The sequence below is a fragment of the Protomyctophum parallelum genome (assembly GCF_964188405.1).
Source record: "Protomyctophum parallelum genome assembly, chromosome: 2".
Classification (NCBI taxonomy): domain Eukaryota; kingdom Metazoa; phylum Chordata; class Actinopteri; order Myctophiformes; family Myctophidae; genus Protomyctophum; species Protomyctophum parallelum.
The window spans coordinates 28,447,814-28,519,902 of record NC_139699.1 but is presented as its reverse complement, the minus strand read 5'-3'; the positions used below and the strand labels follow the sequence as shown (position 1 = coordinate 28,519,902).

General features: G+C 43.4%; 1 protein-coding gene across 1 annotated transcript; it reads left to right on the top strand.

The window, feature by feature from the left end:
• The first annotated feature begins 19,056 nt into the window (after positions 1–19,056).
• cskl (c-src tyrosine kinase-like) lies at positions 19,057–53,066 on the top strand. The gene is made up of 12 exons (XM_083759421.1): positions 19,057–19,151; positions 23,496–23,612; positions 24,004–24,116; positions 33,070–33,289; positions 39,518–39,611; positions 44,811–44,876; positions 45,523–45,622; positions 47,293–47,383; positions 48,805–48,878; positions 49,213–49,408; positions 50,024–50,110; positions 51,424–53,066. The coding sequence occupies exons 1-12, from the start codon at positions 19,137–19,139 to the stop codon at positions 51,604–51,606; spliced, it is 1,356 nt and encodes a 451-aa protein (XP_083615547.1). The 5' UTR covers positions 19,057–19,136; the 3' UTR covers positions 51,607–53,066.
• Positions 53,067–72,089: the final 19,023 nt, after the last annotated feature.

The window sequence follows — 72,089 nt, the reverse complement described above, 5'->3', positions numbered from 1 at the left end:
CTGTGTGCATTGTATTTTGGGACGGTTCCGGGACGTTGGTGAAAAAAGTTAGTCTGGAGCCCTGCGTGCGTGCGCCTGCCTGCCTGCCACCAGTACCACCAGTCATTTCTCAAGGTGGTGCGACATCCCTGGTAGGTGACAGATGATGGATGTAGGAGAAGCACTGAGTAGGTCAACCCCCTGCCTGTCTCTTCTGAGATGATGTAAAGGCTGTGAGCTGAGGTGTTGGTGGACCCCCCCCCCAGTAGAGAGAGAGAGAGAGACTGGCCTCATTTTGTCCTCCCAGAGGAAAGCCTGTCATAAGGATGGAAGCACCGCCTCAGCTGCAGGCACTACACAGCACTCAGGGAAAACTAAAATACTTAGTGTTCATTTAAAGCTTGGTGGTTGAAAGCCTTGGACAGGGATAGATGAGTGACGATCTCTCCTTCACCTTTGAGCAAAGCTTGGGCGGGGTTTTTGCACAGCAGTTATAATCCTGGGCAGCTCCCAGGTGGGAATGTGTGTAACTTGCTGTACTAGGTCAGACTGATGGTTAAATAAAATAGTTCCTAGAACTGGAGGTCTGAAAATAATCAGTAATATTATGAAGTACATCTCAGTGACATCACAAAGTGTACTTAATTTTTACTGATTTTCTTTTTAGACCTCCAGTTCTAGGCAACAGAGAATGGGGGGACCTTTTTTGTGTGTGTGTGTGACTGTGTGTGTGTGTGTGTGTGTGTGTGTGTGTGTGTGTGTGTGTGCGCGCGCGCCATGCGTAGGCTGAACCATGTGGAGCCGTGTCACAGCAGGGTGTGTGTGACCCCAGGCAAAGGGTCACACAGCTGGGTGTGTGTGACCCCAGGCACAGGGTCAAACAGCCACATGAAAAGGACACGGTGGCTTATTAGAGGCTGCTTCTATCTCAGGGCACATCATGTCTCCGCCATATGAGGCACTAATTGGAGCCTACTTCCTGCTTCCTACTGGCAGGAAGAAGGTGACAGACACGCAGAGCAGAGGGGGGGGGGCAAACATTCACAAGTAAATATACTGTTTATACACACTCTAGGGCTGTGGCGACATGACTGCAAAGCAATAATGTGATTATTTAAAACTTCTGCCTCGATTACGATGAATTAACGAGATATTTAAAGATCTAGAAGCTCACAACACAGTGCAAAGCATCACGTTTTTCTTAAACCTTTTGTAATTATTTGGAAATTATTTTATTTATGACGTACTTTATGAGTGGTGCAACAACACCCCCTGTTGGTACCCTAAACATAGGGACATACAGAAATAGGGATGGTAATGGGGACATTGCTGTTCCTTGGAGTGGTTGCACCACTCAAAAATGTTGGAATTGTTTTTAATTGATGCCTGGCAAGGGGCTTTTTTAGTTTCAAGTTTAGTTTTTGGCTGATCTACATCTCGGCATGTGTGTGTGTGTGTGTGTGTGTGTGTGTGTGTGTGTGTGTGTGTGTGTGTACAGTGGAGAGACTTGTTCCTCTTTCTTGGTTGAGTCTGAGCAGCATTTACTTTGTGGGCACTGGGCAGCGGAGGGATCTAAATTAGTTGGACAAAGGGACAGTCCTGTTGGCCCAGAAGGCCACAGGTTCAACCCACGCTACAGCCAGAGGCTGGCTAAAGCAAGGAAGGACAAGTCTGCTTCAGCCATCACATGTACAGTACTCTCTCTCTCTCTCTCTCACACACACGCACACACGCACACACACACACACACGCACACACGGTTCAGTCACTCTAGCCATGGATGATAGCGTCGGCTAAATGTCTGAAATGTCAAATGGAAAGTGGCACATCCAAATTGTATTCAACCACTTAAATCCTGACACCAACGCTAGCCTCGGTACCCAGGCTTTTATTTTAAATCCTGACACCACACCAACGCTAGCCTCGGTACCCAGGCTTTAAATCCTGACACCACACCAACGCTAGCCTCGGTACCCAGGCTTTAAATCCTGACACCACACCAACACTAGCCTCTGTACCCAGGCTTTAAATCCTGACACCACACCAACGCTAGCTTCGGTACCCAGGCTTTAAATCCTGACACCACACCACACCAACGCTAGCCTCGGTACCCAGGCTTTAAATCCTGACACCACACCAACGCTAGCCTCGGTACCCAGGCTTTAAATCCTGACACCACACCACACCAACGCTAGCCTCGGTACCCATGCTTTAAATCCTGACACCACACCAACGCTAGCCTCGGTACCCAGGCTTTAAATCCTGACACCACACCAACGCTAGCCTCGGTACCCAGGCTTTTATTTTAAATCCTGACACCACACCAACGCTAGCCTCGGTACCCAGGCTTTAAATCCTGACACCACACCAACGCTAGCCTCGGTACCCAGGCTTTAAATCCTGACACCACACCAACACTAGCCTCTGTACCCAGGCTTTAAATCCTGACACCACACCACACCAACGCTAGCCTCGGTACCCAGGCTTTAAATCCTGACACCACACCAACGCTAGCCTCGGTACCCAGGCTTTAAATCCTGACACCACACCAACGCTAGCCTCGGTACCCAGGCTTTCATTTTCGTTCGCATTCGGCTCATGAAGAAAAGCCTGAGGGAACCTATTGGAAAATCGGCACTAAGACCGGTGAACCAATAGGATCCACCGGCCTGTTTTCGCCTGCACCCGCCCCCTTTAGGGCAGAAATAACACGGGCTACAGTACATCAACGCAAATAGCCGAAGCTTCTAGATCGGCTATTTTTGCTGCACAACACAGTCATATGACGTGGATAATTAAACATTTAGGCTTAGAGTTAGACATTTTGATAATTATTATAACAACCCATTCAACCCAGGAAAGCATCTGAGTCATTAGCTATATATATATATATATATATATATATATATATATATATATATATATATATATATATATATATTTGTATATGATATATACAAAGTTTTTCAGAGAACCGTGGTTCTCAAAAATAGCAATATACAAGCTCACTTTGTGCTCCGATGCGAGCTGTACATCTGCTATTTCTTTTTAGCATTTTTGAAAAATCTTACATTTTCTAATCTTCTCTTCTGGGGGTCTCTGACTGGCACAAAACATTTTCAGATGGGGGGTCCACGCGGGCAAACATTTTGGTGGTCCTTCAAGTTCAATAAAGGATATTTTTAGACTCGACCTCAGGTCTATATGGTTAATGTCACAGCACAGTACAAACACTAACTGGTTACCTCATTTTTGTATGCGGCGCGATGCCTTCTGTCTGTCATTTGCATCCCCTCCTCCTCGCCGCCAGCCAGCCAGCCAGGGACATGTTGTTTTGTCAGCCTGTTCACACAGTACTCTCATGGTGCGTTTTGCCACACATTCTGGTCCCACTGCTTCAGCTCATTGTCTGTGGTTTGTCATTTAGCCTAATGATGATCACCTGCTGTTTGATTACAGTTACCTGTGTTTGCCACCGAGACGTGTGATGGAACATTACGAGTGCCATCATTGCCGGTAGACGCTACGTGCCTCATAATGTGAATAGAGACACGGGCGCTGCGCCTACAATTGAGTTTGAGAGAATGGGAGTACTGCAGGCCAACCCATATAGAAGCCACTGAATTCAACTGTAATTTAGTTCCACAAAATTAATGTCTTTGTCAACATAATCGTCTCGTTTTCTCCAAAGATGACGCGTGGAAGGAAGGAACATGTTATTCCAACCAGTTCCTTTCCTCTCCATCAGGCGCCAGGGGGAGGCGTTTATTCATTATTTATTTTGATCGCAACAGCCTAAGTAGACAAATAGTGAAATTATGGTATTTTATTATGCCTCGCGTATGGATTGCATTGGCTGCTGCAGTGTGGTACATCATTCTCCCTTACCCTGAGGTGTGTCACTGTCTCAGTTGTGATTGTGGGCGTAAAATTGTTGGTGGCAGTCTCTCTATGCTCTATGCACAGTAGCCATATTGGATGTAAATTAAGCCTTACTTTCACATGTCTTACCAATTCCTGTGTTCCATTTAGTGTTGCACAGTGGTTCGCAAATAAAAAAATGTAATCATATATTCAATCCAATCGACTTTATTTATAAAGCACATTTAACACAACAGAGTTGAAACAAAGTGCTGTGCACAATAAAAATACTAAAATACCGAGGGTGAAAGCAAACAATACACAAACAAGGACGCAATGTTCTCTGAGAGTATACAAACTGACTCTTACGGGTCGATTTTGTTCCATTTGTACGTACACTCAGTTATACACACCTGTGAAGGAAGTAGGGAAGAGGCCCACTTTTCTTTTCTCCAAATATGGCTGCTGTGCATAGAGCCTATTCATCCAGCGGTGGATTTTGTACTGCAAGCAGGTCAACTGTCCATAATTTTACATATGGGGAAATGCAATGCAATATAGCCACCAGTCATCTTGATGTTGACAGTTCCATGTTTGTTGTGTGTGTGTGTGTGTGTGTGTGTGTGTGTCGCATATATACTGTGTGTTGTGCACCAATGCTGTTATTTGCATACCCAGTAGGTCACATTTCCATATTTCTCTCCTGCCCGTTTCGTTTACTGCCAGTAAACTTCACAATGCCAACTTTGTACAGACTGGAGTCTGGGGCTCACCGGCCAAATCCCAACTACTGCACGCCACCGCACCTGTGAATCCCTCCAAGTCTCCCTTCATGCTCCAGGCAGACTGCTTGTCCACACACATTCACGTTGCGTCACTCAACCTTTATGTACTGTATGTGTGCACTCAACCAATTTTTGCACCGGGTATAAACTTTTAGGCCTATCTAAAAGCTTTAAAGGTTTTATGACATTCATTTTCATTTATTTTTCTTTTTCTTTTTTCTTTTAGGTTTTATGACCTCAATTACACCCAAAAAACCTCAACTTTGAACATTCAGTGGATTTTCTGCACACATGGAAAAACATTGTACCTGCATCCCTCCAACACGAACCTCCGGCCCAAATCTTCCTCAACAGCCTGTTATAGCGCCACCATGAGGCCACAAACTGACCTGCCCTGGTGGAGACCTGTGCCGATTGGCACTTTGTCTAGTTATGATATATATTTTAGTGAAGGCCTAGAGGCATATGATTATGATATTGACAGTACTTGGTTTTTATGTTTTTTTCCAGTAAGACCAGCCTTGAAAAAGTAACGTGAATGGCCTTGTCAGCCGGTCTAAATGGGTTAAGGAAGATGTAGAGAAAATTGGAAAGGCCCACCTTATAGCAGAATAGTTTTGGTTCTTTTGCCACATGAATTGCGAGAGTGATAAAAACACACATATGATGAGAAATAATTCAAAAGACTTGCCTTGGGGGCGCATAATGAACTGTTCTAATTATCAATGCTTTCCTCTCCTCTGTTGTTCTTGTTGCCTTCCCTCTCCCCCTCTCCATCCTGTCCCTGTGCAAATGGTATTTGATAAACATCTGGAAGTTATTCTACACTAACACATCGCATCTCCCTCATTACCTAAAGGTTTTTTGTGATATTTTTGGCTTGATAGATGCAGTAGTCTTGACAGGAAATGGGGGGAGAGAGAGAGATTGGAATGACACACAGCAATGGTCATCGGGATGGGGAGTCGAACCCACGACACACTGTCAGGCGGCATTCGTAGCCTAGGGGCCCGGACGGCTGGCGTAGATCTGAGATCAGATTATAACGCACAGAAGAATGGTGGTTCTTTAACGCATTTTGACCTGAGATCAGATTCTAAAAATGTCTTAAATCCTGACAGTTAAAAAAAATAGCAGACCTACAAGCTCGTATCGCGCCACTCGGTGGAGCGCTATGAGCTTGTAGATCTGCTATTTTTCAATAGCTAAAGCATAACATAATGCTAACACCAAAACGGTTTCCCGCCCAAAATGGGTTAAACACAGTAACACCTCGTAACATACATCAGCAGCACCCTTATTTACCCTGACTGAATATCCCCCCCTGTGGGATCAATAAACTGCAATCTAAAAATAGTCCATGTTTAGGTGAATTACTGTGACCAGTTCAAGCCTGGCAGCAGGATCAGAATGTACTGGAGCAGTCTAAAGCGTTATTCATAGTCTGGATTTTCGGTGGTGAGGTGACCACCGAACTACAACATGACGTCACGAGCCGCGGTGAAGAGCAAACCAGCCCTTCTCTCTACTTTTACTCACCACTGCTCAACGTTATTTCAGCTCCGGTGGTCACCTCACAACCAAAAATCCAGACTATGAATGAGCCTTTACACTGCGAGTGTAGGGGTGGGAAAACAATCAAATAATCAATTAAATAGATTAACAGAAGTTGTATACGGTTGCTGTCAGGCAGAAACCTCTTGTGTCATATTTTATATAGAATTGTTTGAAATAAGAAAGGGTACAGGCTTTAGTGCCGACATGTTATTGGTCCGACTGTCATTAGAACTACAACCTACCTCAAACCCTAACCTAACCATAACCGCAAGCACGGGAGCAGCGCATGTTCGACCGCATGTTCGACTGCATGTCGACCGCTTGTCTGACCGTTGTTTCCACATATCGGACCTTTGGTGTGTCTGATCTGCGTGTGCATCCCATTCGAAACGTGGTGCGAAGCTTCACGGTTTGGAAGAAGATATCTAGATCTAGATCTATTTCTTATGATCAACACTGTTTGAGTTTTAACAGATACGAATAAACAAATGAACAAAATACAATTATTATCCAAAGAAAATCAGAGTAAGAAAATGTACACAACGAAAAAACAGCAGAAGATTTATTTAGAGTTTAGCAATTCAACTGGTTTAATGTGAAGATTCAAGCAAGGGTGTATGAAAGATACACCCTAAGATGGTTAAATGAAGAGTGCAAATAAATCTTTAGTGCTTCAAAGAAACTAGGATACTTGGTAAACATCAAGCCTATAGCAATAACAGGCTTGTCTAATTGACATACTGTATACTTATATAACTAGCATCCATCAAAACAAGCAGTAGGAGCGATGCAAGGAATGAGTGAGTGCTAGGGTTAAGGTACAATCTGAAGAGCTGAGTGCGTAGGGGGATGCAAACTTACCTTGTAGGTCATCACCAGTGTTTTGAAATGGTTGTGGGGAAGCAACGGCAAGCCTGTGGAAGGGAGTGCATTTGGGGGAGACAGAGGTGCAAATTTAGGAAGATTGAAGACCAGGGGTGCTATTTTCGTCACTGCCTTACCCCTTATTCCTCAACTTCTTTTCCTTTTTTTATTTCTTTTATTTTTTTACAATTTTGAAAAATATTTTTGAATAGTTCAAATAGCCGATCTACAAGCTCACAAACGTGTCGACGGATGTAGATCGGCTAGTTGAAAAATGTTAAATGTTTTTCAAAATAGTAAAAAAGGCAAAGAAGTTTAGGGATAATGGGTATAGGCAGTGACGGAAATAGAGCCACAGATGTGTAATCACGCCATTCTGGATCGGTTGTAGTAGAGTATGAGAGAACATGCAGGGCGACCAGCAAGGTGGCAGTACAGCTTGTAAATTATGTGGTATGGTAGGATTCCTTGGTGAGGAAAGGGTCTAATTTTCCAAATGTAACGTACAGGACTGAATGACAAGTCATCAAGGCAATGTTTGCCTTGAAGGACAGCTGACTGTCCTGGATCATTCTTACTTGTCAATGAGCTCTATGCACAGCAGCCATATTGGATGCAAATTCGTCCTTGCTTCTTCATTTAGGGTGACCATATTCAAAATTCCCCAACAGAGCGCACATGCTTTTGCGCAAAAGGTTTTACTGGTATAATGAATGAATATTTGTCAGTGATACACAGATATAACAGTACATGCTACCCAACCCCCTCTCCCCAGACAGGCCGGAAAGAGGATGTATGGTCACCCTACTTTATTGGGTGTTTCCAATGATTCTACTGAAGGCTCTGTTCCATTTAGTGTAGCACAGTGGTTCTCAAACTTGACTTAACTCCCCATAACTCAGAGTATACAAATGAAACCATTCCATTTGTGCACTCTTGGAACCCCCTTAAAGGAGCCACGAGGGTCCCTGGACCCCAATTTGAGACCCACTGGCGTAGCAGTGTTTCCAGTGAGCCAACATGCACAATATCAGCACCATGACTCTTTTTCAAACCATTGTTTAGTTGGTGGAAAGGCATCCACTGTGAGACTGAGATGTCAGCCAGGCATGCAGCGATGCGATGCATTCTGTCTTCTGATGTTAACAGTGGAGGAGAGAGGCTCCCCTCATCACTGTCATTTGGCAGAGTGGAGGATGGGAGTACACCAACATCACTCGCCCAGGTTACCATGGTGGCGCCGTTGCCAAGCAGAGGGTTAGAGAGAGAGAGAGGAGCTGGAGGCGATGGGTGTCGCATCAGGTGAAGCAACAAACCAATAAGCGCACTCAGTCAGTAAAGCTGCCGTGATGGTTGTTTTAACGTGTGTGGAACTAAATAGGCTCTATGCACAGCAGCCATATTGGAAAGAAATTGGGCCTCTTCTATGCTCTTACTTTGTTCACAGGTCTTACTAATGGTGCTAATGAAGGCTCTGTTTCATTCTGGTCAAATTGGAAACACTCTGCTACAAAGTGTGTCAAAGTGTGTTAAAGCTAGGAAGCTACAGTGCCCTCATGGTTCCTTGGTGTGTGTGTGTGTGTGTGTGTGTGTGTGTGTGTGTGTGTGTGTGTGTGTGTGTGTGTGTAGACGTGCACACACGTTTGAAAAGAACATCAAAGCTGGAACAATACAAAAGCAAAACAAGTAGGCACTAGGCAGGCCTGACATTTGGGCATGTTTCGGAATTGTGACTGACAAAAATGGAAAGGAACCGGAGGAGGAGAAGAATGTAATATTGAAACATTGTAGTATATTAGATGCATCTATTTATTTATTAATCTAACTGACAGAAACTAAGGCCAGACCACTGTGTGTCACTGTCCATGGTGCTGTCTCGCTTTCTGTTTGTATTTTGGGTCCCAATGATAACATTGCAGGAGCAGACAGTACTTTAAACGTTCCTGCGGAATCACTCACATGGTCCAAAATAAACTGCGGCCGGTATGGGATGAAACCAGTGGGGGGGTGTGGTGGCCCGAATGGTCATAAAGCCATTGGAAGTGTGTCTAAGAAAACAGTCCGCTAAAACAGGGCTCAAAATCAGCCTTGTTAGTTCTATACCTTAATTTATCGTTAGCCTCATAGGAAAAATGCCTAAGTCATTTTTTGGCGAAATTGAGATTTCTGCCTACAGGTGATCTCCTGGGGCTGCTGCATCGTTCTGGATCATCGCCTATATCCTCAGCCAATCACAAAGCTCACTATCTTCAAAAATGATGATCTGCCTAAGTCACTTGTGTGATTTGAGCATTTTTACGTAGCCGCCTAACTCACTTTGTGTGACTTGGGCATTTTTACATTGCATACACAGCAAACAACAGTTACTCTAATAGACCCCTAGGTGTTTAGTATGGAGTTAACATTACTCTAATAGACCTCTAGGTGTTTAGTATGGAGTTAACATTACTCTAATAGACCCCCAGGTGTTCTGTATGGAGTTAACATTACTCTAATAGACCCCTAGGTGTTTAGTATGGAGTTAACATTACTCTAATAGACCTCTAGGTGTTTAGTATGGAGTTAACATTACTCTAATAGACCCCCAGGTGTTCTGTATGGAGTTAACATTACTCTAATAGACCCCCAGGTGTTTAGTATGGAGTTAACATTACTCTAATAGACCCCCAGGTGTTTAGTATGGAGTTAACATTACTCTAATAGACCCCCAGGTGTTCTGTATGGAGTTAACATTACTCTAATAGACCCCCAGGTGTTCTGTATGGAGTTAACATTACTCTAATAGACCCCCAGGTGTTTAGTATGGAGTTAACATTACTCTAATAGACCCCCAGGTGTTCTGTATGGAGTTAACATTACTCTAATAGACCCCCAGGTGTTTAGTATGGAGTTGACATTACTCTAATAGACCCCCAGGTGTTTAGTATGGAGTTAACATTACTCTAATAGACCCCAGGTGTTTAGTATGGAGTTAACATTACTCTAATAGACCCCCAGGTGTTTAGTATGGAGTTAACATTACTCTAATAGACCCACAGGTGTTCTGTATGGAGTTAACATTACTCTAATAGATCCCCAGGTGTTTAGTATAGAGTTAACATCACTCTAATAGACCCCCAGGTGTTTAGTATGGAGTTAACATTACTCTAATAGACCCCCAGGTGTTCAGTATGGAGTTAACATTACTTTAATAGACCCCCAGGTGTTCTGTATGGAGTTAACATTACTCTAATAGACCCCCAGGTGTTTAGTATGGAGTTAACATTACTCTAATAGACCCCCAGGTGTTTAGTATGAAGTTAACATCACTCTAATAGACCCCCAGGTGTTTAGTATGGAGTTAACATCACTCTAATAGACCCCCAGGTGTTTAGTATGGAGTTAACATTACTCTAATAGACCCCCAGGTGTTCTGTATGGAGTTAACATTACTCTAATAGACCCCCAGGTGTTCTGTATGGAGTTAACATTACTCTAATAGACCCCCAGGTGTTTAGTATGGAGTTAACATTACTCTAATAGACCCCCAGGTGTTCTGTATGGAGTTAACATTACTCTAATAGACCCCCAGGTGTTTAGTATGGAGTTGACATTACTCTAATAGACCCCCAGGTGTTTAGTATGGAGTTAACATTACTCTAATAGACCCTAGGTGTTTAGTATGGAGTTAACATTACTCTAATAGACCCCCAGGTGTTTAGTATGGAGTTAACATTACTCTAATAGACCCACAGGTGTTCTGTATGGAGTTAACATTACTCTAATAGATCCCCAGGTGTTTAGTATAGAGTTAACATCACTCTAATAGACCCCCAGGTGTTTAGTATGGAGTTAACATTACTCTAATAGACCCCCAGGTGTTCAGTATGGAGTTAACATTACTTTAATAGACCCCCAGGTGTTCTGTATGGAGTTAACATTACTCTAATAGACCCCCAGGTGTTTAGTATGGAGTTAACATTACTCTAATAGACCCCCAGGTGTTTAGTATGAAGTTAACATCACTCTAATAGACCCCCAGGTGTTTAGTATGGAGTTAACATCACTCTAATAGACCCCCAGGTGTTTAGTATGGAGTTAACATTACTCTAATAGACCCCCAGGTGTTTAGTATGGAGTTAACATTACTCTAATAGACCCCCAGGTGTTTAGTATGGAGTTAACATTACTCTAATAGACCGCCAGGTGTTCTGTATGGAGTTAGCATTACTCTAATAGACCCCCAGGTGTTTAGTATGGAGTTAACATTACTCTAATAGACCCCCAGGTGTTTAGTATGGAGTTAACATTACTCTAATAGACCCCCAGGTGTTCTGTATGGAGTTAACATTACTCTAATAGACCCCCAGGTGTTTAGTATGGAGTTAACATTACTCTAATAGACCCCCAGGTGTTTCGTATGGAGTTAACATTACTCTAATAGACCCCCAGGTGTTCTGTATGGAGTTAACATTACTCTAATAGACCCCCAGGTGTTTAGTATGGAGTTAACATTACTCTAATAGACCCCCAGGTGTTTAGTATGGAGTTAACATTACTCTAATAGACCCCCAGGTGTTTAGTATGGAGTTAACATTACTCTAATAGACCCCCAGGTGTTTAGTATGGAGTTAACATTACTCTAATAGACCCACAGGTGTTCTGTATGGAGTTAACATTACTCTAATAGATCCCCAGGTGTTTAGTATAGAGTTAACATCACTCTAATAGACCCCCAGGTGTTTAGTATGGAGTTAACATCACTCTAATAGACCCCCAGGTGTTTAGTATGGAGTTAACATCACTCTAATAGACCCCCAGGTGTTTAGTATGGAGTTAACATCACTCTAATAGACCCCAAGGTGTTTAGTATGGAGTTAACATCACTCTAATAGACCCCCAGGTGTTTAGTAGACATGTATTAAAAAATGCCTAAGTCACAGATTATTTTCTTGAAAATGGCCTAAGTCACTTTTCTTTGTTATGGAATGACTCTCATGTTTATCTTTTTGTAAAAAACATTTTGTTAACCCCTCAGGAAGCCATTGTAAAAATCTGCATTAAAAACTCTTACATACTTGCGAGAAAATGTGTTTTTCCTTATTATCCGAAAATCATAAAAAATGACTTATGCATTTATCCTATGAGGCTAACGTTATACTTCTGTAGAAAATCACCAAAAATAATATTTATTATTATTTTGGTCTAAATGGGCTTTAGTTTGTGTTGCATTGTAGAAGGTGGTTGTACTGTTAAGTAACTTGAAAAATAACCATAAACAACGCATGAAAAAAGATCATGATAATATCGTGTATCGTGATACAGCTTGAAAGAATATTGTATTATTATTTATTATATTTGTCCATACACTTACTTCAGTGCCACACTTCAGTGCCACACTTCAGTGCCACAGCCATTGAGCAAAACAAGGAATCCCTAAGAACCCCTAATCCTGACACGATGTAGGAGATGATCATTGCATAAAGAATGTCCAGTTTGCTCTATCTAAAATGCTTTAGACTGTGACCAACCACTTGTCTTAAGTTAAGGAGAGAAGTGCAACCATTGTAGTGCAGCCAAAGCTCTCACATGCCTCCAAGGCATTCCTGGGCACTAGAGAGAGTTGATAAGAATAGCGCTCACTTGTCACTCCCTCATTGGCCTGGGTTAGCAGTCTGGGCTGTGGGCTTGATGAAGCGGTCTGCTCCAGCTCAACCTAAAGAATGGGCGACAGTGAGAGAGCAGCCTGGAGCCTGGCCACGGCTATATTTGGCTCTTGTCAGTCTGTGTACAAATCTGCTGCAGTCTGCAATTAGGCTGCTTCCTGTTTCAGCACAGGATATGAGCAGTGGTGTTGTGAAGGGAGGCCATTGATGGCGTGCATGCGTGCGTGGACTGCCACTGCAGGGTCCAGCCCATTGGATACTAGTGGGCCCTCGCTGGAGGCATAATGCATTGTTTATTGCTTCTAATGTTCAGTGGTGGCTTTACTGTCAGAGAAGAAATGACGGCCATAGCCCAAACTAAATACAAGGGTTTTGGAAACATCAGCTCATCCGTGAGGCCAACAGAGCGGGTGTTATTCCAGATGATAGACTCTGTCTACAGAATACCGTCTGGCTCTCTCCTCAGAACATGAGGACTTGTGTGGAGACTCCTCCGTGGTCTTTTTTGTGATGGTGACGTGAGCACAAGCTGTCAAAACAGCTTGCCTGTCCAACAAACTGACACATGGGTTGCAACAACGTGTGACTAAAAATAACGCATTTTCGACGGATCTCTGCGTCGCAGGACGCAAGTGTGATGCTGAAAGATGAATCAGGCTTGCCAGGGAGGGAGGTGTTGGTGTGGTGTTTTGTACTCCAGTGACCAACAGCTAGAGTAGAGACGCAAGCACAGATAATTGGAAAGAAATTGGGCCTCTTCCTCATTTCCTTCATATCATCTTACCAATTATAGTAATTAAGGCTCTGTTCTTGGTCAAACACAGTCAGGGTGTTGATATTGTACTCACTGGAAACACTCCTAGAAACACTACTATGCCTGTGGGTCTCACACTGTGGTCCAGGTACCCTCATGGTTCTGATTCGAAAACACTACTACACTGTTACTACTACGCTGTTATCGGCATCTGGACCGTCGTAATGTCGTAATCCCCCTACCGTCCCCGACAGGTGGCACCCCTCCCCCGGCAGTGTGATATGGCTGTTGTGCATAGAGCCTATTGTGCCTACTGTGCATATAGTCTATTGTCCACTAAAGCGATACTGCTCTTTAATTGCCTGGGGTTATTTAATCCATTAAATTATAGCGCCCAATCGATTTATAAACACGGAGCACTTTGACTGACAGACCGGATGTTGTTCCGGATGTGGCTGTAGCAGCTAGATGTAGCCACACCACTCTAGAGGCGATCGACAACAACGGGAGGTAAGAATAAATCTATCGCGACTAGCGACTGGACCGCGGAGGGCCGTCTAACACAGGATCTTTTTTCATAATTAGACGGGATGATTTAGATCGAGAGTTATTAACGTTTTAAGATTTTCGTTGTCGTCGGCTAAACGGGGGAGGAACATTTTCGATGACATCTCACTGTTGCGCAACATCGAGGATTGCACAACAGGCGCTTACAGGCTGTGGAGTGATGAGATCCGTTTTCATATCAATAAACTTTTGGATCACACACACACACACACACTTGTATTACTGTACTTGTGAAAACATAAAACATTAAGATCATTTATACATTTTTAACATTCATTTGGCATTTTTAACTAACACTAAAGCCTGGGTTATACTTCATTGCTGTGCTATACTGAAAACAGTCGATCTTCAAGCTCACAACGAGACCCAATTTTCAGTGCATGTCATGACACGGACGGACGCACCACTAAACTATAAATCAGGCATTACCCTGTAACCCCAACTCCACAACCTAACCTCTAAATCTGACCAGAATCTCATCCTAATTGTAAGCATAGATCTTAAAAAAAATGTTTTAACCATAAACCAACCATTTCTCTTGTCTAATTAGTCTATTTCTTAAATTCTAAAAGTATAACAACACCCGGCGCACGCACACGCGTGTACAAAGGTACTCTAACCTCCACCGCTGGCTAGCTCAGATCATGTTATTTCCCTGTGACATCATCCGTAATGAGTTGAAATGGGTCTGTCTGTCTGTCTGTCTGTCTGTCTGTCTGTCTGTCTGTCTGTCTGTCTGTCTGTCTGTCTGTCAGTCAGTCGCGAGCTGTCCCTTCCTCGTATCTCTCTCTCTCTCTCTCTCTCTCTCTCTCTCCTGGTAAACAGTGGATGGCACATTGTTCCTTTGTGCCGGCGTGTGTCTGTCTGTCTCTGTGCCTGTCCCAGTGTGATGCCGGCTGAGCCGGGCAGCCATGCTGTTGGCCGCCGGCCTTTTTGGACTCTGCTGTCTGTCTTCAGTGGGGCGAGAGCACTGCACACGCACACACATGCACGCACACACAGTCACACACACACTAACACACACACTATCTGAGCATTGTGTGTGCATTCTCATGCAAAAAACATCAACACATGGACACACACAAGCTTTTAGGGCACGTGCACATTCATTCGAAGGCTCTCGTATATACACACACACACACACACACGGTCTCTGAGGTAAACATTGAAACGCATGCGCTGTCTCAGGCACACACACACACACACAGAACATGCTCAAGTTCCACATGACAACGCCTGAGGACTCACACACCTCTTCCAGCATAGTGCCTGCGTGTCTATAGTCAGCCCTGTAGCTCTGTTTTACCCAGAGTGCAGTGCAGGAGACTGGAGCCATTTGCTCCAACCACAGAGACACTTGACTGTATGCTTGGAGCTCTCTCTCTCCCTCCCTCTCTCTCTCTCTCTCTCTCTCTCTCTCTCTCGCTGTCTGACTGTCTTCTATTTCGCTCTTTTCTGTAACCCCCCTTCCCCCCACACACTCTATCTCTCTCTCTCTCTCTCTCTCTCTCTCCCTCTCTCCCCTCCTCCTGTTCTTCTGTCTTTCTCCTCACCAGGGAAGGATTAACTCCCCTGCCTGTAATTCTATATACCAAGGTCACCCTGAGCCCACCGACCAACCAGTATCAGGCTCAGCAGTCATGCAGCGCCGGATGATCAGAGATAGTCAAATATCTGTTTGGTTTTAGCGTTGGTTGTCACTGCCTGGGTGAGGGCCACCGGTTGTCGGGTTCGTAAGATAGTCAGAGAGATGTGAGGTTACGGGTCCGATAATGCTAATATATTAACTCTTTTTTTTTTTTTTTTTTTTTTTTTTTGCGGCTTACGCCTTTTATTGATTTTTGAAGGGACAGACAGTAGGCTGACAGGAAACGGGAGAGAGATGGGGGGATGACATGCAGTAAAGGCCGTGTCGGGTCCGGGAGTCGAACCCGCGGCACACTGCGACTGGATTACCAGTCCGGTGCCCAGACCGTTACGCTACGGCCTGGGCCAATATATTAACTCTTAACCTCTTAAACCCTGTATCATCTGTTGGGTGGAAACATCATTATGTCCAAAACTGTACATTTTCAGGATTCATATTTAAAAATGACAAAAGTAGCAGATCAACTAGCTCACGAATGTCGATCTGCTACTTTTTTTTTTTTTTTTTTTTTTTTTTTTTTTTTCGGCTTACGCCTTTATTGATTTTTTAAGGGACAGACAGTAGGCTGACAGGAAACGGGAGAGAGATGGGGGGATGACATGCGGTAAAGGCCGTGTCGGGTCCGGGAGTCGAACCCGCGGCACACCGCGACTGGATCACCAGTCCGGTGCCCAGACCGTTACGCTACGGCCTGGGCCCGATCTGCTACTTTTGATGATTTTGTGTGACTATTGGAATGATCAAGTAGGCGTTAATTTATGAAAGAAATTAGGTTAAATTATGGATATAAGAAGAGGTTTCTAGGATAGGACAGCAACTACATGTACTAAATTGACTGGGGTTCCTCAAGGGTCTTGTTATGGACCTTCGTCTAGGGCGAAGGGACATGACACAATTTGAGAGGAGACAGGGTGAAAAGAACTTCAATTTATTTGTAGCTGCTCTTTTCTTTCAATTGCAGAGACAATTTGTACAATTCTGGTTCACAATTCTCCCATTTTTTAGCTTCAGAGTGCAGGTGATATTCTAACAAAACAAATCTAACTAGAAATCAAAAGTTTACCCCTACCTAAAGGCCCTAACAGAATGTTAAACAAAATTACAATACTAAATCCCTAACTACCCTAACTAACCAAAATTACAATAAGTTAACAAAAGAAAAAACCTGGCACCCCTACATGGTGGAGGTAGGAACCGGGCTTCTTAAACAAGGATAAATAGTTGGTTTTACAGACTCATAGGTAAATTAAAGATTACTTCAAACGAAAACTGGACTAAACAAAACAAATCATAACTTACGGCAATGAAACAGAAACAACTAGAAAAAGTGCCCTTCTGGGCACAGGTCTCCACCAGGAGGATAGGAATGTAGGACATTGCAGCTTGCCTTCATCTGGTGGTTGGGTAGCAGGGCAACACAAATAAACGAGTGCATGACGCGACTTGGCTTGTTGTAGCGCCACCATCAGGCTGTTGAAAACTGTCAAGTGGCATTTCTTCCTCAGCCTAGTGGGAATATGCGTGCACAGTTTCATCGCAATCGGATGCTGCGTTGAGGAGTTGTGGCGATTTGTACAAAGCGGGCTACTCCTGAAAACTGTAGGAGCCAATCGTGGCCAATCAGGATGGAATATGAGAAATCAAACAAACCTGTCTTGATCACATGACTATGGAGATCATGTGTACCGATTTGCGTGAAATTTGGATAAAATCTGAATGAGTAATAATAGAAAATGTGTTTTACATATGTCGACCTCCTGGTGGCGCTATAAAGAGCAGATGTGAAAAATTCCAGGCAAAGGTTTTTCCTTGGCCTCTAGGGAGTTGGCATACAAAGTTATCCACAGATCCGTGCAGTTAGAGGTAAAAACACTTTTGGGCCAGTTATAGCGCCACCTTGAGGCTGAGTTGAAATTGTTCATGTGGCATTTCGTCCTCGGCCTAGTGGGAATGTGGGTGCACAATTTCACGGAAATCACGCGATGTGTTCATGATTTGCAGCATTTTGTTTGAAACTGAGCAGTCCTGTGAACTTTGGAAGCCAATCTTAACCAATCAGGATGGAGTCTGAGAAATCTGAAAGACCGGTTTCCTTGAATGGCTCTAGAGAGACTGTGTACCAATTTGCGTGATGTTTGGACAAAATCTGTAGGTGTACTGTGCAAAAACTTGTTTTGCACAAAGCGGCCTCCTGGTGGCGCTATAACAGGCCGTTCTGGAAAGTTTGGGGCAGAGGTTCATCGTTGGCATCCAGGGAGTGTGTGTGCAAAATTTGGCATCAACCGGGTTAACGGTGGCCGAGATTAGCTGCTCACGGACACACGGACGGACGGACACACGGACGGACGGACGGACGGACGGAGTGCAAAACATACTCTTCCCCCATGCCTTCGGCCTGGTGGAGACAATAACAAACTAAATCAAAAGGCAGGCACAAGAGAGGACTAGAGGGATCGATTCTCTGCTGCTGAATGCTGTCGTCCCCTCCAGAGCAAAAGTTCAACTGAGCCTTTATACAGAGACAGGAAGAGTGCCCAGCCAACAGGAAACTGGTGTTGTCAGGGAGAACCAATAAGGAACAGAGGGGGGCAGGTCCATTCAGGGACCTGTCACTCAGAGCCATGTCTGTCAATTCACTTGAGTGCTGTAGCAAAAGAAATACAACTTGTTACATGTCATAAAACATCATAACAAATACCAAACTTATAATTATTATCCTAATTTAATAGCCACCATAAATAATAATTATACTTAAACAAATAACAAATAATCAAAAGGACCGTGGTCCGTAACAGGTCTATATTTGGTCTTCTCCTTTTATTTTTAATTTGGTAACGACTGATCGGGCCGATCCGCCGATGGATCGGAGCATCACTACTTCGTCGTGGGTCACAATTAGGAGCTCCTTTGTTTTACTGTTATTCATTCAACAGTGTTTGCTTGCTTTTGAATAAAAAAAAACGTTTTTGGATTGAGAATCGAGTTGAATCGAATTGTGACCCCAAGAATCGGAATCGAATCGAATCGTGGGACACCCAAAGATTAACAGTGTGGCTCACACCTAATGTGTGAGCATGACATGTACTGTAGCAGTAGTGGCTCAGAGCCTCTGCCTGATGACCAAAACCATTCAAGATTGCTTTATTTGTCATTCTTTCCAACTGCAGCAGCAGAAAAAAACAAAAATTGCGATGTGCTGAGTGCACGGGCTGCAGCAACATGGGTCGCGCCGCCACAAATATCTCCCTCGGCCAAGGTGGAATTCCGCTTTAGGCTGATGATTAAAATGTTTCGTGTTTTACGGACCCGGATTCGAATCCCCGGGCGGTACAAACACACCGATAATAAATCTATGGTAAATTGTATCTTGAATATGTCTGTCTTCTCTTCATATTGTTGCAGCTCTGATGGTAGCTGCTGAACAGTGAGGAGCGTTGCCCTGCCCTGAGGACGCCTGCTGCCCCACTCCCATCATCATGTCTGGGATCCAGGTGAGAGGAACATGCATGATTCTTTTTTTTAGTATAATTTTTATCCCACGATTTTGTAACTCATTTTTTCACCCAGTGTCAAATGTCCATGTAATCCTGGGCTCTACACTCATTTCTGCCAACCTTTATGGGGAGAGCAACAGACTGACGTCATGCTTCCTTCCGTGCATGAGGACTCCTCCAAGCCGCTTCTTTTCACCTGACACAGTAGGAGTTAACACTCCTACTGCGTGTTTGGTGGCGTTTTTAATGAACAATTGAACAGATTCTTGGCTCACCCACCCAGGGGCTCCCCTGGTGCTAATGCATATAGCTGTCTCATATTTCCTGAGCTGCCTTCGGTGGCCGAACTAATGACTCGTGTACCAGTTTCAGCATAGGGTTACCATCTTACATTACATCTTACATACCCCTCCACATTCCCCTATTGATCTGATCTGTGTTGTTATTTCCCTCTCTGTTAGCGCAGTAACCACAGCCGTTTGGTGAGAACCATGTATCTACAGAAAGTCTAATTTTTGTTAAATAAAAGTAAAAGACCTGTTTTCAAACAGATGAGGGGTTTGTTGTTGTTGTGTTTCTTTTGTGTATTCCACAGACACTAGAGAGTCATGAAAACTACTCTGCTGATTAGGAACTCGAGTTGTTTCCATCTCCCCTTCAAACTCGCTGTCTCCCTACTGCCTTGTTAAAAACGTAATAATGTGTTCCTTTCAGAAAACAAAAAAACTGCCTTGTCTGCAAATTGATGATGTATTTTTTTTTCTCTTGTTATTTTTTAGGAGGTGTCTGGGTTATAAATGAGGTTTCATAAGCCCAGTCGACAAAGATTAGTTTGTTTTGAGTCTCTCGCTCTGCATGCTGTTGATTGCTTGTCATATGGGTGTTGTAGTCATTTAAGCGTCATCTTGTACTGCTGCACACACTGACAAAATGCCACAAACAGTGGTCCGTCCTCAAAGTTGGGTTCCTTGTGGGGGTTCCAAATGGACCATTATACTGTGGGTCTGTAACTCTTAGGGACGATTCATAGTCATACTCCTATATTTAGTGCCAAAAAAAAAAGCCGGCTCGGGACTGGAGAAGCCACTCCCCACCCGACTTTAGTTAGGCTCTATGAAAGTTAATTCATACTCCCTCACGGCTAGTGCCGAAGTCGCTTGTAAAAATGGAGGTCCTTGACATGAATATATGTTTTTGGCTGGGAAATGAGCCTCGCACAGCGGGTACATATCTGACTGGCCCTCGCTTCTTAAACTATGTATGTAGAACAGCAGCAACTTCGGTTTAGAATGATAATAGCATCATTACATTTCCATTCATGAGATTGTATTTAGATTCCAAGAGCCTTGTCGACTCACGGCCATGTGAACTGTGTGTCCCCGGTGTGGTCATCCTGTCATGAAGTAATGCCTCGGGCATGTGTTCTCAGCTCCGGCTGCAGCATCTATCTACAGTTCTACACTCATTCAGTTGTGCAACGCAGGACGGGTTAAACAAGGACAAGCCTCTTCACTCACAAGAAGAGAAAAAAAAAATGTTGCCACTTTTTATTCCCTTTGATCTCATCCGACTAAAGCAGCAACCCCTCTTTTTAAAAGGCTCTAGTACAGCTGGATACACAGTTATTAACATGGAACAGTTTTAAAAGGCTCTAGTACAGCTGGATACACGGTTATTAACATGGAACAGTTATAAAAGGCTCTAGTACAGCTGAATACACGGTTATTAACATGGAACAGTTTTAAAAGGCTCTAGTACAGCTGAATACACGGTTATTAACATGGAACAGTTTTAAAAGGCTCTAGTACAGCTGAATACACAGTTATTAACATGGAACAGTTTGGAATATTTAGATGGTGCTGCTGCTGTGCTTACCCACCATAGGCAACTTCATAGCTCTCCATTACATTTGAATTCCTTGATCAAGGGCTCCAAAACGTTTAAGGCCACGACCCCTCAAAATAATCATTTTAACTGGGATCCCCTCAAAATAATCATATTTGAACTGGGGACCCCTCAAAATAATCATATTTGAACTGGGGACCCCTCAAAATAATCATATTTGAACTGGGGACCCCTCAAAATAATCATATTTGAACTGGGGACCCCTCAAAATAATCATATTTGAACTGGGGACCCCTCAAAATAATCATTTTTTAACTGGGGACCCCTCAAAATAATTTGAACAGGGGACTCCTCAAAATCATATTTGAACAGGGGACCCTCCCACCCTGACAAGCACATGGAATTGCCTAATTACTTGCGCAAGCAGAGCGCGCAAGTAATAATTTTGCCCGGTCTTCGTTCACCGTGACAGCCAACCCGCCATTTGATGTGTATGCAAAAAAAAACAGCAAATCCGTGCCTGGTTTGCTGGGACCAGATTACATAACCATATGTCTTACGTCATCATTTAGAGCTAGTCATACGTATACTATATACATAATATACATGGTCCCAGCAAACCAGGCACAAATCTGCTGTTTTATTTGCATACGCATCAAATGGCGGGTTGGCTGTAACGGTTTTTGGCGCAAAGTAACCACAGTATACCGCTAATCAACTTACAACTACATACTCTATATAGTATATGTATATGTATACGTATGTCTTACGTCATCATTTAGAGCTAGTCATACGTATACTATATACATAATCAGTAAAATAAAATAGCAAATTGTGCCTGATTTGCTGGGACCAGAGTACATGGTGTGTATATGTATGACTAGCTCTCAATGATGACGTAAGAAATATGGTCATTTATGTAATCTGGTCCCAGCAAACCAGGCACAAATCTGCTGTTTTATTTGCATACGCATCAAGTGGCGGGTTGGCTGGCACGTTTTTGGCGCAAAGTAACCACAGTATACCGCTAATCAACTTACAACTACATACTCTATCTATATAGTATATGTATATGTATATGTATGTCTTACGTCATCATTTAGAGCTAGTCATACGTATACTATATACATAATCAGTAAAATAAAATAGCAAATTGTGCCTGATTTGCTGGGACCAGAGTACATGGTGTGTATATGTATGACTAGCTCTCAATGATGACGTAAGAAATATGGTCATTTATGTAATCTGGTTTTTCTTTAAAAAAACTAAAAAGGGATCCAGAATATATCTACATCGATAAAACTGTATTTCTTATATAGATATAAACTTGAACCATACTTAATAATACTAGGTGTTTATATGCATAAAGTAGGTAGGTAACAAATAGTTACACCTAATAATTATACATTTCAAACGTTCCTTCACAGAGATACTGAGATTTGACAGTTTACAGTCGTCGAAAGTACTTGCGAGCGCAGCGCACTAGTTGGCCATTTATGGCCTACTAGTGTGCAACAAGCAAGTATGCACTCCACAGAGTGCAGTTCTAATTTATACTGAGATTAAAGGTAGTTAGGGTTAGATAAGGGACAACATTTGATATTTACATTCTAGTTCATATCTAAACAATTCTGTTTATTTGTATTGTTCGCGAGTGAGGGGAGGAAGGAGAGGGAGATTAGCCTGGGAATTGGCGCAGCAGGGGCGGTGTTGCAGTCGCTGTACCGACCACACTGTTGTGACGAAAAGAGAGTTGAGCCAGAAGGCAAAGCTCTCTGTCTTCCGAGCAATCTTCGTTCCTACTCTGATATAATTGTATGGAAATCACATAAAATGTAGAGGTTTTCTTTTGGAAAGGTGACGCTACAGATAGCAGAAAGACAGTGATGAATGACTGTTTAGAACCACTGTCCTAGATGCCAGTACTTTGATTATAACATAACATTGGCCTATAAATGAACATAGTTGCGATGTTCTGGCAGCCTCTATACTGTAAAAAGTTCAATTAAATGTATATTAAGTATCCTTCCTTGTATTTGTTTATAGGGACTTTACAAGGTTGGACCTCTTCACATCACAAAACTGATTTTACAAATGCGTAATGCGTAGTGGTTCTCAAGCGTTTTTGTGTCAAGGACCCCAAATGTATTTGGCTGCGGACCCCAACAGAGAATACACTTCTACAAAGTCTTAAAGCAGATGTACATGCTCGCAGCGTGGCACGAAGTGACTCACTGTCAGCTTGTAAACTGCTATTTTTGAGAACCACTGTTCTAAATCCTATTGCCATTTATATATAGCTAAAATGACACCGATGCTTTCCCAGTTTTAATAGGTTAATGTTTGGGGCTGGGCATATTTAGCTGTTCAAAGTAAACACCGCGTCGTACAGTTTTTTTTCCCTTCACATTATTGGAATTATTTAAAATCTGTTGCCCTGCCTTTAACAAGTTTCTATAAGAGGTTCCTCACTTTGAATGTGTATGTGTGTTGCAGCCGGCACCCTGGGCGACTGGCACAGAGTGTGTGGCCAAATACAACTTTCAGACCAAAAACGAACAGGACCTTCCCTTCTGTAAAGGAGATGTCTTATCCATCATCGGAGTCACCCGAGTAAGAAAGACTTATGCCTTACCTGGCTTTAGCATGATTTTATTTTTATAAATGTATTTTATTATTTACTACACTACCAAACTCTGAGTGTTAATTTAAAGAGTCAGGATCTTGCTGTGTAGGCCAGGCTTGTAACAATGGCAAGGTGTGCACCGATGTGGCAAAATACCCATTTCAGTGGCACATACTGAATCGTGGTCATTGAGTATTGTTATTAGTTAGTAATGAATGATTATGAGTGTTAGTGATTTATTAAATTTCACATTGCATTTGCACATATCACTTTACATAAAAAAGGAAAAAAAAGAAAAAGTGCATAGAGCCTATTGCTAGGCAAGTATAAATAAGAAAATAAGTCAAATAAGCGTAATGGCTGTCCATGTGTCTTCAGGATCCTAACTGGTACAGAGCGAAGAACACGGTGGGCAGAGAAGGAACCATCCCTGCCAACTACGTCCAGAAAAGAGAAGGCGTCAAATCAGGAGGGAAACTCAGTCTTATGCCGTAAGTGACGAGGCCATTGTCTGTGTCTGATGTCTAACGTTAGAACTTCAGGTTGCATTCCCTGACCTTCATGTCCTACCTGTGTCCCCTGCAAGAGCGCCAACATTTCTACTGCTGAGCTTATCGCTGTCAATTTTGGTATAGTTTTAGTCATAGTCTTTTGAAACTAGTTTAGTTTTAGTTTACTAAATATTATATGATTTTAGTCAACTAAATCTACAGTTGATTTAGTCTACTAATGCCTATTTTGGCAGGCAATGACGGCGTCGTAATGCCTGATTTATACTTTGCTGAAAATATCTGATCTACAAGTCACAACACATCTTGTAGATCGGCTATTTTCTGAGTGTGACACCTACACATAGTCAAGCAGAAAATGACACTGGATCTCTCTTGTCCACTAGTCCTCCCTAATGTTTTCATATTTAGTATTTGTTTTCGGAAGTTGTCTGTATATTTTTGTCAATGTATTCATGTTGCAGAGTAGCCCTGCCTGTTGCTCAGAAGCCTAATATCTTCCTTCGGTGAGGGAAGAGGGCCTCCTTTGGATGAGTGTTAGATGTTTGGTTGGACTATAGGAGACCCAGGTTCAAATCCAGGTGCTTACTTTAATTCATTTGCCCAACATAACCAGTCCTCTAATGCTGGCCATTGGACCAATGACCAACATCCCACAACAAGCCATAGGTTAGCATCCTCTGAGCTTTTTAGGTTAACCCTCTTCCAGCTATAATAAATCTTGGTCACGTGGGGTGGCTGCCGTGTTGTGTCATTAACCACTAACAAACCGGCATACAGCATTTGTTGACTGGTGTCGCCTCCTTTTTTCTTTAGTCTACACCAAATCTCTGAGCAAATACCAGCTCTACAAACTCACAATGCATTGCGATATCTTATGTTGTAGATCTGCTATTTTTATTTTTTATTTTTCTGCCCAATATTCGCCTGTCACACATGCATGATCAAATTCGTCTCGAGACCAGTGTTGACTCTGTATTCAACTTCAACACTGTATTGAGAAATAATTTACGGAAGCTTATTTCAGTCCTTTGTACATTCATATTGCTTAAGTACTGTTTATTCAGTGGTTGTACAGTGTACTGTGTACCTACCTTACCTTCTGTTACCTGTCGCAAGAGAAAATGGAGCAATGCATTTAAAATGTCATCCAAGGCTTCAAAGCCTAACCTCCACCACCTAACAGTCACTTGGCTTGTTTGATGTTGCTTATTTCCCCCCCCACTGCGTGTCACGTCTCTTCTCTCTGGGTGGTTGCCGCTGGGGGCAGGACCCGTCTGCCGCGGAGCCAGATTTGAATCGCTGCTCTCGTTTGAAACGACAGCTATTTCAGAAGAGGAAAATATAATGAGAGACTTATGCAAATAATAAAGTAAAGAGGGGAGAGAGGACACATGGAGTCGCTACGGTGTCATCACTCGCTCACAGAGGGTTGTTGGAGCGCGGAGACCCACAATCCAGAGAAAACAAGTATTTGAACTAGTGTTTATCCTGTCGGGTGGACTGTTGATCTGAAGGGCCTGGGGAGTTATGTCTGGTACTGGGTCTACACATTCAAATGTTGGCCTACTACTACGGGCTTGCAATTTGCAAATACATGTTGCACTTTGCTTTTCTATCATTTGCTTTGTTAGAGTATAACGACGAATAAAAAAGAGGCCGAGAATCCAGACAATTCAGCCGCGACGATGACAGCATTATTTCTTTACCCGAGTTGTACATATACGGTAACTAACGTGAGAGTACCTTCTTAACCCATTCAAACTGGGAAAGAATCTTTGTCATTTTATATTTCAGCGATATTTTAACCACTTTAACCATTATTTTATAATTTGGCTATTCAAAAATAGCAGATATACAAGCTCATAGCGCGTCACTTTGTGTCGCATTATGAGCTTGTAGATCTGCAATTTATTTAAAAAAAAATAACATCCTGAACATTTCAGCAAATCTTGGAACATTTTTAACTCAAATCTTTGCTTCTGGGGGTCCCTAGAACAAAATGTTTTGAGATCGGGGTCGGCGGCCAATTACCTTAATTTTTGGAAAAAGTTTGAAAACCAGTGATATGGTTGGATGGATTTTCAGAAAGCTGTTTTGGAAGAAATTAGTAGAATTGGCCTCAGGTCTTAATGGGTCAACATATCCCTACTGATGCAGATTTTGGCACGGTTCACAATTTCTGCTTCAATCACATCATACAGTATACGAACATGGTGGTTAGTGGTTACAATTTGAGTAGGTTTTGCCTACACACACAAACAGTGTTTGTGTGCAAAGAAGGTAAACAAATGAAGGATTACAGGGATTAGCATGGCATGCATGCTTAGAGCGCCTGTCCTGTGAGAGAGAGAGGTGTGTGAGGCCAGGTTCATGATGCCGTGGTATTAGGATGATTACAGTAGGGCTGTCATCACCATCATGACATTTTACTTAACAGTTTATTGTCATAAAAATAATTACGATTGACGATTTAATTGTATTTCTTCCTTTGAACATTGGAGCATACAAAAATATGTATTTTTTGTTTGTCTTTTTTAGGTTTTGTAAACTTGATTATACATACTGTATACAGTATATTACCAGTAAGACCCCCTAAAGGGCGAGGTCGCGTGCACGCATCCACCTGGGTGACAGCAGACTGCTGGGTGAGCACTGGCGCTTTGGCATGGGGGTTCAGATCAACATGGAATGAATTCTATACTGGCCATATATGGAGCGTGTCTTGAGTGTACAGGGTTTGATGAGGTCAGGTCAACATATGGAATGTCCGAATACGTCAGCTTCATATATGGAGATCTAAGGGTTTGAGGTTAGATGTAGAGTTGCTGGCCGGCTCCATATGTGCAGATCCAGTATTCTCCATGTATGGCTATCCAGGGTTTGATGAGGTCAGTGTGATCTTCATATATGGAGACGTGGAGCATGTCACGAGGCGTAATGGACTGACAAACATATATGGAGGCGTGTTCTGACTGACGGACGGACGGACAGGTTTTGCAGGTTTTTATAGTAATCTGCGACCTGTCGCAATTATACACATAATATATAAAGAAATTACTAACATTGACTGATGCCAATAATCAAAAATGTAGGCTACTATGGCCACAATGGGCCGTATTTATTAAAATTTGTTTAGAAATCACACTTGAGGGGTGAAGTGAGGGGTGCCCACTGTGGCTGCCACATGACGTCACTGCTTAAACAAACATTAAGTCATAGACTTGGCTTCCACTTGACATCATGTCTGAAAGCCAGATGTTGGAAATAGCCGATCTACAAGCTCACAACGTGTCACATTGTGAGTGACGCGTTGTTGGCTTGTATATCTGGTATTTAATTTTTTTTAATTTTTATGAATGCATATCTTTTGATATTTTTCCATAACCGATTGACGTTGATTATGCAAAAATGATCACAATGATCTAAAATAATTGCAATTAGGCGATGCTGTAATAACTGAGACAGGCCTGGTGGTTTGAGGTTCTGAGGTTTCACATGTGGTTCTACTACAGTGTGATCTCCCCTTTTCATTTGCAGTGTGGTTCTGAGGTTTCACATGTGGTTCTACTACAGTGTGATCTCCTCTTTTCATTTGCATTGTGAACATGTTTATGTGAACTTGTGTATTCCGGTATTTGGTGCGTTACTTTGTTCGCTTTCTTCCAGCACCACTCCCCCCTCTGTTGAGATCACTGGATGATTATTTCATATTAGGCACTGAGATTTTAATGACAAACATTAAAAGTCCATAGACTTGGCTGCCATATGACGTCATGTCTGAAAGACTGCGCTGTGCAATTTTTGATTATGAAGCCTAAAAGGCAAACGGAAATACAAATTGTAATTGTTCAATGCAATTAAATTGTTAATCACAATTTGTGTGACAATTAGTCCTCAACTTAAATGTGTACCGGGTCATTGCCGAGGGGTCCTGAGGGTCCTGTTGGTGTTCCTGCTGCTCGTTGTTGTGAATGTTTAACAGCTGTGTTTATGGGAGCTCTCACTCTGCACTAGCTGACAGAAGACCTCAGCTGTGTCTCCTACTGTCTCCTGGGCCTCCTCTCTCTCAGGCCCAACACTGTTCACTGTGCTCTAATAATGCAGTGGTTCTCAAAGTTTATCAAGTCAAAGCCAAATTGTATTGTAAATGTATTTGGTCCCCAATCTGAAAAGCAAGTGTGCATAAGTCATCAGATGATGGGCCAGAACACAATCAAAGGTTTATGTGCCACCTGGGACTTTGACAGACCGTCTTATACAATAACGAATATATCAATTGCTATAAAAGTTACTGAAGACATTTATTTTAACTGCATAGTGATACATTTTGTGAAGGCTACATTCGTGAATGAGGACATTTAGTTAAAACACTGTTTTACGTCCTCCTGGTGGCAGTTGACAACACACACAAATGCGTGTGGGGAGGAATCAATTGGCATAACGACAACATTGGGGAGAAAAACTAACAAAAAAGACATGTTTTATCTGTATCCCTGTTACCCCTACTTCCCTCCACTCTCTCTGGAGTCTGGAATCTCTCTCTCTCTGCTGCCCCCATGTGGCAGCCATGTGCTCCGTTGTGCTGTGGGTCACAGAGCCCCAGCAGCACCACCCTAGACCAGCTTTCCCAAGGAGCACAGATCCTGCATTCTCTCCTCATCGCCTCGCCACTCCTTCGTGCCTCCTCTCTTTCTCCTTTCATTTGCTGGTTGTTTACCACGTTTTCTGGCATTTGATTGAATTTTTGAAGAAATGACAAAAATCCTCACAAACATCACATTTCTGAGTGACGTAATGGTCAAGACAAACCTCTGGTTGATTTCAGAGGACAAACCAGCCAATGTGGGGAGCACTGAGAGGCTGTGTCTTTGTCCTTTTGGTGCGCGCACAAGCGCGCGCGCACGTGTGTGGCTGGCGTCAGGCTCAGGACTGAGCTTGCCTGATGCCTCCTCTCAGATTAATGGGAGTTAGGGAGCTACCGTCCCGCGGTCTCTGCTGATCTAATCAAGTCTTTGGTCACATTAAGCTGCTTTGCCACAAAGATCCCAGTCTCTGACCTGGAGGAGGTGGAGGTAGAAGAGGAGTAGGAAGGTGGGAACTGGGAAGGACCAAAACGGGGTGAATCAATTAGACCCGCTGATTAGCGTCCACTCACACACACACACACCCTGCAGGCTTAAGTCTTGATTTATACTTACTTGTCTTGTGCTCCATTGTGCGCACCAAAAATAGCAGATCTGTATGACTGTATCTGTAAGCTCACAACACGCCGCAGCTGCATTTTCGGTGTGCGACACTGACTTGTGGCTAAGAAGAAATCACCCTTTCAGCTGCTACTTTTGGGTCTTATTAAACACCGTTTGTCTCACACAGGCAGTCTGATAGGAATCCATTATTTATCCTCCCATTGTTCTGTGGGCCTGGATGCTGCTGACAGCCTTTACATTTTACATTTGACATGGTTGTCTCCGCCAGGCCGGACGGACTATGTTTTCACCCATGATGATGTCCGTCCCGTCAGTCATTCTGTGAACAGCTAATCTCCGGCATGTCATGCAGCATCACTGAGATACAATAAAGGCATATTACTGTAGGTAGATCACTGACATACTTACACACTGCCAGACTAAAAGTACGTGTCACTGACATACTGCACTTGTCACTGATATAAATGTATTGTCCCCATCTATTTTTTAAATGTATATATATTTTTTTTTATATATTATTTATGAAAACTTATAATGAATAATAGTAATATACAAGGGGTACAGGCTTTAGTTCCGACATACTATTGGTCCGAGTGTCATTAGACCGACAACCTACCTCAAACCCTAACATAACTCTAACCGCAAGCACGGAGCTTGCGCATGTTCGACCACATGTCTGACCGTTGTTCCCGCATGTCGGATCTTTGGTGTGTCGGATCTGCGTGTGCATCCTGAAACAACATTTCTGCCCGACATTGATGATATGCAACCATTGTGTCATATGTGTGCGGAAAAGGCACAGTTAAACAATATGGCCCAAAGACTACACTCTAAATCATGAGCTATATTTATCCTGTAGAGTAGTGGTTCCCAGTGCTGCCTGCTCGGGTTGACCCGAGCCTGGTCAGTTAAGGCCAGGGTTCACTGACCGTACCGTGTGGTGGGCACCGTGTGGTGAGAGGTGCTCTCTCTCTGACTCACAGTGTGGTGAGAGCTGCCCTCTCTCTGACTCACCGTGTGGTGAGAGGTGCCCTCTCTCTGACTCACCGTGTGGTGAGAGGTGCCCTCTCTCTGACTCACCGTGTGGTGAGAGGTGCTCTCTCTCTGACTCACAGTGTGGTGAGAGCTGCCCTCTCTCTGACTCACCGTGTGGTGAGAGCTGCCCTCTCTCTGACTCACCGTGTGGTGAGAGGTGCCCTCTCTCTGACTCACCGTGTGGTGAGAGCTGCCCTCTCTCTGACTCACCGTGTGGTGAGAGGTGCTCTCTCTCTGACTCACAGTGTGGTGAGAGGTGCCCTCTCTCTGACTCACAGTGTGGTGAGAGGTGCCCTCTCTCTGACTCACAGTGTGGTGAGAGGTGCTCTCTCTCTGACTCACAGTGTGGTGAGAGGTGCTCTCTCTCTGACTCACAGTGTGGTGAGAGGTGCCCTCTCTCTGACTCACCGTGTGGTGAGAGGTGCTCTCTCTCTGACTCACCGTGTGGTGAGAGGTGCTCTCTCTCTGACTCACCGTGTGGTGAGAGGTGCTGTCTCTCTGACTCACCGTGTGGTGAGAGGTGCTCTCTCTCTGACTCACAGTGTGGTGAGAGGTGCCCTCTCTCTGACTCACCGTGTGGTGAGAGGTGCTCTCTCTCTGACTCACAGTGTGGTGAGAGGTGCTCTCTCTCTGACTCACCGTGTGGTGAGAGGTGCTCTCTCTCTGACTCACCGTGTGGTGAGAGGTGCTCTCTCTCTGACTCACAGTGTGGTGAGAGGTGCCCTCTCTCTGACTCACCGTGTGGTGAGAGGTGCTCTCTCTCTGACTCACAGTGTGGTGAGAGGTGCCCTCTCTCTGACTCACCGTGTGAGAGGTGCCCTCTCTCTGACTCACCGTGTGGTGAGAGGTGCTCTCTCTCTGACTCACAGTGTGGTGAGAGGTGCCCTCTCTCTGACTCACAGTGTGGTGAGAGGTGCCCTCTCTCTGACTCACCGTGTGGTGAGAGGTGCTCTCTCTCTGACTCACCGTGTGGTGAGAGTTGCTCTCTCTCTGACTCACCGTGTGGTGAGAGCTGCCCTCTCTCTGACTCTCACCCCCATGGTGGGCTCACCCCCATGGCAATGAACAGGGAGAGGGCGGGGCCCTGCATCTTCCCTCGGATGCTTAGTATTTTCCTGTTATTGCAGCGACTGTGTGTCAGTTTCCGACTCTATCCCTGTGTGCGTGTGTGTGTGCGTGCTTGTGCGCGAGAGAGAGAGACATGTTTCCTGTTGTTGGACCCAGGTATTTTCTCTCTGGTTCTTTGAGACAAGGCGTGCATGCCCTGCCCTCCCTTCCACAGCGTTGAGCAGCTGGCCAGAGGCTTAATTCTGACTTGTGCTGCTAAACCTGCTCTCTGTATCCTGATTAGAGGCGTGTGCATTGGCACTGCCCTCTCAATTCAATTCGATTAGGATTCACCATATTACTGCACAACATGGCACATTTTTCAGCATTCAATACAAGCAGTCGGATATACTGAACAGAACACCATATCTTATTTAGAATTATATTATATAAAGTATTATAATGATATATATATTATTTTATATAATTATATTTAGGCTTTGATTATTGATTATGTCACATTACTGATTTGCTGCATTGCATTGCATCGCTGCATGGCCAAATCGCGATGCATTGCCAAATCTAATATTTTTGACACCACTAATTCCGATGGATTGAGAAGGAGGAGAAGAGGTGTCTCCCTCCAGCACAGGACTCCTAGATGAATGTAGAATGTAATCTGTTGAACTTGTGCTTTTGGGACCATTTCTAACAGCCAGGCAACACGTTGTGGCATCATCCTATGTACTGTGTTGCCTAATCGCTGTAGTGTGTACACGCACACACACACACACACACACACACACACACACACACACACACACACACACACACACACACACACACACACACACACACACACACACACACAAACACACACCACGGCCAATGGAATTGATACATTGGGTGTGTGTGTGTGTGTGTGTGTTCTGTTCAAGTGTTTTCAGACAGATATCTTGTGTTGTGAACTTGTGTTTATAGTGAATTAAAGACTGTTGCAGTCCCCTCAAACACACATGCCTGGTCTGCTGTCCATGTATTTACCCTCTCGCTGTGTGTCTCTAGTGAGAGCAGATTACTAAAAAGGGGAGGGGCCGGTGGAAGTGTGAGGGAAAATAACGCGTTGTATATTTTTATGTATATTTTGTCAGAGCACACCCAGAAGTAGTCGACTCTGAAAAAGTATGATACGATAACGGAGTTCCATGCATAATGTACAGTGTTAGATTAGTGTACATTAAAGATGCAGAAACCACATATCTCCATAGATATGAATACTGGGGAATATTTGTGGAAAACGTGGAATTATTTGGAGCATGTGTCTGTGCTGTGAGACCCTGGTCAACGCTGACTCCAACTCCATGGGTATCGTTCTTGATTCTGGTAGGATAGGAATATGTTTAATACACTCTCATTTGCTCTCATGTCGTTTCCCAAAGATCCACTTGGGCTCGAAACGTCACATACAATGGTGCCAGAAAAATAGATAAAATCTTTCAGAGCTTTGATCCAGTGTGCAGATTCTATTTTTCCTTTATAGTATGTGACTTCTGCCCTGCACCTGGCACTCTAGAGTGGATGTGCATGCTTGTTCTGTTTGTTTCTCCCTCTCACCTCTCCTCCCTTGTGTCCGTTCCTTGCAGATGGTTCCATGGGAAGATAACCAGGGAGCAGGCGGAGCGGCTCCTCTACCCACCAGAGACGGGCCTGTTCCTGGTGAGGGAGAGCACCAACTATCCAGGGGACTACACCCTGTGTGTGAGCTGCGACGGCAAGGTGGAGCACTACCGCATTATCTATCACAACGGAAAGCTCACCATAGACGAAGAGGAGTACTTTGAAAACCTCATGCAGCTGGTGGAGGTGAGGGGAAGTGTTCATGTATCTCTGACAATGCAGGAGCACCAAACAAAATAAGAAAAAGAGACGTTGGTTTGAATTCCCACTGTGTCCTGTCAAATTATCTGTGAGTACTGAATCAGTAACGCATGGGATTTCAACCTGTGGGCCGTGTTTTTCTTTTTTCCGCAAAAAGAATAATGGAAATATTGCTGCATCAAAAGTAATCAATAAACTACTATAAAAAATATAATAGGCAAACCACTGCACTAATGGGAAGATACAGTTGGAAGCTAACCTCTTTGCCTACTGGTCACAGCGGCTAATTGACCACTTGACAAATCAAATGTCATTTTTGAAAATGGAAGATGATCTTTTGAGAAATGGCTAATTACCTGCCAAAGTGGCACGTTGGTCCAACAGAATTTAATCAGCTGTGGCTAATAATCTTGCTGCAAAACTGAGTCAGCTAACAGCCATGTCCTTCAAAGAAACCCCTCTGGCATATCTGTGGAAAAGTCACTACTTCAGACTGAGGGGAGAGTGTAGACAGCAGGAAAAAGTACATGAGAGGTAAGGAGATGGACAGGATGTGATGTAAGTTGATGGTGACGAGGACTGACAACTGAAAACAAGGGGGAGAGAAAGGAAAGGCACTTATATCAATGAGAGAGGGAATGAACAATGCAGGACATGAAGAAAGGAAATGGGGAGGAGGAGAGTCACTTGGAGATGAAAAGGAAAGCGAGGACATGAGAAGGGAGAGAGATGAGGGCAAGAGACAGAAAGTTGGGGACAATAGAATGGGACAGACAGATAAGGAATGATGCAGGGTAGGGTTGTTATCTCAGGGTTGTTAACTCACTGGCCTGACGTGGACAAGAACGAACGAGCTGACTGCTCCTCTAACATCTTCATTTAACTCTAGAGTGTAACTCACCCTTACAAGTGACAACGCGACCGGGAGTCGTTCATTTCCAATGAGCACTGAGAGAGGAGGAGAGGCAGAGAACGCAATGGGGCTCTATGCACAGCAGCCATATAATATATTGGGCATCTTCCTTACTTCCTTCACAGGTGTTACCAATGATTCATTGATTCTATGTCTATAATATCCTATATTAAAACTGGGATGTGTGCGTCACAAACAGTGGCGGAGGGAATGTCCCACGGACCCTGATGCAAGATTGACAGCCCAGCCCCCCCCCCCCCCCCCCCCCCCCCCCCCCTCAGCTGCAGCATACCTGCGGCAATGAATATACATACAGTAGGCTCACCGGTTGCATATCGAAATATAGCTCCGTAACCATTACAAACAGAGCTAGTAAATGTATCCTGCTACTCGCATATAGTTGCGCCTGCCGTCTGTGGCTGTGACAATGAATGGGACAGCTTTGGGATTCGGGAAAGTTGATTAATTATGTGACATACTGACAATTGATTGGCCGAATTGTTGCCATTCGGTCACAACCGGACGACATCCGGATGTGATGTAAGTTGATGCAAGAATTGAAATGTCACAAACGTGATATCCGGACGTGATTGGCCAAGCTTTAGCTGTTGGCGTAACTGTTGGAGTAACTGCAACTGTTGACGTAATGTGTAGATGAGGAAAGAAAACAAAAAATAAATCTACATTTGGTTTTCCTAAAATCTATCACAGTGGAGCACAGGTAGCAGTTACATTGTGAATGAAGTGAATTATGCTCTTGTGTGTCAGTGTGTCTACACTGTTGGCAGTTATCTCGCATATAGGCAGACCTCCGTCTGATTATGCAACATTATCTCCAAAGAGGCCAGTTACTTTCATAGAGATATGCAGGATGTTTTTGTATGAGCACTTTATGGTAAATGTGTCGGCAGCACAGGATGAAAGAGATGAAAAGGCTCAAATCTTTGATTTGATAATGATCACAATCACAGAGAGTTCAAAGCCTGTGCACTGCCTCTGTTTTGTATTCAGTAAAACAGTGCTTCTCAAACTTTTTCATGTCAAGGACTCGCCAAATTGATATACACATCTATCTGAAAATGTGTTGTGCCAGGGTCAATTTGCAACAAATTGAGTTAAAAATCTATCAAAGATTTACACACATTTTCACTATTGTTATAACATAGATCGACACACTATGAGCTTGCTATTTCCGAATAGCCAAAGTATCAAATATGGTTAAAGTACCAGTAGTTAAAATTATTGTGACACTAATTTAGCTAGTGACTAACCTGACGCTGCCAGATCCAAGAAGCTTGCTACACAAATTTGTTTCACAGCTTATTGGGATCTGGGATCGCGGAAGCAAATTCGATGACGGGGCTGTTCCTTTTTTTCAAGATACTTGGTAGATGATTGGATGGGACCGTCTGTCTATCACCGTGTGGGCGTGCAAACACAACCAATCATATTGACGTGTCTATATAGATTCACGTCCGGTTTCGCACATATCCCGCCCTTAGCTCACGCTGATTGGTCTGGTACGGAACGGATTTTTGTCAGCTCAACTGCCTGAGAGATCCCAGATGATTGCTGTGTTGGGGAACATGGTTACCCAATACCGCCCTCATCTGGCAGCGTCAGGTTAGCTAGTGACCCCCTGGTACCAGATGCCACTTTTAGAACCAATGCTCTAAAACATTCAAAGGAGCGAATGGGAAAACAGTCAGCAATTGTTCATTACATAATTATTCAACATATCATCATCTATAATCTATCCTCAAATTATTGGCACTAGAGCACGCTCAGCTCGGGACTTATGTCCCCTGGTATTTGGATAAACAGATAGAAACTTATATTATATGATACCCATAATGTCCCCTGGTATTTGGATAAACAGATAGAGACTTATATTATATGATACCCATAATATACACAAGTTAAACTACAGTAAATTGTTGCATGACATTCAGATATTCCAGTGGACGGTTCGACATAAAGATTCCAATTGCATTGCTCATTTGTTCAACTATAACATAGCTCATCTGAAAACACACACACACACACACACACACACACACACACACACACACACAGTCCCCCAGGGCTCTCTTTGCCAAATATTGGCGATAAACAATTTCACAACACGTTGTTAGCTTGTAGATCTTCTATTTTTGCAGACTTTTCAGTTTTTACCTATTATGACATGACCAGAAAAGGGACGCTAGACTTCATGTGGTTAGCTTGTGAGTTGAGACATGATTGTTCAGGATACCGTAATTCAATATTGTCCAAATAGTCTTAATATTTCATAGAATAAGAGGTATGGTGTTCAGGGAGGATTTTATAAGCCTCGAGACATTACAGAGTTGTGAAAGTGAATCTGTGATTCCCAATATTCCGTGCACTGAATGTACGTAGTTGTTCTCGGATGTCCTGTGAAACTATTTAATGACTGGGTGAAATGACTGGAGCTGTGAAGAATGCACTGGAACAGTCAGAAAATATCTAGTTGTTCATGACTCATGTGCTGACAAGACTGTCTCTTGCCTTTCAATATTGTTATCTCACCCTACCAGCACTTCCTTCACTCTGCTGCCCTCTGCTGGTCAGGACTGTACCACATCATGGTGCCTAGTCCAGTCCACTGTACTGATGATGAGAAAGATCCCTGAGGGTGAATTTACACCAAACACAAATATATTTTTACCCGCTTTTTTCCACGATTTAATCGTTATGCCAATTGACTCCTCCACACACACATTTCTGTGTTATCACTGCTGTATCCTACGATGACTCACCTACCAGTCAGACGTAGAGCCTTTGTCCTACTCCTCACGCGGCCCGCCCAACACTCCCTGCTGCCAGGTGCCCGCCCCAATCCATAGGATTACATGCAGTGAAAACTATCACCCTCCAATCCCCGCGAACAACTGTGTTCGCGTAGACCGGAGGCATCACGGTGGATTCGAACCCACAACCTCTGCAGTGGTTGATTTCTCCTTTTGATTATCTACTTTCAACTGGTGTCCATATTTGGCCAGTTCAGTTACACAACCATTTAGCGGTTGTACAGGTTGATTCCCTCAGAGAGCTCAGCTGTCTGCCTCATCTGGTGTATAGACCCGACTGTCCCAGGAGCAGAAACAGTCCTAAAGTTGGATCCCCACTGTGACCATCTGTCCGGTCCCAGTGTCCTGGAGCTAGACTCTTAAATCTAAATGTATCTCTGTGTCACTCTGGGTCAGAGCATCAGCTAAGCGACTCAAATGTGAAGGTCCCAAATATTTGATCCCCTGCCTAAGTGTGTCCTTGAGGAAGGATGCCTCCTGAATTGCTACAGTACATGACAATGGATCCATTAATTTTGTACACTCTTATAGAGTTAAATGAACAATCCAAATGTTAGTAGTGCTCTGTGGAGCATCTCCCTGCAGAGGAGGGAAATAATCAATAGAGTATCACCAGGAGAGGAAGGTTTTTACTCAGACATTTAAGAACTGCAATATATGATAAATGCAGCCACCAAGGGGTCGGCCATGCTGGAGTGTCCTTGGGCTACACTGAAACTGTACCCCGGGGGAGGAGAGGAGAGGGCTATTACTTGGTGGTGACCGCCTTTTGTAGGAGTGCAGGGCATGTGAAAAGACTCTTTTGAGTGTCAATAAAGTTTGACAACAGCCAGTGTGGAGGATTGCACTTGACTCCTGCTGACTTGGGAGATGAGCTGCTATTGACCGCATGCAGCTTTTGTTTGTTGCTGTGTGGGGGGGGGGCAAAGGTCAGCCTCTGTGACCTCTCCCACACCCACACAGCACTCCTCTCCTGCTGGTTCCCACATTCAGCTCTCATCATCATCATTCCTCTCCTCTCCTCTCATCATCAGCATCATCATCATCATCCCCCTCCCCTCCCTCTCCTCTCCTCCCTGTTGAGACATTTTGATAAAGTTGCTTATGTGCCCAAAAAGGAAAGGAAAGGTACTATGTTTACCCAGGGTAACTGGACTAAGCTCAAGAACTTGTTTACAGCCAGGCCCTGCTCATAGAACATTTCATGGTAGAGGTTCAGTGCCTTGTCCAAGGGCACTTCAGCGGTGGTAATTTTAACGTGCCGGTCCGGGGATACGAACTAGCGACCTTCCGATATCAAGACCGCTCCGCAAACCGTTCCGCCACCACTGCCGCTAAATTAGGGACATCAGCGTTGAGGTGGTTACTTTTGTTTATTCAGTGCACACTGCTTGAGTTTAGCTGTTTATCTGGTTCTCTCTCTGCCTCTGTCTAAGTCTAAGACACCATTGTTCACACATGACTTTGTCTCCACTTGTGTTCTCATTGTGCAACATGTTTTTGTTCTGGTGCGTACAGGTTTATGTTCTGGTGCGTACTACCTACAGTAGGTTTATGTTCTGGTGTGTACTACCTACAGTATGTTTATGTTCTGGTGTGTACTACCTACAGTAGGTTTATGTTCTGGTGTGTACTACCTACAGTAGGTTTATGTTCTGGTGTGTACTACCTACAGTAGGTTTATGTTCTGGTGTGTACTACCTACAGTAGGTTTATGTTCTGGTGTGTACTACCTACAGTAGGTTTATGTTCTGGTGTGTACTACCTACAGTAGGTTTATGTTCTGGTGTGTACTACCTACAGTAGGTTTATGTTCTGGTGTGTACTACCTACAGTAGGTTTATGTTCTGGTGCGTACTACCTACAGTAGGTGGTTAGAAACCTACACATCAGCAGAAGTTAGATTAGACCATCCACTCTCTCCTAAATCAACAATTAGCAGAAACATAATGTATTTACAAATGACACATTTCTATTTTTATATGCTGTATTAGACTTTATTGTAATCATGTTCTAATCATGTATACTTTACATTATTTGAGACAGTTTTCAACATTTTTAACATTTTGGACCAAAAGCTAATTTTACATCAAGGTTTTGAGGGGTACTAGTCCCTCCTATATCCAGCTTTGTCTGACTGTGTGAACACAAACACGATGATTTGATTGGCTGATCGCCCCATAGCAATGTACATATTGAGGATAAAAAGTGAAGGCAGAAAAGTGAAGACCCCAAAAGTGATTGTCCGGAATGACATTTGTGATTATTTGATTGCCCCTCCCTTCACACAAGTGTGAATTTTTACTTTACTTTCATGTGTTGTCCTCAATTAATATAGATTTGCTCTCTCTGTCTCTCTCTCTCTCTCTCTCTCTCTCTCTCTCTCTGTCTCTCTCTCTCTCTCTCTCTCTCTCTCTCTCTCTCTCTCTCTATCTCTCTCTCTTCCTCCCTGTCTCCCTCCCTCTCCAGCATTACACCAAAGATGCTGATGGGCTGTGCACAAGGCTGATTAAACCTAAGCTAATGGAGGGAACAGTGGCAGCGCAGGATGAGTTCTCCAGGAGTAAGGACACACATACAAGATCACCCAGTGCACACACAAACACACACGATCACACTCTCACTCATCCATCCTCTTTTAACAGTGTGCTATTGTCCTACCACCACGAATAGGCTAAGGGTTATTAATCTCACTCAGAGACACTGCTGTGCTGACTGTCTGTCTAGCTCCCAACATCAAAGGCCCCCTTTTACAAATGGCCTCATCATGTGACTGAATTGACCTGAATTATGTGCTCTAATGAGATCACCTGGGATTCTGCTTTGTTGTTGAACAACACTTGGAATACATACAGTAATTCCAGTTTGAAAGCACCCGAGAATCGAGATGTGTTATGTTAAGTTATGATCACCCAAACCAGCTCTGAGGTTGGTTTGGTTTAAACTCTTAATTCAGGTGTAATTCGGGTAACACACAGCTGGAATGATCCATGTTTGAAATGCACAATAATGGCAGAAATAAAATGTCAATTTGCCTAAATGTCAATTTACCCTTTGCGTGACAAACAACGACAAAAGTGAGATGTGAGTGTTGTGTACCCTTTCAAACAATCAATGGTCATCAGTCACAGATGCTTCATTAAATGTTGCATACTCAGATTTGTTGAGAAGATGAAGTAAGCTCTGTGATAAATTATCATCGTGTAACACTCAAAGCAATAACTGAGGTAATAAACCTTTAAGTATTATCCTCTATGTCACTTCATTCCACACTATGTTTGATATAATTACTTGCGCAAGCAGAGCGCGCAAGTAATGTTTTCGCCCGGTCTCCTCCGTCGTGACAGCTGTTCCGCCATTCGATGTTTATGCAGAAAAACATCAAATCTGTGCCTGTTTTGCTGGGACCAAATGACCACAAATCTCTTACGTCATCATTTAGAGCTAGTCATACGTATACTATATACATAATCAGTAAAAATAAAATAGCAAATTGTGCCTGATCTGCTGGGACCAGAGTACGTGGTGTGTATATGTATGACTAGCTCTTAATGATGACGTAAGAAATATGGTCATTTGTGGTCATTTGGTCCCAGCAAACCAGGCACAGATTTGCTGTTTTCTTGCATAAACATCAAATGGCGGAACAGCTGTCACGGTTTTTGGCGCAAAGTAACCACAGTATACCGCTAATCAACTTACAACTACACACTTTATACAGTATAGAGTATAGAGTATATATGTATACGTATATAGTATATGCCTAAATACTATATATATACTATATATATTTCTTACGTCATCATTTAGAGCTAGTCATACGTATACTATATACACAAGTAAGACGCGCAAACGCGGGAAGCGAACGCAGCTCGTGTGTGTGTGGTTGTGTGTGTGTGTGTGTGTGTGTGTGTGTGCTACAGCTGCGCCCTGTGTGTGTGTGTGTGTGTGCTACAGCTGCGCCCTGTGTGTGTGTGTGTGTGTGTGTGCTACAGCTGCGCCCTCTGGTGGCGGGCGGGTGGTGTAACAGCGGGACAGACACACAGACACACAGACACACACACACACACAGACATTCAGCCCTTGCTGTCATATAAGTGGCTCACTGCGTTCGCAATAATCAGTAAAAATAAAATAGCAAATTGTGCCTGATCTGCTGGGACCAGAGTACGTGGTGTGTATATGTATGAGTAGCTCTTAATGATGACGTAAGAAATATGGTCATTTGTGGTCATTTGGTCCCAGCAAACCAGGCACAGATTTGCTGTTTTCTTGCATAAACATCAAATGGCGGAACAGCTGTCACGGTTTTTGGCGCAAAGTAACCACAGTATACCGCTAATCAACTTACAACTACACACTTTATACAGTATAGAGTATAGAGTATATATGTATACGTATATAGTATATGCCTATATACTATATATATACTATATATATTTCTTATGTCATCATTTAGAGCTAGTCATACGTATACTATATACATAATCAGTAAAAATAAAATAGCAAATTGTGCCTGATCTGCTGGGACCAGAGTACGTGGTGTGTATATGTATGACTAGCTCTTAATGATGACGTAAGAAATATGGTCATTTGTGGTCATTTGGTCCCAGCAAACCAGGCACAGATTTGCTGTTTTCTTGCATAAACATCAAATGGCGGAACAGCTGTCACGGTTTTTGGCGCAAAGTAACCACAGTATACCGCTAATCAACTTACAACTACACACTTTATACAGTATAGAGTATAGAGTATATATGTATACGTATATAGTATATGCCTATATACTATATATATACTATATATATTTCTTACGTCATCATTTAGAGCTAGTCATACGTATACTATATACATAATCAGTAAAAATAAAATAGCAAATTGTGCCTGATCTGCTGGGACCAGAGTACGTGGTGTGTATATGTATGACTAGCTCTTAATGATGACGTAAGAAATATGGTCATTTGTGGTCATTTGGTCCCAGCAAACCAGGCACAGATTTGCTGTTTTCTTGCATAAACATCAAATGGCGGAACAGCTGTCATGGTGTTTGGCGCAAAGTAACCACAGTATACCGCTAATCAACTTACAACTACACACTTTATACAGTATAGAGTATATATGTATACGTATATAGTATATGCCTAAATACTATATATATTTCTTACGTCATCATTTAGAGCTAGTCATACGTATACTATATACATAATCAGTAAAAATAAAATAGAAAATTGTGCCTGATCTGCTGGGACCAGAGTACGTGGTGTGTATATGTATGAGTAGCTCTTAATGATGACGTAAGAAATATGGTCATTTGTGGTCATTTGGTCCCAGCAAACAGGCACAGATTTGCTGTTTTCTTGCATAAACATCAAATGGCGGAACAGCTGTCACGGTTTTTGGCGCAAAGTAACCACAGTATACCGCTAATCAACTTACAACTACACACTTTATACAGTATAGAGTATAGAGTATATATGTATACGTATATAGTATATGCCTATATACTATATATATACTATATATATTTCTTACGTCATCATTTAGAGCTAGTCATACGTATACTATATACATAATCAGTAAAAATAAAATAGCAAATTGTGCCTGATCTGCTGGGACCAGAGTACGTGGTGTGTGTATATGTATGACTAGCTCTTAATGATGACGTAAGAAATATGGTCATTTGTGGTAATTTGGTCCCAGCAAACCAGGCACAGATTTGCTGTTTTCTTGCATAAACATCAAATGGCGGAACAGCTGTCACGGTTTTTGGCGCAAAGTAACCACAGTATACCGCTAATCAACTTACAACTACACACTTTATACAGTATAGAGTATAGAGTATATATGTATACGTATATAGTATATGCCTATATACTATATATATTTCTTACGTCATCATTTAGAGCTAGTCATACGTATACTATATACATAATCAGTAAAAAATAAAATAGCAAATTGTGCCTGATCTGCTGGGACCAGAGTACGTGGTGTGTATATGTATGACTAGCTCTTAATGATGACGTAAGAAATATGGTCATTTGTGGTCATTTGGTCCCAGCAAACCAGGCACAGATTTGCTGTTTTCTTGCATAAACATCAAATGGCGGAACAGCTGGGGGATATCAACACATATCAATGATTTATTTGTCTCTGAAAAACTAAAAAGGGATCCAGAATATATCTACAACGATAAAACAGTATTTCTTATATAGATAGAAACTTGAACCATACTTAATAATACTAGGTGTTTATATGCACTAGTCCTTACCCGTTCTGATATATTTTAACTTGTATAATAGATTTGTGTGTGTGTGTGTGTGTGGTTTTTTATGAATAAAAACAGCAGTATAACATTAAAGTATTCTTCCAAATGCATGGTAGGGAAACGTTTTCATGGCAAGAGCAAGGACCGCAGCATTTACACTTATTAGCCCACAGAGGCCCATTTGAAAAGTATCAAGGACCCCCAGTTTGACATGCAGCTATATATGGACAGTCGCACAGATCCAATTTGCAGGTGGATTTGCGTCCAAAACGGTCTCAATTGTGAGCTTTGGCTTGAGAGAACTCATGGCTTTTGCAACCTGTGATGCTGTGAGCTTGTAGATTAGCTGTTTTCACCAGAGCGTGCGCTGTAGCCACTTCACGCTGTGTGTGTGTGGCTTATGTTCAAGACAGTTATATCTCGTGTTGTGTTTATAGCTAACTGAAAAGTGAAAACGGCCACGCGATGACGCACGCGCACACATACGAACGTGCGCACTCACAGCTTAAGTAGTTTACACACACACATGCTCACAGCGAAAGTAGTCTGCACACACACACACACACAACCTCCGTTGGCTGGGGGCGGTGTGAAAAAGGGTATAGGTGCGTGGAAGAATGCGCTAGGGTCCTTGAGGCTGTTCTTCGTGGCATGTTGTTTGTTGTATGTAGTAATTGTGTCGATGCGTAAGGGGGTTGGAAATATCCCGATCGCTCGGCCGCTGTCTATTGCGAGCAAAATTGACAGCGGGCGAAACAACTGAAGTTAGGCGGAAAACTCGCGAGCAAAATTGACAGCAGGCGAAACAACTGAAGTTACGCGGAAAACTGTGTCCCAGTATTAATCAGTGACCGTCCCAAAATGCAATTCACTGGTGACACGTGATTTCTGGGGAGAGGAGTTTTGCCGCCCTGTGGCTGCGGGGGGTACTGCACCCGGGTGCGTTTTTAATTCACTAATAAATTAATTAATAATCATTAATGTGTCAAATCGAAAAAAGGGCTCCGTTACGCCCTCCATATTCATATGGTCAATGCCTGTGTGAAAAGTGGGAGCGATTGGTGCAGGCAATGAGGAGATAATGAGGAGATAATGCGGTCGGACACACACTCACTCACACACACACTCAGACATTCGCTCTATTATAGTATAGATAAAGTAGGTAGGTAGCAAATAGTTACATCTAAACATTAATCATTTCAAACGTTCCTTCACAGAGATACTGAGATTTGACAGTTTACAGCGGTCGAAAGGACTTGCGCGCTCTGCTTGCGCACTAGTTGGCCATTTATGGCCTACTAGTGTGCAACAAGCAAGTATGCACTCGACAGAGTGCAGTTCTAGTTTCTTCTGCATTCAACCAAGGGAAATTCATAGTGAAAACAGCAGATTCTCATACTTAAGGAGCAGAGAAATGTTAAGTGTTATTGCCTTAAGCTAACTTGTAGCATAGACATCTATCTGTTTTTTATTTACTCATGTTTCTTGTGTTTCTAGGTGGCTGGGCTCTCAACAGAAAAGAGCTCAAACTACTGCAGACCATCGGCAAAGGAGAGTTTGGAGGTGAGCTGAGCTGAGGACCTGGTCGACATGTTGTACAATACTTTACAGTCAAATAAAACATGTTAACAGTGTGGCTACACGTGGCCATCCTGTGATGTCAGCGGTACAGTATGTCATATATCCTATCCTATATATGAAAATTGGGAGGACCTCTGACACTCATGTCATTACGTCATCACGCTCATGTCTCCATGACTCTGCTATAACCATATAAGGAGTTCCCAATGCTGCTACGCCCAAATATGGAGTGTGTTTAACCTCAATGTGTCGTCATGACATAAGGCACAAACATATCAGTCAGCTCATATCTGATGACATCAGGGATATCCACATATTGGCATGAAAGGGACATGGACTGACGGATAGAGATCTGAGTTGGATCGGTGGTGCGATGTAGTTGTGACGGCACAACTAATATACTGATAAGTCCAGCGGTTTACGAGATTAACACTGGTTAGTGGTTACACAAACAAACCCTCCGTATAGATTGCTTGTTTCCTGCAAAGACATGCTGTAAAAGTTACATCCATTATACTGTAACTAAAACGCCGAATATGGTCACCCTGATTTGCTCTAGGTACACGGATAACATTATCAATAAATAAATGCACATCTAAAATTGTGTGTGTGATTTTTTTCCTGTCAGATGTGATGGTAGGCGACTACCGAGGGACCAAGGTGGCGGTGAAGTGCATCAAGAACGATGCTACTGCTCAGGCATTCATCGCTGAGGCTTCTGTCATGACGTAAGCTTTGGATGAGTGGCGCTGGGCATGCATTTCTGTTGCATTGGTTGATTATTTTAAACTTTTATACTAACAGTACAGGCAGTACGGTCTAAGGTTATGCTAAAAAACATTAAGTTATGGGTCCTTGAGTGAGTTAGTTATGCAATACATAAATCATAATTTTGTCTTAGTTTCGTTATTTTCAAGGCAAAATGGCCTTTGTTTCAGCGCTCTGCCTTTCAATTATGGCAAAAATTGCTAAAGTGAACTAGTATGCTAAACTCTGAATTTTTTATCTCTAAAGGGATTTAAAATGTTATTGTTCATATCTGCTTCCATGGGATTTAGTTTTTACCCCTGCATAATCTGCCATTTGGCTGAATATTCATTGAATTTTGCATTTGTATAATTACGTTTTTCTGGATGATCTAATGATACAAATGCAAAATATATTGGAGTAAAGCTCAGTAGAATCAGAAGGTATATGTGACCCCTCCCAGTGGTTTCAATCACAAGTCGGCGCTAATGAAACTCCACAATTGACCAAAATAAAAAAGAATTGGTGGTTTTCGTTTTTAGCCACATTAACACAGTTGGAATGTTAAAGGTATATTCAGTGATTTCACTCAAAAAACCTTAGGTTTCGTTTTTGGCTGTGGGACCCAGCCTTTCGTCCAATCAGGATAGAGAGTCAAAAACGAAACCTAAGGTTTTTTGACCCCCAGGGGTTAACTGGGGACAGGGAGGAACTCCTTATATGGCCAGCACACTCTATAGTAGGGAGGATTATCACAACAAAACAAAAAAATAAGTGATATTTGAATTAAGTGAAATCACTGAATATACCTTTAAAGAAGGTTTTTATTCCAACAGAAAGTCGTTTTAGTGTCATTAATTAATTAATTAATTAATTACATTGCAAAAATGTCTTTGTATTTACAGTTTTATTTGCGCATTTTAGGCGTGTAAACATTCCTACACGTATTTACATAGAGTCGTTTCGATTGGCCGTAGCCATCTTTGTTCTCCAGTTACAGTAGCCGTGCAGTGTGTTTCTGTGACAATAGTAAACACAACATCATCATTATTGTTAACTTGATATGATGCTGTTGGATCTTGTAAAAAAAGTATAAATTAACTGATTACCCGTCGTCGTCCACCGAAGAAAAAACAAGTCGCAGTTTTATGTTTGTGGTCTCCACACCACACACAGTGCGTTCTGACGAGATTGTCTTAGTTGTAAATCCATTATTCTGCCCTTTATTTCAGTGCACACATGTAGCTATATGTGTGGTTTAGCACTGTCTTTGTAACTTCATTACCATTGAATGCTGCTGCCTGATGATCAATGCATGAATGAAATCGCGCGTGGTCACGCGTCGCGGTGAAATCCGTCTTTTATATAATTTGATCAATCCATGACATTGTTGTTGTTAGAAGAACAGCTCAAATATTGAATATGAAGAGAAAGTAAGGAAGGGGTCAGGATTCTACTATGAAGGTGTCAAGGAGTATTTGAATGTTATTTAACATATTCTTGAATTCACTCGATTTGCTTGTCAGTTTGTAACCTATGATTACTCCCTCTTTACAATTATCCATTTATTTTAATTTCTGTGATTACGGTTGCAAAACAAACACCCATACCATGCTATTGTGATCCCTGTCTGTCTGCCCCACCCACACAGGCAGCTGAGGCACAACAACCTGGTCCAGTTACTTGGGGTGATCGTGGAGGAGAGAGGCAGCCTCTACATCGTTACAGAATACATGGCCAAGGTCTGACCACTTGTTGTGTCCCTGTCCTCCACAGTGTTAATGTTGTTGTGTCCCTGTCCCCTCCACAGTGTTAATGTTGTGTCCCTGTCCCCTCCACAGTGTTAATGTTGTTGTATCCTAGCCTGGTTAATAAACCAGACCGAATCAGCCGTTGGCAAAAATAAATTGCCTGCCGGCGGATTTCGGTCTGGAGAGGCTCAATTGTACGCCCATTTCCTACACCAGAGAATGTAGGCGGCCAATCGGGACACGGTATGCAATATGGGCGGGCTTTGGTACAGTGACTTTCAATGCTTGAGACCTTTGACTGACAGTAGCTCTGACCAATTGCGTCAAAGAGAAAATGTTTCCCTGGAAATTAAATCCAAGCTGAGCCTCCCCAGACTAATATCCCGCGGTCCGTGCGATATTAGTCTGGTTTATTAACCAGGCTAGTTGTGTCCCTGTCCCCTCCACAGTGTTAATGTTGTTGTGTCCCTGTCCCCTCCACAGTGTTAATGTTGTTGTGTCCCTGTCCCCTCCACAGTGTTAATGTTGTTGTGTCCCTGTCCCCTCCACAGTGTTAATGTTGTTGTGTCCCTGTCCCCTCCACAGTGTTAATGTTGTTGTGTCCCTGTCCCCTCCACAGTGTTAATGTTGTTGTGTCCCTGTCCCCTCCACAGTGTTAATGTTGTTGTGTCCCTGTCCCCTCCACAGTGTTAATGTTGTGTCCCTGTCCCCTCCACAGTGTTAATATTGTTGTGTCCCTGTCCCCTCCACAGTGTTAATATTGTTGTGTCCCTGTCCCCTCCATAGTGTTAATATTGTTGTGTCCCTGTCCCCTCCACAGTGTTAATATTGTTGTGTCCCTGTCCCCTCCACAGTGTTAATATTGTTGTGTCCCTGTCCCCTCCACAGTGTTAATATTGTTGTGTCCCTGTCCCCTCCACTGTGTTAATATTGTGTCCCTGTCCCCTCCATAGTGTTAATATTGTTGTGTCCCTGTCCCCTCCACAGTGTTAATATTGTTGTGTCCCTGTCCCCTCCACAGTGTTAATATTGTGTCCCTGTCCCCTCCAAAGTGTTAATGTTGTTGTGTCCCTGTCCCGTCCACTGTGTTAATGTTGTGTCCCTGTCCCCTCCACAGTGTTAATATTGTTGTGTCCCTGTCCCCTCCATAGTGTTAATGTTGTTGTGTCCCTGTCCCCTCCACAGTGTTAATATTGTTGTGTCCCTGTCCCCTCCATAGTGTTAATATTGTTGTGTCCCTGTCCCCTCCACAGTGTTAATATTGTGTCCCTGTCCCCTCCACAGTGTTAATGTTGTTGTGTCCCTGTCCCGTCCACTGTGTTAATGTTGTGTCCCTGTCCCCTCCACAGTGTTAATATTGTTGTGTCCCTGTCCCCTCCATAGTGTTAATGTTGTGTCCCTGTCCTCCACAGGGCAGTCTGGTCGACTACCTCCGCTCCCGAGGACGAACCGTCCTGGGTGGAGACTGCCTACTGAAGTTCTCTCTGTAAGTGTCCTTCACCAGACACACTCTTAAGTACATTAAAAACAAAATCATGCTAAATCTCATTAGGTTTTCAACTTGAGTTTTAAAAAGGACACAGAGATACTTGACATGCATTATAAAAACTCAAACTGTAAGTGTAGTTGGCGGAGGCATACAACACAACAGCGATGTGGTCATTTTAATGTTTTAACGTTATTTCTTGTCTGTTTTCTCCATTTCACCTTCTCTTTATATTTGTGCGTGTCCTAGTGCTGCTCGTAAAGCACTTTTAGCCACATTATAAAGGTAAACATTCACATGTTACTGATGCATGTGACTTCCATGTGTGTTTCAGTGATGTGTGTGAGGCCATGGAGTACCTGGAGGTCAACAACTTTGTCCACAGGGACCTGGCGGCCCGCAACGTGCTCGTATCCGATGACAACATTGCCAAGGTCAGCGACTTTGGCCTGACCAAGGAGGCCTCTTCTGTACAGGACACTGCCAAACTGCCCGTCAAATGGACCTCCCCCGAAGCCCTCAGAGAGAAGGTGAGAGGAGATGGGACTTGACAGACCTGGGTATTTGACAGTATAGCCGTTTATCATTTTGGTGGCTTTTTATTTGTTTTTAATTTTAATATTATGATGGTTCTGTCTAGATAATAAATGCTTTTGAATCTATCCCGGCTCAAGAGTGCCTGTCCCAATGAGACCCCTCTTCACCTCTTCTGTTTTATCATTGTTTGGGTTTGCTGTAACATTCCCGGGGACAGGGTACTAGATGGATCCAAGGAATACCACATAGCATCAGCCCATCATCATTCATCAGTGGGCCAGGGTTTTGAACAGGGTTCAGCAAGGTTCTATACTTGGTCCCCTACATCAAATCTCTACCAAAAAGAGCTGATATACAAGCTCACAATGTGTTATGAGCTTGTAGATCTGCTATTTCCTTTGAATGTACATGCTCTCGTGTGATCTAACCGCCTTTGACTCATTTTGTTATCCTGTGTGGTAAACTCTTGAATACTAAAACATATCACTGTCAGCAATTTGCTAATGCTGCTTGATGAATATAATGAAGTTAGAAGATGACCATCTATTTGATGAAAGAAGCTACTCTTCCCCCAGTGTGAATTTGTGATGTCTTGTCATATCCCACAGAGATTCTCCACCAAGTCTGATGTGTGGAGCTACGGAATACTGCTTTGGGAGATCTACTCTTTTGGGCGTGTGCCTTACCCTAGAATAGTAAGTAATCTTAACTGTGGCTCTCTAACATCTACGTGGAACTGGAAACTAATGATGTCCTGTCCTAATAAACTGCCCCTTTTGTTGGCTAAATGTACTCTCACCGCTGTTCTTTTTGGCTCATTTGCACACTGAAATAATCTAGAAGAAAAACGATAAAAACACAATGTTAAAACGACAGAAGGATGAGGTAAAAAATTATGTACTTTTACAGCTATGAACAAAGAAAGTAAGTTGTTCATCAAAACCTCTCACCTCTCTAAAGCAAAGTAAAGAAGGTGGTGGTCCATGACAAATTTGAATGTCGGCCCAAATGTGATTATGGTTAATGACTGTCCTGACCTCACAACACCAGTAGAGGGCAGGCTTCATTGTATAAATGCAGTGCAAGGTGATTTAAAACAAGCAATGTTTAGATGAGTATATTAGATGCTTGGCAGACCTCCTCTACTCAGTCTGACATGCCCTCGTCTTGAAGCGCAAAATAATTGTCTGCTCTGTTCTCATCTACCATATCTTCTCCAAGCTCTTTTTGCTTAAAGGGACACTTCACCCTTCTTGCAAAAAAATACATTTAGAAGATTAAGGACAGGAAAGTTCCTGTCCTTATGTGTGTAAAATGTGGTTTTAGATATTTTAGATTTTAGCAGTGAGCCACTCAGCCCAGTGTCTCTGATGTCATGGACACTGGGCTCACTTCCTTTCTGGACTACATTTCCCATAATGCTTTGGTGCACTGCTCCTTGTGGATAGGGGGAGGGCTGTCTTACTGAGACAACATGTAGTCCAGGAAATAAGTGAGCTCAGTGTCCATGGCGAGGAGGGGATCTTCAGCGGATTCTGTTGTTCTTCTGGGTTCTTGGAAACGCCCCCAGCCACTGCGTTTAGTTTTACTGAGGTTAAAAGGTTAGGTTTCTGGTTTAAGGAATTGTATATTATATACGTACAGAACAAATAATGTTTGCTTTCGCCATCTTTGTTGAAGAAGAGTCTGTGCAATTATGTTTTAGTCTTTAAAGAATGACTAAAAGTTTCTTACCTCTGAGGTTGTTCAGTTTAACTGAGGTTAGGTTTAGGGTTGGGTTTATCACAGCGACTGGCCAACCACAGCGCACCCTCTACGTCTACGACCTTCAGGCAGTAGAGCTGTTGAGCTGTATTTCTTTCTCTTCTTCTACTACTTCTACTTCTTCTTCGAAGGTGTCACTTTTCTGAACCAGGGCCCACTTGAAAATCTAACTTTTTGAAATGTATATCTTTTCATCGTAATGTTATATTATTTAAATCAGCTTGTGCTCCTCTCCCTCCCCCAGCCCCTGAAAGAGGTGGTGCCGCGGGTGGAGAAGGGCTACAAGATGGACGCCCCGGACGGATGTCCTCCGGTGGTCTACGACCTGATGAAGCAATGCTGGACCCTGGACTCTGTGGTTCGGCCCTCCTTCCGCATGCTGAGGGAGAAGCTGCAGCATATCAGAGCCAAGGAGCTCTACCTGTGAAGAGGAGGGAGGGTGGGAGGAGGAGGAGGTTGAAGAGGAGGACAAACGCAGCCATAGACAGCCCATAAAGAATTAAGAAGAGGACGGTGGAGGCTGGGGCCTGTCTGTCCACCTCAGGACCACCACTACCAACACCTCCACCTGACCAAGTTGTCGGTCTGTGGGACTGCAATACTGCCCCCCCATCTCCCCTCACCTCCCCTCGGCTGTCCGTCAAGCCTCCTCTGCTTCCATTAAAGGACGGTTTCCTGTGTTGTATAGCCTTTTGCTGGACTGTTCACGCCCTCCTCTCTCTCTCTCTCTCTCTCTCTCTCTCTCTCGGTCCAAGATACTCCTCTCGGTCCAAGATACTCCTCTTCTGCCACTCGTAAGATCAATAGCTTTTCTTTTCTCCTCCTCTCCTGGACATGATAATAATTGGTGGTGGGGGGCTGGCCTTTTCCTCCACGTATTTGTCAGGTGCTCTATCTATTATCTATCTATCACTCTGCCCCCTCCACTTCTTCCTCTATCTCTCTCTCTCTCACACACACTCTGAGCCCTTCATTCCTGGATCTGTTGTCAAGTGGCTCTGCATGCTTTTCATTAACACCACCCCACCCCCATTTTCCTGATTCTATTCTTCCGTCACATCCCACCCTTCCCATCCAGCACCCCCTGTGCGGTCCCGTCTCCCCCTCCCAGTGTTTCCGTGTGGGGCCTTCGTTCTGTGCCAAAGTGCCTCCAGTCAACAGAGCTCCAGATTTACCCCCACCCCACCCCCTGCCAAGCCTCCAAAACTCCTAAAGTCAAACTGTTGTCTTTTGATTCTTTTTTTTTATACGTCTTTTTTTATTTCTATTTTCTTTTTAATCCAAGGGGTGGTTTATTTGTCTTAGTGCTGTCTACATTACCCCCCCCCCCCCACACACACACACATACACGATTATTTATGGGGGCGGGGTTCTTGATGTGTTCATAAGGAGAATGTGAATGGGAACAGAGGTGGCGTAGCCAGTAAATGTAACACCCCTCCGACCTCAGCTTTGTGGCTCCTCCTCCTACCTACTGATTCGCCACTGTCATGGTCTTCACGGCAACAAGGACAGAGCAGGAGGGGAGAGAGAGAGAGGGCGGGATTGGGGCAGTTAACACACAACACACACACACACAAAACATGGTCGATTCATCATATGTGGGCTTGTTTTATATTAAAATATATTTAAAGGATTTAAAAAAATAAATTAAAAAAAGGAAAAGGAAGTGACTGGGGTTTGGGGGACAAAACAAAGGACGTCAAGGAGGCAAGAGGAAATGACTGCTTTTGGATCAGAACGTGGTCAGTGTCCATGACCAATGGTGGGCGGGGGGGCTGGTGCATGCTGGGAGAGGCCTTTTGGGGTTTAACTGTCAGTGCTTTAAATGTTCATTGTTTTATTATGCTACCATGATTATGAATAAATCATTCCATCTGAACAGCGTGGAAAATGGACATCTAAACAGTGGTATTATGGGCAGAGGGAACTTCATATTGTCTGTCGAGACAACATACTTTTGATGCTTTTGTGTGTGATGATCAAGTAGAGCGTTACGAAAAAACAAAGTTTAAATATGGAGATAAGGGGATTCTACCCAACAAACCTCGTATCAAACCCTCATTGATCCCTGGAGTGAGATTAAGGTGTCACGGCAGCAGCAGCAACAATAACAATGAAAAATGGGAGGTATACAGGAAAGCCAGAAGGTATGTTCATACTGAAGGCGAAAATTATTTTGCCATGCAGCATGATTACAGTACATAAAGGCAATTTTAGAATATTGGCTTGAGTTCAAAGAGTATGTGTACACAGTGATTGTCAGCATGTGTGCATAGGAAAATGGGTGCACACACGAATAAACCCAGAGGCCCAAATCATGTGAATGAAGTGACACGAAGTACATGTATCTTCACCTCCTATGAGAACGCATCTTTAAGGTTCAGAACTAAACCAACGACTTGGATTGAGTTTAGACTCTGTCTCTCGACATCTGCACTGAGTCTCTGAATGTGTGTGCAGACTATCAACTGCACCTCTGTGTTGAATGCAGAGGGGGTGCTGTTTTGCAAATATAAGCAATCAAGGCAGGCAGGTAGTTTATTTCAAAAGCACACAGTGCCATCCAAGTAGCCAACTAGCCATTGCCATTATGTTCAAAATAATTAACTCTTACTTTTGAACAAATTATTTCATTAATGGGGTGTGTAATGGAGGTGATCAGCCTTTGTCACTGTTGAGGTGTTATCGAAGCCCAGGTTTGTTTTGATAACAGCCGTAAATGCATTAGTAACTGGTGTACACCAGGCAGTTACTAGTAGTTTTGGCACTGTTGGCAGGTGCCAAATTGAGCTGGAAAGGAGAATTAGCATCTCCATGAAGCATCTCCAAAGATGGCTGTGTTAAGTTTTCACTCAGTGGACCAACACCAGCAGATAACATGGCCTAAACTTAAATCATCACTGTGTTTTATGTGTTTAAGTCCAGAGTCTCAACACAACCATCTATTATGATATTTTACAGCACTGTGTGCTTCTGTACGTTGACAAGCTTTGTATTCATGCTGATCTTCCTTTTCCAGCAGCACAATCGTCAAGATTAAAACAAAAAAAGGTTTTAAATACTTCACTTTATGCACAATGAATTGAGTATATATGAAAGTTTCACTTTTTGAATTATATTTAGATGGAGCTGTATTATGAAGATGGTGCTGAGGTGGCGTTTCATTTTTACTCTCCATGGCTGACACACTTCAGGGCCATCATTCGTTATCTATTCTGTCTGTCATCTCCTTCATGATTGTACAACCCGTATCACTTGGCCATTTACAAACAAGTCATGTGCATATCGTCGCTGTCGGTTGGAAACCTTGTACTGTATGTCCAAAACTTTTCAGGAAATAGAAAAAAATACCTGTGTTCCAATGGATCCAATTATTGGTCACAAGCTTTAATACTTTTGGATGAGGGATATATGCACAGAGAATGGCAACCCAAAGATTGAAATAATGTGGATTTATTTTTCTTCTAGCAGGAATAAAAAAAAAAATGTGTATAGTGTTTCAAAAAAAGGTAATTTAAGAAAAAGAAAACAATCAATTTACTATGCCTAATTCAAGCACGACAGCCTGGAGATCATCTGACTGACTTGATCAAGGGACAGAGCCCCTCTTTCCTATCTACTACCTGAAACAGGACTTCACTCAGAGACCCCTTTTCCACCTTGGTCTCTGAGGCACCATTTACACTGGCAGACAAATCTAGCCTGAATCAGATCTGTGCCACATCGAGATTGAAATCCGATTGGTTTAAATTAGTCTAACATGTCACATGACTCATTTAAACAAATCAGATTCCAATCTGGATGTGGCTCAGATCTGATTCAGGCTGGATTTGGCTGCCAGTGTAAATGGGGCATGAGTCTCGGTTCTTTTGGGTTTGGCTTAGTCCATATGAGCCAGAGCTCCAAAATTGGAACGTTAATGAGGCCCTTAAGTTGATCTTTCTTTCTTTCTTTCTTTCTTATACTTATATGTGGTGTCCCTCCCAACATTCTCTGGGCTATAAGAGCCCAGAGAATGGTGATGACCCCAGACAACAACAGAGTTGGTGTTACAGGAGGGCACCCTTGACCCCTTCCTCTTCATTATAGCCCTGGCCTGAACTATGCATTTACCTGTATGCATGCTGTCAGTGGAGGGCAGCACAAACTTTCACTCTTAACAGAACCAGACATGACATGAGGAGAAGGCACCGGTGCTCCTGACCTGCAGAGTTAATTGTGTCAAGTGTGCCTGCAAATGATGGCCCTGAAAGAAGCAATTAAGTTAGGCTACATAAAATACCTGCATGGGCTCGTCATAGGTCATCTTGACCTTAAAATGAGGAAACCGCTTGCACGGATCGAGGGCTCTGAAGAAAACCTCCTCCACCATATCAAGCTGTGGGTGTGAGTGTTTTTTGTGCAAAACTAATGCTTAGAATGGATTCAGAATTATGAAAAACCCCTAGTTTGACATGTCACATGCTACTTAAAGAATTATGAAATTTAAAGTTGTTTTGCCTTTACAGGTTCTTAATGGTAAGGTCACATATTATGCTAATTACTAAAATTGCTCAACATGCAACTTTTAGCAACCAAGATGAATTTCATCCGATAACGTGTGCGTGGCTGTGCAGAGTAATATCGTAGGTAGGATAGGAATCATAGGATTAGCTCATTTGGCTGTCAATCAAACAGCCGGCCTGATATGAGCCAGGCACGCTAGTTTAGTGAACGCCCACCAAAACATCACAAACAAATGAAACACAGCACAATTAAGTTAGCGTCTTAGCGAAGTTAGCGAAAATTGTGACAAAAGAAACATGGAGGAGAAACTAAGAACACGGCAAAGAAAAGGGAATGCAGTTACAACAACTGCGACTAGGACTGGGAAAGTATTCATCCGTGACTGATATGAAGCTAGCCCTGGTTCTTGACTCATGGCAGTCATGTAATATGAAGCCATAGTGCAAGACTACAAGAGTGCATGCCTTTCATCCGACGGAGCATTGGTCCGAACGACAACCTACCTCCTCCCTCACCCTAACCCTAACCTCCCCCGGGGCAGACACCTAAACCTAACCGCAACCCTCTCCCGACCCGCAGCGCACCTCCCAGACTACAAACAACGTGCTGCAGGAGGTGCGTGGACCGTATGGGACCAAAACAAGATTCCAACACAGATAAGGTAAGCCTATACCAGCAGCTGAAATAACTAGTGTTTATACCAGTGGTTCCCAAACTTTTTCATGTCAAGGACCCAAGATACACCGGCCCAAATTGACACTAATTAGCCCGCGGACCCCCATTTGAAAATATATGCCAGGCAGGGACCCCCAAAAGAGAAGTCGAGAAGATGGTTACAGCTCTATAGCAGTGATTGAAAGGACCAATTTATATTGTAAAATCATTGTTAATTTAACTCTGAGATTGTACAAATGGACCTGTTTGGGTCCATTTTGTACACTCAGAGTTACAGACCCAGGCCTTAAGGGTCCATTTGGTTCCTAACTATAATTTAGCTGGGGACTTCCTGGAACTCCCTCAAGGACCCCTAGGGGTCCCCGGACCCCAATTTGGGAACCACTGGTTTATACCACAACAATCTGTCATACAAAAATGTGTTTTGCAAAAATCCACCTGTTGGTGGCGCTATAACAGGCTAATGTGAAAAGGATGGGTTATATTCCTCAGTCTAGTAGGAAAGTCTGAAATATTTCATGTAAATTGCATGCTGCGTTCATGATTTGAGGCTTTTTGTTCAAACAGAATCTGGAGGAGTAATATCAAACTAGATAAAGTGCCCATCGGGGCACAGGTCTCCACCAGGTCAGGTTGTGGCCTCCTGGTGGCGCTATAATAGGCCAATGTGAAAAGGGTGCCATTTCTTCTTATGCCTTGGATGGCAATTGGATGATTTGAGGCATTTTGTTTCAAAAATGTGTTTAGCAAAAATCCACCTGTGAAAAGGGTGGGATATATTCCTCAGCCTAGTAGGTTGGCCTCCTGGTGGTGCTATAACAGGCCATTCTGGAAAATTCAGAGGTTCATCGTTGGCATCCAGGGAGGTGTGTGCAAAATTTGTCATCACCGGGTTAATTGCGCAATTTTAATTGCTTGTACACTTTTTCAATTTCATATGACATGGCTTTACCAATTTCTTTTCACATGTATAACATTTATTAGTTTTATATACATTTTAGGAGTGAATAGATATGTTTAGATGCCTGTGACAGCCGGTCAAAATGGTTGACGATAGTCAACGACAGCTCCTGACGTGATATTTGGCGTGGCATACGCCAAAGTTCAAAGTCACGCTGGAATGATAAATGCCAAAAGTTGTGGTGATTCCGGTGTACGGCCATTTTTGGGCGTACGCCGCGTTGATAAATGAGGGCCTATGTATACACTGAACTATTTAAATTACTCCTACACATTTTGTCCAAATATCACAAACGCTATTATCCTGGTGGAGAACTGTTTGGATGTTTGTACAGTGCACACACACACACACACACACACACACACACACACACACACACACACACACACACACACACACACACACACACACATTTATATATATATATATATATATATGGGGTTCTTAACTGACAGTCTGACACCTTTCATCTGGGTTGACATTGTCCTGCATTGCAGTGATAAAGCAAAGGTTTTGCCTGTGCTACGGGGACTAGACAATCAGATTCTGACATCATCACTTCTGGATTTTTCATGTATTGTCATCGAATGTATAATTTGGTTGTCGTGCAGCCATGCCCTCGTCTCTGCTCAAACTCCCCACACTAGCATGCTGCACTGTCTGTCAGGCCCCACTTCTTGTGGGTGTCATAAAAGGCGTGTCACTGTGTCCTAAAAAAGTTTAACTTTGTCACCAACACCAGTTGCCTTCGCTTGCCGTAAAAGCCCAAACAATGAATTTAGATGCTGCTGGGCAGATATAGTTGGGGCCATCCAGTCGTCTGGCTAAGCGAGACTAAGATGCTCGGGCCGGGAGCAGTCGGCGATGTTTTGTTTGTTTTGCGTTTGTGTGAGACATTGGCATGTCCCATTCAATTCCATAATCAGACTCGGTATCATGTTACCAAGTACAGTAGACTACTTAAGAGTTTACAGATCAACATTCAAAGCTCGATAGCAGTTTACCCAGTTGCACATTGAACAGTTTATAGTCATTTTAGTCTTCCCGAGAGTTAATTTAAGACAGGATTTTATAGCTGTCTAAATCCTCACATGATGTGAAGATTGGTGTACAGATTTAGCCGAGGTGCTATAGCACATTCTTCTAGGTGTGAAACGCTGCTGTGTATCTTCTCTCTCACCCCTGGCCCTGGTGGTGCCTCCAGTGATGTTCTACAAACAGCACAGCTGACTCGCTGGCTAGAGCAGCGCATTTGTTAACTGCACTGAGCCATTACTTTCCCTGTTGACCATTGTGTCACCCTTTGATGCTCGAAATGTAAATTTTTACTTGATTATTTGTATATTTTTGTCTCTTCGTGTGTCAAACTCTCACTTTGGTTCCTGGCAAAGCCACCCATTTGCTGCGGTGCATGACTTCAGTTCATATGAATTTTTAATGGGGGTGACAGGGAAGTAACAATGGGATGGTTATGTAAGCCAGGCACTTTGTGCTCATGGCCACAGGACGCTGTCAGGACCCATCATCACTCCCAAGTCCAATTTACCATTCCTGCTACAACAACAGCCCCACACAAGCTCGGCCTTCCGTAGAGGAGACGGTTCCCTGACCGGCTAGTCCCCTCAGTCACCAATGGGTGCCTTGTAGTAGTTCCAGAATCCAGAATGTCACCGGGAGGTCAGCAAGCAGACAGCGAGAGCTCTGCCTCAGGCAGGCCACAATGGCCCGGGCAGCGATTATGTTTTTGCCCCTGCCCGTCTGTCTGTGACAAAATTTCTACCCTTTTGTGTTTTCATTCATTATCTGACTTTGTCGAGTCCTTGTGACTAATATGTATTAATCAGATTTTTGGTGCTATTTACATTTGTCCTGTGACCATGGTAGACATTTTTCATAATGGCCGCCACCTGCTGTTGTTTTACCAATAACTCAAGTTCTAGACCACATAGGATCTTGATTCTGGTCTACATTTTCAAGGATGAGCTCTCAAGGTTGAGGTGGGGTGAGGGTCTATTTCAGGTGCAGGTTGAGTTACTACTGACAGGATATTACAGGAGGTGGGCTTTCTGACCTTTTGACTCGTCCCTTTCAGACACAATGTTTTTGGTGGAGACTTGCCTCTCATGACATCGTTGCTGCGGCAGTGGCACACTGCGTCTCTGGGGTATTGTATCTTGGTGACTCTGTGTTCTGGGGCTCTGTTATAGTCAACATAAATTGTCTTGGCGCTGGAGATTGCTTTCCAGGGCTCTGGGCTCTGGCTGGGCCCTACAGGGTCCAACCCAGTCTTGTGCAGATGGCTGCTGGCCCACCTGGAGGCCCCAACCTCACAACCCGTCACAGTGCAAGGCGTTGTGAGGTTGTAGATTCAGCTAATGTTCCCTGGCGGACCCCCTGTAGACCCCCTGTACCCCAGGCCTAGGGGCCCCGGACCCCCTGTTGAAGACGCCTGATGTATATTGTATACCCATTACCCTCCTAAATCTTATCTAGTAGTTACACGTTTACACCCTGAACATCGTACACTGTTGTCAGTAAATGTCCATCATTCGTTCCCACAGCCCATAATACTTACTTTATGTGTCAAAGTAGATCTATTTGACGTTTTCGCTCATATAAGACTTAATTCTTTTGCGACTCCCATATTCCAGAGACATCTTGGATCAGGGTTTAGGAACCACTCACGTCATTAGTAAACCATTTACTGCATATGGAGATGACAGTACAGTTTGACATATTCTTGAGGATGCATCCTGCTGCAGCAATATAGCTCAATATAAAATATAGCCTATAGTACGTGATAAAACATGCATGGGGCTTTGCATGGCCTAATCCTCCAAACCCAACAGACAGCCCAACCATATGTCAAGTCACTAGGCCTATATTTTCCTGGATTACCACGATATTCAAAAAGATATCTTGGGCCATGAGTGGCTTCTGAGATTGCTGCACATCTGAGAGCACATCTGTGGATCCCCACAGATAGATACCATGAATATTTTGTCCTAGATTAGTCCCAGCCGACCACCTATACACATTTTGTTTTTGAATTTTAATCATAAATGTTTGTTTTTTTTGTTTTTTTTATATATTTTTTTGCGGCTTACGCCTTTTATTGATTTTTTAAGGGACAGATAGTAGGCTGACAGGAAACGGGAGAGAGATGGGGGGGATGACATGCGGTAAAGGCCGTGTCGGGTTCGGGAGTCGAACCCGCGGCACACCGCGACTGGATCACCAGTCCGGTGCCCAGACCGTTACGCTACGGCCTGGGCCAATCATAAATGTTTTACCGCTGTTATGGGGATATTCATTTAGAGACCCATCATAGAACTCAAAACTGCTATGAATCAGGCCTATCCCTTCTCGATAATCATGTGGGGCATGCATTTAGTAGAGGCCAATCATTCTGTTTCCTCACTGCGCTATATTGGCAGAGAAAACGTGACGTGAAATATTGACTTTGACCTCAGACCGTTCCTATATACGTAGACCCTTTTTCAACATGTTTTTAATTTTGCGTCTGTTCTTTCCATTTTATAGACGGCCCTGCCACAGCACCTTGTCACTGCACAATTATTGAGAAATAGACTAGGCTTTGGTGTAAACTCCCTCTATTATAGCTCTCTTTTGTGTATTTGGAATTGTATTATTCAATATTTTGTATTATGCACTGTACTTCTTTTCTGTTCTTTTTTACTCCCTGCTAATCGGCAATAGGTGCCATCCGGGTATTTAAGTATTTTAAGGTTACACATACCATTGTTCTTGTACCCTGAAGAAGGCAGTTTGTCTGTCCGAAACGTTGGTCTCATCTCTGTGTCCAGCATTGGCAGCTACGAGTATGCGGCTATAAATTGTTTTCATTAGGGGCTTGCATAAGTTGCATTCCCAAGTGCAACAACATCGTTCTTGACTCGTATGGTCCCGAATAATAATACAATTTTACTGTAGATTTAGTGATCAGAATATATTATATTCGCAAGTTTCCAGGTGTAAAACAGTGTGTGAAATGTGTGCAAGCTTCATTGTATTGTTATTTACATGAATATGAGAGGAAAGAAGAAGAGGGGCGAGGGAGAGAGAGATCGACAAAAAACTAAATTTACACATGGTATACAGTATCTGGTGCGGTAAGTAGGCTACGCTACCTGTAACTAAGACATAAGGTGGTGAGCAATAGCAGCATATATATATACTGTACATGATATGCTAGTATGCAGTATTACTTCAAATTCAAGGGTTCAAGGCACGCTCAACTCAAGTTGATAGTCTGTGTGCAGATTCAGGGAATATGGTCGCTCATGACAGACAGGTGTTTCGGCACCGAAACGCGTCTGTCTGGTTTGACTGCTGCTGCAGATCCTAACTTTATTAAACAAGACTTCTATTATTACTGAGAATGCAGATTTTATTCTCTTTCCATGATATGCTATGGACGTTAGATAAGTGATAATCCTATGGATAATTTGCAGGCAGCTGCTTCAGTATTCCATTGCCCGTTGCCTAGAAAGTTGTTTAGTTATAAATCGCTAGTGCAGGACGTCTTGATGAGGTTAATCAGCTTCCAATAAGTTAGGGATCTATGCTGCTGACAGCAACCACCCACCCACCGAGCACTCACTCAACAGCAGCAAATTAGCTCAACTCCCATGAATTAATCTGATTACGCCAACAGGTTCTGTGGGGGATAAATCCCCTGAGATGCTGACGGACGTGTGTTATGTGGGGTTAGCACACGCATTGTCCTCCCTCAGGCTATTTGTAATGCTTGACCTGGCAGATGTACATGCGTGGCAGAAGGTAGGGAGGAAGGACATTTTTTGATGAGGTAATGGTTACAGCTAAAGCAGTGCTTGCGACGTGCACTGCAGCTGTGAGACAGGACGGCAGATTGTGCAAAGCCTGAGTCTTGAGTCGATAATCACTGTGATCGCTCAGCCAAAGTTATTTAATTCATTTTCATTTTTGACCTTTTTATCCAGGGATGTGTGTGTTGCTGAGCAACACTTGCTTTCAGTATTCACACTGTGTCACATTGGTACAGTTTCACACACTCACACTTCACTGGAGCAATCAGGATACCTTATTTGAGGCCACCGCAACACTAGTTAGAAGCCAGGGGTGGGATGATATGGGTACCTCACGATACGATATATGTGGCGATATTAGGCCCTCGATAATGATAATATCACGATATTCGATATATTGCGATTATTGCGATATTCAATATATTGCAAGAGATTTCATCAACGATATATCACATGGACATAATCACAAAAAGACCAAATACTTCAGACACAGGACCAAGCATTGGGGGAGAAAGTTCTTATGTGTTGTATAGTCTGATGGCGGTTGGCAGAAAGGAGAGTCTATACCGCTCTGTGTTCATTCTATAGTCTGATGGCGGTTGGCAGGAAGGAGAGTCTATACCGCTCTGTGTTCATTCTATAGTCTGATGGCGGTTGGCAGGAAGGAGAGTCTATACCGCTCTGTGTTCATTCTATAGCCTGAAGGAGGTTGGCAGGAAGGAGAGTCTATACCGCTCTGTGTTCATTCTATAGTCTGATGGCGGTTGGCAGGAAGGAGAGTCTATACCGCTCTGTGTTCATTCTATAGTCTGATGGCGGTTGGCAGGAAGGAGAGTCTATACCGCTCTGTGTTCATTCTATAGCCTGAAGGAGGTTGGCAGGAAGGAGAGTCTATACCGCTCTGTGTTCATTCTCGGAGGGAAGGTGAGCCTACGACTAAAGGTGCTCACTCTGTCCTGCAAGTCACCATAGAGTGGATGGGAGGGGTTAGCCTGCATGGAGATCAGTTTGTCCCTAATTCTCCTCTCTGCGACTGAATGCAGCCCCTCCATCCTGAGGCCCACCACAGAACTGGCCTTCTTTGTGATGTTGTTGTGCTTGTTCAGCACCCAGGCTTTAATACCCCCACCCCAGCATACCACACTAAAGGACTTGAGCCTCCTTAGGTGGTATGGTCTGCTCTGTCCCTTTTTGGAGAGACAGACAGACAGACAGACAGTATTGTGCTGGGACATGGGCTGGAGGGCTACAGGGAGAGTTAGCCTGGGAGCCATTAATATCAAACCTGTTGAAAAACAGATTTAATTCAATGGCTTTATCCGGGTTGCCCTCCACTGATCGGCTGGTGTACTGCTTGTGGCCGGACATGTTTTTAAGACCCTTCCAGAACCTTCCGCACATTATTCCGTGCCAGACTCTCCTCTACTTTCCTCCTTTTGCCTCACTTATCCTCTTCTTCAACTCCCTTTGCACCCGCTTCAGTCCTGCCCTGTCACCAGCCTTGAAGGCTCTCTTTAAAGGGGATTATTAACACTAGTCCTTACCCGTTGTGAGATATTTGCCCCCCCTTGTGGCCGTGAAGGGTACTGCGCCTGGGTGCGTTTGTAATTGACTAATAAATTAATTAATAATCATTAATGTGTCAAATCGAAAAAAGGGCTTCGTTAATGGGCTTGGTCAATGCCTGTGTGAAAAGTGGGAGTGATTGGTGCAGGCAGTAAGGAGTTACGGCAATGTTTCTGACAGACACACAGACATTCGGTAAATTATAGTATGATGGTGATTCACATGGTGAATCACATCTTGATGAGATGTTAATGATTTCTTTCAGACCTCCAGTTCTAGGAAACACCGAATGGGGGGACTTTTTTATTATTTCCACAGCTCTTCAACAGCTCTAAGGTATATTAATGACATAGTAAAATGTTGAAAATGAGTGGAATGCCCCTTTTAAGGCAGGTTGAAGAGAGGGAAACTAGAATGAACAGGTACAGTATGTAGGAGTTCTTCCTTTCCAGCCAGTTTGAGACAGAGAGTGAGAGCTGGGATGATAAGAGATGACGGAAATAGTATTGACATTGTCAGGCCAATGTGAGGCCATACTCCATACTGCACATGGCCCTCTGTTCTTCAGTCAGCCTCCCCTCACTTTTGTCTGTGCTACTGATTACTCTGATTACTCTGAGCAGTCTTAGAATTGGTTCTTAAAAAATAAATAAAATAAAATTAGGTGCAGGATGACAAGACTATTACCATTTCAAATATGGGCCCTTCCCCCCCCTTTGTGGGACACAGTGTTCAGTCCCTTCTGCTCAGTGTTATGCCTGTGGCTTGTGATGCGTCATGGCTGTGTAGACTGTAGAGTGACAATTTGTTGCTGGCTTTTGGCAGCCTGTTCCTGTGTATCTCCATGCTGTCTGGTATGTGTCGCATCTTCAAATGTGTCGCATCTTCAAATTAACCACTTAAACCCTATTGTAACTTCCAATGTTTACCTAGTATCTTTGGCACCTTAATTTACTTCACAGGTATGGATGGCAGTGATCCTACGCAGTAGACAGTGAAACATCATTACGTCATTTCTGTAGTGATTCTCTGTTCTCCTGTAGCTCTGTCTGCTTCTGTCTGCCTGGCTGGTATAGCATGGTCTGCTCCCCTGTGTTCCTTTCTGATTACTGCACCTGTGACCCTCAAAATCTCCTACATTTGACCATAATTTATACTAGCGGCCACGCTAGCCGGTCTACAAGATCACAAGTCACAACGTGAGCTTGCAGATAGGCTATTTTCACCGGATGTTAGCACCAGCAGTGATGTAAATAGGTTTTCAATCTAATGGTTCCCAGGACCCAGGGGTGGTCTTTTAGATGGGTCCCAGGGACATTTTATGAGTCCCACTTCAATGACGTTAATTTTTTTACAAATTGCAGCATTTAACTCCCATTTCATTATGGTTATAACATGGTTATATTCATGTGGAAAATGTAACTGAAAGAATTAAACGCAATTCCAAATCTCTATTTATCCATCTTCAACTGCTTATCCGTAGTCAGGTGGTGGGGGCAACAGCTCCACCAGAGAGCTCCAGACTTACCTCTCCAGAGAAACATTAGTAATTTCCTCCTGGGTAATCCCGAGGCGTTCCAAGGCCAGTGGGTCGATGTGATCCCTCCATCTGAGCCTTGGTCTGCCCCGGGGTCTCCTCCTAGTGGGACGTGCCTCGAGGACCTCCCTAGGGAGACGGTCGAGCTGTATCCTAACCAGAGGCCGAAACCACCAGCTGGCTCTTTTCCAGGCGAAGAAGCAGTGACTCTACTCCGAGTCTCTCGTGATTGAACTTCTCACCCTATCTCCTCTAAAGTCGGAGAAAACTCATTTCGTCCGATTGTATTCACAACCTTATTCTTTCAGTCATGGCCCACACTTCATGACCATAGGTGAGAGTAGGAACGAAGATTTGCCTTCTGGATCAGCTCTCTTTTCGTCACAAAAGTGAGATACAGCAACTGCAATACCGCCCCTGCTGCTCCGATTCGAGGGTTCTCCGGCTGATTCCAACTTTCAACTAGCAATTCCAAATTTGGCAATATTTGCAAAGAATTATGCAATCAGTGCAAAGTATATGCAAACAGTATACTATAGGCCTATAAAGTAAATTAACACAAAAATAAATAAAGTAAATAGGTAGCTAAATTAAATACTTTGTGGTACACTCAGTGAGCTAAATAAAGTGTATGGTGCATTTATGCACAGCTCAATTAAAGTCTCATTGTCTATTGTCTATAGTATATAGACAATTAACAGTGGCAAAACACCCCAATGAGTGAGTGGGTACCAAATGACTTGTCAAAATCCGTCCACAGATGCCTATCAATGCATACATTTTAAGTGAGTGGCCAAGCTTTGCATGTATGCCCTATACCAATGCCTGACACCACTGACCTGTACAAGGAATGGCACCTCTAACCTCTGCAGTTGCATTTGCATCGGTCCATTCCCCTTAGTTGGACCACTTCATACACAGTACGTTTCTGAGTGTTAATTTCAGTGTGCAGATTAATGGTAATAAGATCAACATTTTGTGTTTAGCACTCTATAAGTGGTGGATGTGAGTGCAGCATAAAGGACTGTATGAGTCTCCTCTATCCACCCAGCATCATCATGCTCCCATATGGCTCATCATCTCAAAACTGAGGAGGCGATAACAGCCACTACAAAGGCCATTGAGCTGTACCTAACCCATTCTCATTGCCTGTGAAATAACATTCTTGTTTTTCTTTTCCTTTTCCCTGTTATTTTTCTTTTCTTTTTTTCTCGCTTTCCTTTAAATAACGCCAATTGCCGACTGGGCCCGCGGCAAAGGCTGGAATGTCCATTTGACTTTGTGAAATATCAAGGTTCCCAGAGTCGGAGAGAACATATTTTCTGCACCACTTGTCAGCACAGATTTGCATTTGGCCAGTGACATTTCACCTCCCTCTGCCCCAGGCCCCTCCCCTCCCCCTCCCTGGTTGCCTGTGGGGTAAGCTGTGCCAACACGTATCTCTGAGGCCGCAATGAAGGACCCCACGGCCCCATAGGACCCCACGGCCCCATCTCCCAATCTCACCCTCAAGGCAGTACCTTCAACCTTTTATCTCTGCTGTTCTCCACATGTAGCGTAACATCACGGGAGAGAGAATCTAAAAGATTCAAATGACAGAAAATATCTTCTAAGAAAAGTTGATATATTATAAAAGGAATTGTCATCTCAAAATGTCAAAATGCAACAGCCTGTCTACTCTTCTATCGGAGTGGAGCTGAAGCCAGATGAAGTGGCATTGTGAATAAACTATGATTCAGTGTTGAGGGTGGGATACTGAAGACAAGATGCCACCCAGAGCTGTCATCCACATGTAGGATGAGTAATGCAGATCCGAGTGGCGGGCTCTTGACAACGCTCCCTCAGCGGAGTGCCTTCACATGCCATTGTCATATTATTCTGGGGGGGGGACATCCACCAAAAATAGCAGATATAACTGTATATGCTCACAATGCGTAGATATTAGATACCATTTGTACTGTTCCTCTTGTCTACTGTGATACACTATTAGGTGATTCTTATATTTTCTAGTATGCAATTTGATGCAAATAATTTTTGTGTTAATTTTCCATCTGTAACTCAAGAGTGTGTACAATTATGACCAAATTGATTAGTTGCATTTTGTACACATTTTTACAAAGCAGGGACCTCCACTACATATTTTGTATGAAATTGTTTTGCTTATTGTCTCCAGTAGACCGAAGGCATGGGGAGAGAGTATGTTTTGCAACCTGTCCATGTGGGTGGGTGCGTGTGTCTGTCTGTCCGTCTGTGTACAGCGCTGTCACTTGGACGCTGTTTTTGGACGCTCAACCCGACGCTCTGTCACACAGTGACTTGTTACTACATTTTTTAACAGTTTCCACTCAACTATTTTATACCAAACTTCTGGATTCTAGCCTGGTGATCTACATCTTTGTACTAACCCTGCAATCCCAGCGATCGGCACTGCTGATCACTCAATTTTACACAATTATCAGACTGTGTTGTTGCTGCCTGCTAGCTGGCGTAGGTTTGTTTGTAGCCTTGGTGCCAGCTAGTTTGGTGGCTTGTTTTAGCTGGCTCGTTTTTTGAGCCTAGATGCTATCATCTCAACAGTCTGTTGGTGGTTATAGTGGACAGTCAGTACTCACCACTTCCATCAAAATGCCTCCCATGACAGAGGAATTATCCGCCATAAAAAGTGAGCTCCGCTCCATATCGAGCTTGGTTAAAGACCTACTCCAGCGGCAATCATTCCTCCAGGGCCGCTTAAATTCCTTGGATCCCCCGGGTGCCGGCGCTGTACCCGGGATGTCTGCCACGGCCGCCTCCATGCCGGGGAGCAGTGCTTCGCGTGCCGGTAAGCGCAAACCGGGGCCCGTATGTGCTGACTCCTGGGCCTCCGTGGTGAAAGGAAAACATCAGAGGTTGGCGTTTCCTCTTTTCGACCCGTCTGGGTCGGAGGCATGTAGCATGGCTGACATTTTCCTGTGCTCAAACTCATTCGCACCATTACAGGAGTCATTGGCTAACTCCCCCAGGAATCCTCGGCACCCTGACTCGCTGCTACCCCGGCCGTTAAAGCGCGCGGGACCGGACTCCTCCTCGGGCTCTACACCTGGCTCCCGCACCTCTACTCCCATCCACAGAGACGACGGTGGTCGTGTTGGAAAGCGTCCCCGTCGACTCTCACCCAGTGTGCACAGGCCAGATGTCTCCCATTCCCTCTCTATCGTTCACCCAGCGAGAGGAGTAGTGCCCACCGCTCCCAGTCGAGCACCCCCTCCCCCCCTCTCATCAGATCCTGCCGTGTCCCCCTCGCTGTCATTACACACTAGATCTGCTGCATCAATCTCAGCTAATGACAACAACTGCCCCCGTACCCCTCCATTGGAATATTTAATTTTGGGTGATTCCATAGTTCGTGGACTTTCTATCCCCCATTGTGTTACTTTTTCTTTCTCCGGTGCGAAAATAATTGATTTGATCCCTCACATTCCTGTCATTCTCAAACGTCACTCCTCCGTTCACACAGTATTTATCCATATAGGCACAAATGACATCAGACGGCAGCAATCCTTCCAGATGTGGTCCGACTACGAGACCCTAGGTGTTCTCAACTCACTAAATAAAACCTGCATCTTCCTTGGACTAATTCCCACCCTCCTCCGTGGTCCCGAAAACTTTAGCCGCATCATTGGCGCAGACGATTGGCTGCGTAATTTCTAACAATAACTTTGATGACTTTTGGAAATCCCCATCACTATCGTGACCTAATACACCCGAATCACAAAGGTATTAAAATCCTGGCAAAAAACATCACACAGCACCTTTCATCTATATGACGTCAGTTAAACCCTGCACCTAGTCACATAGCCCACACTTTTTCTATTCCCGTTATTATTTCCCATAGATTAACACCAGTCATAGATGCATTACCAGTTAACAGCAAGCCTATAGGAGCAACCCTCAGCAATATCACACCACTCATTTCATCCCACCAGCTGCACCCATCACCAAACCATGTGCCCCCCAGATCCATTAAAATGGCCCTATTAAACGCACGCTCCATCACGCAAAAATCATTCCTCCTAAATGGTTTTTTCACCACAAATAGCCTGGACATTTTTTGTATCACAGAAACCTGGCAGAGGGCAGAGGATTATACATCATTAATAGAACTGTGTCCACCAGTTGCTCCTTCATGTCCACCTCCAGGCCAGCCGGGTCAAATGTTGGTGGTGGTTTGGCTGTAATATGTAAAGACTGTTTTAACTCTCGGACAGTGAGCTGCGATAACTATAGATCATTTGAACTTTTAATTACAAAAATTGGGCGTTTAAATCCTTTTTATTGTATTTTAATGTATCGCCCCCCTGGTTTTAGCAACTCATTTTTATCTGATTTTAGTGACCTTTTGACATCCATTATTAAATTTGAGAGATTTGTATTACTAGGCGATTTTAACTACCACATTAACAAATGCACTGACCTCTCCGCAATGAACTTTCTTAGCATCACAGAGTCTTTTAACCTTGTCCAACATGTTACGGGTCCTACGCATAACAGGGGAAATACGCTTGATCTTGTTTTTAGCTTTGGCGTAGACATACTGTAGATAACATTGTTATTAATGACCATGCAATGACAGACCACAAATCCCTAGTTTTTAACATAGCTTTTAGTCCTGACTGTGTTGCCAGAAAGCGCACTAAGCGATCCCGTATAGTGAATGGTCAATCCGCTGAAAACTTTTCTGCTGCTTTTACCAACTCCACAATTCAACTGCCCCCAAATGCCAATGATGATATTAATGTTTTAGTTCATTCTTTTAACTCGCACTGTACAGATATTTTAGATGAAGTTGCTCCCTACAAATCCTGCACTGTCCGCACTTTAAATAAAACCCCATGGCTGAATGAAGCTACTCACCGTCTTAGACGGCAGTGTAGAAGGGCTGAACGCCAGTGGAAGTCCACAAACCTTGAGGCCCACCGTTTACTTCTTAAATCACTTTTAATTGATTTTAATTCTATAGTTAAAAATGCCCGAGCTACTTATTTTACTAAATTAATTTCATCCAGCAAACTAAATCCAAGTCCTTTTTGACACCATAAATAATATTGTCTGTCCTCCAACGCCCAATCATCATGTTTGTTCTGAAAATGATTGCAATAATTTCCTCCTGTTCTTTGTAAACAAGGTTGCTACTATTAGCATTAGTCATTATTCCCTCGACTCCCACCTCCCTTCCGGTCTACAACATCCACCATCTGTCAACTCTAGATGAATTTGCACCCATCTCCCTCCATCATTTAACTCAACTGGTAAGCAGCATGAAAACCTCCTCCAGTCCCCTAGATGTTATACCTACCTCCATGTTGAAAGATGTTTTTAGCTCCATAGGTCCATCCCTGCTCTCCATCATTAACCTCTCACTTGTCTCTGGCCACGTCCCCTCTTATTTTAAAACAGCCACAGTTCAGCCACTTTTTAAAAAGTCTGGTTTGGATCCTGCACTACCTATTAGCTATAGGCCTATTTCAAAGCTCCCTTTTATTTCAAAAAATTTAGAAAAAATGGTTGCTGAACAACTTTTAACTGTTTTAAATGAGCACAATATTTTAGACAAATTTCAATCCGGTTTTAGACAAATGCACTCCACTGAAACCGCACTTTTAAGAGTAACTAATGATATAATGATGGCATCAGATGGCGGGAGATGCTCAATTTTGGTCTTGTTGGACCTTAGTGCCGCTTTCGACACGATTGATCACCCCACACTAATAAATAGGCTCAGAGATCGGGTAGGGGTTACTGGGAAGGCCCTTGACTGGTTCACTTCCTATGTTTCAGATAGGACATTTTCAGTGGCAGTAGGTCCCCATATCTCCTGTGGGGTCCCCCAAGGTTCGGTCCTGGGACCAACCTTATTTGCACTTTATATGCTACCCTTAGGTCACCTTATTAGCACTTTTAATAACATTTCTTATCATTTTTATGCAGATGATATCCAGCTTTACTATTCTTTTAACACCAAGTGTCCTGCTGATTTTAATTTTGATATTTTACTTGAATGCATATCAGCCATTAAAGCCTGGATGGCAAATAATTACCTCCAGCTAAATAACGACAAAACTGAGGTACTTATTGTGGCCCCTGACAATATTGTGCCTAAAGTTTTGGACTGCATCGGGCCCCTCAAACACAATGTGCGTCCAAACATCAGGAACCTTGGTGTCAATTTTGACCAATCCATGCACTTTGACACTCAAGCTTAGAGCAATAGTCTCACACACGGAACTGGAACAAATTATCCATGCATTTGTTTCCTCAAGGCTTGATTATTGTAACTCTCTTTTCACCTGCTTAAATAAAACCACCATGGACTGCCTTCAAATGATCCAAAATGCTGCAGCCAGACTACTCACTAGGTCCAGCAAATTCTGCCACATCACCCCAATCCTGGCCTCCTTGCATTGGCTTCCGGTGAACTTCAGGGTTCACTTCAAGGTACTTGTGCTCACCTTCAGAGCGATGCATGATCAGGCCCCTGGCTACTTGATTGACCTGGTACCTCGTTATGTGCCCAGAAGGGCCCTTCGGTCTGCAAATCAGGGTCTATTAGACCCACCCTCCACCAAACTAAAAACTAAAGGTGACAAATCATTTCAGGCCGTAGCAGCCAAACTTTGGAATGCTCTCCCACTAGCACTGAGATTTTCCTCCTCTGTGGGCATTTTTAAAAATAGCCTCAAAACGTTTCTCTTTAAACAAGCATTTGTGGATGGTTCAACCTGATTTTAATTAACCTACCTTTTGTTTTATGATGTACGTATGATGATCATATTGTTGTCCTGTTGAGCTGAATTGTACAGCACATGTTTTAT

Coding starts and splice junctions, on each gene's coding strand:
- cskl (XM_083759421.1), top strand. Junction 47,384..48,804: donor TTACAGAATACATGGCCAAG/GTCTGACCACTT, acceptor TGTCCTCCACAG/GGCAGTCTGGTCGACTACCT. Junction 48,879..49,212: donor TGCCTACTGAAGTTCTCTCT/GTAAGTGTCCTT, acceptor TGTGTGTTTCAG/TGATGTGTGTGAGGCCATGG.